The 72,089-nt window shown below is 42.0% G+C and overlaps 2 protein-coding genes and 1 long non-coding RNA gene across 3 annotated transcripts; all 3 read right to left on the reverse strand.

Annotated features, from left to right (window-relative positions):
- Positions 1 to 12,134: 12,134 nt before the first annotated feature.
- Positions 12,135 to 17,276, reverse strand: LOC142160796 (uncharacterized). Its single transcript, XR_012693310.1, has 4 exons — positions 17,206 to 17,276; positions 15,582 to 15,684; positions 13,367 to 13,405; positions 12,135 to 12,731 (listed from the first exon to the last, which is right to left on the reverse strand). It is a non-coding gene; the product is annotated as an uncharacterized LOC142160796 (long non-coding RNA).
- A 2,137-nt stretch (positions 17,277 to 19,413) lies between these two features.
- Positions 19,414 to 50,176, reverse strand: LOC142160672 (alpha-2-macroglobulin-like protein 1). Its single transcript, XM_075215529.1, has 11 exons — positions 50,120 to 50,176; positions 49,612 to 49,701; positions 46,787 to 46,963; positions 45,544 to 45,625; positions 44,892 to 45,048; positions 43,711 to 43,785; positions 36,561 to 36,723; positions 33,270 to 33,472; positions 32,964 to 33,179; positions 31,100 to 31,212; positions 19,414 to 19,596 (listed from the first exon to the last, which is right to left on the reverse strand). Exons 1-11 carry the CDS (start codon positions 50,136 to 50,138, stop codon positions 19,485 to 19,487), a joined length of 1,407 nt encoding a protein of 468 aa, XP_075071630.1. The 5' UTR covers positions 50,139 to 50,176; the 3' UTR covers positions 19,414 to 19,484.
- A 123-nt stretch (positions 50,177 to 50,299) lies between these two features.
- On the reverse strand, positions 50,300 to 54,257 carry LOC142160673 (alpha-2-macroglobulin-like protein 1). The gene is made up of 5 exons (XM_075215530.1): positions 54,161 to 54,257; positions 53,115 to 53,340; positions 52,551 to 52,677; positions 52,132 to 52,253; positions 50,300 to 50,410 (listed from the first exon to the last, which is right to left on the reverse strand). Exons 1-5 carry the CDS (start codon positions 54,247 to 54,249, stop codon positions 50,300 to 50,302), a joined length of 675 nt encoding a protein of 224 aa, XP_075071631.1. The 5' UTR covers positions 54,250 to 54,257.
- Between the last annotated feature and the right edge of the window lie 17,832 nt (positions 54,258 to 72,089).

A 72,089-nucleotide genomic window follows, 5' to 3' on the forward strand; every position in this document is an offset into this window, starting at 1 on the left:
TCCAATTAAAATGCAAGCTCACTCACGAGCAGGGCCGCCGAGAGGGGGGGGGAGCGGGTACATTTTACCCGGGCCCGGCCATGCCAGGGGGCCCGGGCCGGGCCCTTGCTGCTATTTTTTGTCATTTTTTTTTTTTATTTTATTTTTTTGTATTTTGCGTATTTTTATTTTTTTTAAAAAAAAATTCCCGCGGGGTAGGGGGAGGGGGGGGGGGGCGTTGGTGGGGGGAGCTATAAGAAATAAAAAAAAAAAAAAAAAATCAATACTCACGTGACCGCGGCGCCGCGTCCCTCCTCTCCTGTCTTCTCCATTCACACTGACTGTCGGGCGTGACGTCATCAAGTCACGCCCGGCAGTCAGTCAGTGAGGAGCGCCGCAGCCTGACAAGACCAAAGAAGAAGAAAGAAGAGAAGACAGAAGAGAAGAGAAGAAAAGAAAGAAGCTGACAAAAGGTAAGGAAAGAAACTGAGAGGCACAGAGGAGGAAAAGAGAGGGACAGAGGAGGAAAAGAGAGGCACAGAGGAGGAAAAGAGAGGCACAGAGGAGGAAAAGAGAGGCACAGAGGAGGAAAAGAGGGGCACAGAGGAGGAAAAGAGAGGCACAGAGGAGGAAAAGAGGGGCACAGAGGAGGAAAAGAGGGGCACAGAGGAGGAAAAGAGGGGCACAGAGGAGGAAAAGAGGGGCACAGAGGAGGAAAAGAGAGGCACAGAGGAGGAAAAGGGGGCACAGAGGAGGAAAAGAGAGGCACAGAGGAGGAAAAGAGAGGCACAGAGGAGGAAAAGAGAGGCACAGAGGAGGAAAAGAGGGGCACAGAGGAGGAAAAGAGGGGCACAGAGGAGGAAAAGAGGGGCACAGAGGAGGAAAAGAGGGGCACAGAGGAGGAAAAGAGGGGCACAGAGGAGGAAAAGAGAGGCACAGAGGAGGAAAAGAGGGGCAGAGAGGCACAGAGGAGGAAAAGAGGGGCAGAGAGGCACAGAGGAGGAAAAGAGGGGCAGAGAGGCACAGAGGAGGAAAAGAGGGGCAGAGAGGCACAGAGGAGGAAAACAGGGGCAGAGAGGCACAGAGGAGGAAAACAGCGGCAGAGAGGCACAGAGTTATAAAAAAAAAGGGGCAAAGAGGCACAGAGTGAATAAAAAGGGGGGAAAGCAGCATGGAGGGCGCAGTGTAGTTGTGATGGGGCTTGTTGCAATGTAGTGTGTGTGCGGTAGGTGGTGGCTAATTAATGGGCGCTATTTTGTTTGTAGGGTGATGGTGAGGCAATTTAATAGTGGGGATTATTAATTTAAGATGGGGTGATTTGGGGCCTATTGAATGTGGAGGTGAGTTTGGGGAGGATGAGGTCTATTTATTAAATGTGACTATGAATTATTTAATGGCAGTGATGGTTGCGGGAAATAGGTATTGCTAGGCTGTTTGCATGACGGGAAATAGGTTTATTTATTACATGTGAATTCTATTATTTTAATGTTGGGGCTGGAGGAAGGCCTAATTATTAATCGTGGGTGCTATTGATTTAACGCTGCGTCTGACTGAAATTTTCTAAATGTAGCCATTTTTTTCCCAAATAGGTCCTTCTACATTCCAAGATCCAGGCAAGCCACAACTAAAGAAACCAGCAGCCTCGGGTGGAGAAAGTGAGAAGAACAGGTAGGACAGAGCAGCATAGTGTGTGAAATGTTGTGATTCTAGTAGGGACAATGCCAATGTTTGGTGAGCCCAGTGGGCGCAGGCCAAGACTGAACTGTTTGTGTACACACTGCATTCTTTGTATACTACACTGTGGTGCTGGATGTCTTAAAAGTCAGGAGTGCTTGGACATATGTGACGCTGTGGTGAATTCAGGACCTAGTGATTTTGATGTGCTAGCTATGCGCCCAACGGTGCATTGCCACGGCCCCAAATGTATGACCACATTCCCGAAAATTTTTGCACCGTCGTTAGGCTAGCCACGCCCCAATGGCGCATTGACACGCCCCTGAATGTATGACCAAACCCGCGTCGTGTTTTTTGCGGCGCCGTTAGGCGGCGCAAAAATTTTTTAGGGCTTACTCAACTATGGGGGGGCCCCATGAGTTTGTTGTACCCGGGCCCTGAATTCCTCTTGGCAGCCCTGCTCACGAGTAGGGCCCTCCCAACCCTTTCTTTTCTTGTCTGCATTTATATTGTATACCTTGTATGTTCTCTGTTGTATGTATATCCTATTTAACCACCGTATGGCGCTGTGGAGCACTGTGGTAACTTCCAAATCTATAATAATAATATTTATATCACCACCAGAGATCTGCAGTCTGCATTTTAATCATTGTATCACCACCTGACATCTCTGGCTTAGTTAGCCATAGGCAGAATCAGGGAAAGTATATACCTTGCTTTTATTTTTTCACAGTTGTTCTTTACAGAAAGCCTTATTCCAATATGTAATCTTTACAAACACCCTGCAAAAAGTTTAACATTAAATTTGGTGCACTTATAATAAACAAAGTAAAACAAAAAAAGTTGGTTATGTAGGGTGAACCTCGAGTGGTAATTGGGGGGGAAATTATGCACACGTGATCGATGAGCTATGTAATTGTGCCACAGGAAGAGTTCCCTGTGTATAACCATGACCTGTTGCACTGGATTATAACCTGGTTGCCTCTCCGAATAAATCAGAGAATAAATCAAAGCTCAGCGGTTACTAATAACGCACAGATGGAGGGTGTTTGTTCACGTGTATTGGCGCATAGTATGACCTTGGGACATTGTGACTGATATTACAGGAACTATTGTTTTAAACGTCACCCTTTTATTTAGTTAGAGACTTGTCATGATTTATATCAGTTCTTAGCTGCAGAATGAAAGAACAATGCATGAGGCCGGGGTCATTTTCCAGCTGGATGAGGCTGACGCAGTTATAAACACAATTTAAGCTCCTTAGCATAGCCAAAGCAGCGCAACATTTCAGATACAATCCATAATACTGTACATTTGGGCAAAGACGTTTTTGGCTTTCCTATTTTTTTTAATAGGAAGCACATGAAAGCACTCTGACCTTTCACCCTTTGGCTAACCCAATTTTGGGGGACAGGAGACAGAGCCAGTAGTTTCCAGGGGCATAGTAGGGGCAAATGGGTGTTATTCCCTCCTATACCACAATGACGTGGAAGTGTTTATGGATGTGGCCTGATGGCCTGAGGGGCGTGGCCCGTGCAGTTGTCTATCATGCAGAGCTTGTAGTTATGCAAATTTATTTCATATTTTAATATTATATGTAGAGCAGCCAGTCATGCCTAAAGAGAGAGAAAGCTGGGAGACAGGTGTGGGAGTTATCCATACCTCCCAACTTCTGAAATTGGGGAATCATGGCAATGAGATCTGGGGTCTGCAGTGCATGACCTCACAAACATATGTTTTTTATTATTATTATTATTATTATTGCTTTAAATAGCACCAGCATACTCCATAGCACTTTACAAATTTGGAACAAGCACATTAATAAAATAAGACCGGGTATTACAGACAGAGAGGTAAGTAAGTTATGCTCGTAGGCTTGCATCCCCACTTTCCCACACCACGATTAAACTGGACTCTCCCGTCTGGGCCGTAACTAGGGCTGTGAGACAGGGGCAACCACCCAGGGTGCAACGCTGATGGTGGGACACAATTTATGAATATTTTAGGTCAAGGGGTGCGACATTTTTCTTGCTCACCCCAGACGCTAAACCATACTTACTTACTTTCTCCTTGCTTTTTCCAGGAGAGGGAGGTGTCTGGAGGGCGGAAGGGGGCAGGGCACGGCCAATCGCGTCATTTTGGCTCCGCCCCCAGCAGCGGAAGTGCCGTTTTGTTGCGGGGGGGGCAAAATTACGTGATTGACCGCGAATCGCATCATTTTGGGGTGCCAGGTGCAGGATGCGGGAGATTTGCCAGCTCTCCCGGGAGTCCGTGAGACTGACCCAAATTTCGGGAGTCTCCCAGACATTCTGGGCGAGTTGGCAAGTATGCGCTAAACTTTTAAGTTAAGACTCTGCCTCCTGCAGTCCCTGAGGCTGTTCCATTGTCAGGGGTTAAAGAGCAATCTTTCCAAGGTGCTCCTGCTCATTGGTGCAGCCCCCAGCTACTCCAGTCCAGCTACTGTGAGTTTTTGTACTCCCCCTCTCCTCTGCCTACCTCTCCTCTACTCTGTTTTCCCCTCAGCCCCTGAGCCTCTGTCCGCCCCCTTGCCTTGTCTCTCTCCATCCTCTCTGCTTTTATCCTCTTTGTGTATCCTCTATTATGTAAAGAGGATAGGAGCTATTAATGTACTGGTGAGGATATTGATTCAATTGGTATAGGGGCTATTAATTTACAGGTGGACTGAGGGGCTGGGGGTCATCTGCTTGAGTTGGGTCACTAGGCTACCTGCTTTTTTTCCCTTTAATATTTTCCTATTAGGAGTTTGATAGGAGTCTCACCTCTTCCCCCCGGGATAAAATTTGCCAGTCAGCCACTATTTCTGGTGCTATTTAATGGGGATAGGGGCTAGTCATTTAACGGGAATAGGGCCTATTCATTTATAAATGGGGGACATTATTTTAATGGGGGTAGGGGCTATTAATTTAAAGGTGCTTGCCTTTCATTTATTTCTGGGATGATTGCGATGGTGGGGGTTATTTAATGGTGGCGTTATGATGGTGCCTATTAATTTAAAGTGGGGTGATGGGACCGTTAAATTAATACTGGGGTGGATTGGGTGCTTTTAATTGAATTTGGGACCCAGCTGGGGTAGAAGAAGGTCTATTTATGAATATTTATGAAATGTGAATGCTGTCAGGAATAGTAGGAGGGAAATATGTGTATTAATTAAATGTGAATAATATTAATTTAATCTCAGGCCTGACTATTAAACATGAGTGTTTTGATTTAATTGAAGAGAAAGGGATATTTATTCTATCGCACAGATTATAGGAAAATTTCCCTCTTTAATAATCATTAACAGAAAATTCTCTATAATAACAGAGAGGGGTGCTACCATTACCTATTTCTGAATACGAAAGGTAAGAGGGCTAGAAATTAATTAGGAGATGCACTGTATTTCCCAGATCAAAATATAATCATAGTAGATGAAGTAAAACATAACTTTAATTCAGAAAAGGTAAAATAGTATAAAATTAGCGAAATAATTGTAGTGAAATTGTGAAGTTAAAACTGGGATTCTACTACCGTTATACTTCTATAATATCATACAAGGATAATATCAATGGGTGATTCCTGTATAGAGTTCAGGTAGAATACTATGGAATATACAATGAATCGGCATGTGTAACCTCTCATATATCCACCAGAATCTACTGAGGATCTAGTGGTATCTCCTTAATTATCTTACTAATGAGGTGCCTTCTAGAGCGCTGGTGTGTATTTGATGAGCGCTTTATAAAATTATTAGCGCCACGATGAATTGGTTTACAACATGTTTTTCTTGTTATCATATAACATGATAGCAGTATAAAGGCTATCTAAGGACTAAGTTTGATGATGGTAATATTGAATATGTTCAAGGTGAGGATAACTGCCCCTCCTCGTGGGATACGTCAGAGGCTCAGCTCAGACAAGCAGTGAGTGATTGTCGAGGAATAAATATTAACAAAAGCTGCTCAGGTAGTTCCCTGGCTTATCTTTTTAGATGTGATACTGTTTATATATAAATATATTTTATCTAATATACCTTTTTAGCATCATGTTTGGCATGGTTATATTTTGACCAGTTACAACGCTGTAATAATTTTTTTCTTTATTTATAGTTTGCCTTTATTTAGTGGGGCCTTACACACCCCATATTCCAGCTGCACTACTGATCAAATTTAAAAATTGATGTTTTATCACTATACTTTTATATATTCATTTTATCCTTCAATTAGACATATGGTGCGCCAATTGGATCTTTTTCTTTGCTGTGTAAATTATACATTTTTTACTGTTGCTATTCCTTGTCACTTTTAATCTGGGACCCAAAAATATGTGATTCCTAATAGAATGTATTTCATATCTGACAACCCACATGTTGGGCACCTCTGTTTTAGATAAATCCTTATCTGATATTTAAAGACATATTTTGAAATTAAGAACTTTATACAATTTGGTGTATTTGTTACATTGAAACAGTCGTTAGTCTTTATTTATGGTTCAAGGAAACAGAAGGAAGTTATTTTGAAAAGTTTTTACAGTGTTGTTCATTGTGGGTTTTTTTTTTATTACAAACTGTAAAAAATGGCTGTGTTTTGTTTTGCAACTTTGAGACCCCCAAAATGATAATAATTCAAAACTGTAACAATTAGTAAAAAATAAAGAAAGGTCCACTGTTCTGATATTTCTTATTTTTTTGTGTCTGATTTTTTTTAATGAAATTAAATTTATGAATGAACAAGTCTTGTGAGTTGTTGTAGATAGAACCTTCATTTCTCTTTTAGGAAATATAGTTTTATTACATAATTCTTAATTAATCACTTGAAATCTCATTGATAGGTTATTCTCTAGTGTTGAAAACTCCGGTGTGATGTGTAAGATAAATTTTGTTGTTAATAGTAATAATTATAAACTAAAAATTAGTTGTAAAAATAAAGGATAATAATTATTATATTATTATAATTCCATTATAATGTGTCAGAACAATATTGTTTTAGAACCTTGAGAGTAAGAAGCAGAAATGAACAAAGTTGCAACAGAACAAGGGAATTCTCTGATGTCCGTTCCGGTGATACAATCTTTCAGTTTCACTTTTGCTTCACTGGCAGTGTGGTGTAGGTGTGTCCCCTTGGTACTTTCTTTAATATGAGTCCACTTAATTTAAGCAGACAGCTAAATTGTATGCTAAACTATATTTTATTATACAATCATAATTTACTGTATAACATAACATAAAACACTAAAACCACAAAGTAAAATAATACATAACAATAAAAACACCAATCAGTCACAAATCACTTACAGTTCTACTGCCCAATGTGGCAGCGGTCTATCACAGGCATCCCCCCACTTTAGGCGGACAACATCGGTGCAAAGACCCACATGTATCTCCCAGAGATCAGCACTCCCTAGTTCTATTATGGCTCCAAAAGCTCTCAACCGAAAAACGTTTGTACTCTTTAATGTAGGTATGCACCACTTGTGCGGCAGGTGCCGTGCATCGGAAATAATGAGGCCTGCTGCATGGCAGAAGCAGGGTTGGTTCCCTCCTCCCCGACACTCTGCTCCAGGGCCGATAGCTCGCTAGGTCCGCCTCTGCATGCACCTTTTTGTGATCTGGGCAGACTAAGAACTGAGATCTGTATAGGAACGAAGGATAATAAAAGCTTTGCTGTATCTTTAACTGAGTTATTCTCTGGAGTGTTAATAGTTAACTATTTTGGTATGCCCATCTGGTGTCATAGGGGAGGGGTTCAGAGGCTATAAGTTGGATGGGCGAAGTTTTATTCAGCCTTGCAGATCTGGATGTTGCCCACCCACCCTCCCTGCTTCGTTTGGTTCCTGGGAACATGAGGAATCGGCTGGATACTTTTCAGGATGGCTATAAGTTTCTGGCGGCGGTCATGCCTGTCCGCGAAGATGGATGGAGTATTGGCCGGAAAACGCAGTTCAGTCAACGGCCAGTGGTTGTTTGGGCGCATATTTACGGTATTGGGCATGTTGAACCCGCCTCTCTTCGAGTGAATCGGCTATTAGTCTCGGTTCAGGTACCGCCCCTGTGGGTTGCCCCGTGGTTGCTTTCCGTATAGCCCAGAGGATGGGCGGGTTCTGTCGAATCAGGACATCGTGCCCCATCCAGGTAGATATATTTGCCCGGGGTTGTTTTGGTTTATCCCCCAATTGAACCCAGGGGTTTGGTTGCGACCCAGATGATAAGTCCGAAGGATAGGCTAGGACAGTTGGTATTTGCCTGGCACGCGTCGGACTGACTGCTTTATCCTTCACCATAGTTAAATAAATTATTTAATTTTCAAGTCTTGTGTCGTTACTTTAAGGTAATAGTTGAATAAGAGGATATCAGACATAAGCCTTTTATATCCAGATCCACCTTTGCAAAATCAAGGCACTTTAAAGTGCTAGTAAAGCTACTGATGTATTTGACATTAGTATCTATCAGAGGTGGATTATTACTGAGAAAAATGACACAGAGCTATAAAGTCAGGTGTAAGACTAACATGAATAAACTTTGAACAAATGTATCAAAAGACTTGTGAATTAGTACTTTACAAAAACTGTTAATTATAACAATAAAAATGATATACAAAAAATACACAGGTATATATATTTGCAGAGTGCCTTCAACTTACAGTGTTTGCTGCATATAACATCTGTGGCGGCTAATTTAACCCTTCGTTGTCACTGACTTACTCACAAGTATTACAGTGTGAGCAGAAAAAAAACAAGTTGACAGGTCTGTATCATAATATAAATATAAATTCCAACACCAAGGAACTGGAGCTGTGTCTTTGGATAACTGTCAGAGATAATCTGAGCTATGAACGTGAACTCTATTTTACGTGTGTTTTGGTGATTGTCTCTTTTAATTGATGAGAATATTTGGAAACTCACGTGCATTATAATTTGCATACCAGCCGTTCCACAACCCTAAAGCACCTTCTGACCTGCCTCGCACCTCGTTGTGTAGAAGTGCTCCTAGATTTCTGCAGGGGAGCATCGGTTCACAGAGCAGGATGACTGCATTGTGGAGAGTCAGCAATTTGCATAACCAGGGTGGAGGAGATGGACAGAGTGAAGGTGATTCTAGTGAGGCATGGAGTAGGCACCTGTGCAATAATAAGATTTCAGTTACTGAATTACTGAAATGTAATAATGTAATAAAGAGGTGAAGGGGGCTCACTTAGAGGGCTGCTCTGTGCTATACTGGAGGAGTGTCTGGCAATTTCAACTCTGCAAAAGGAATTTGAGTCTTGCACTGCTGGGACCTGGCCTCATACTATGCTTTTAGCAGGACACATTTTGTGCCTTCATGTTGCATTTTGGAGGAGAAGTCCATTTCCAGTTGTACTCCAAGCCATATAATAAAATGCTTCACACACACAATTGACACCTGTAGCAAAGTCAGTCCCCATGTCCCCACACTTTTATCATTAATGTCATGAACATAGAGAACTTACAGTTATTTACAAGGGTTAACCCATCACATAATTGTGGAGAATAAGGGATAAATCATAACTGCAGTGTAAATATGTTATATCAAATGAATCCATTGATAAGTTCAGCTATTAAATTGTATAATTTGAAGGCAGAAAGTATGTTGTATGCGGATTTGCATATTCCAGTGTGAGAAGATAGGAGTGTCACCTATGGCAGCTTCAAAGAACTCTTGCTGTGAGATATATCCTGACACAAGTTAGTTTTTGGACATCTGTATAGACTTGTTGTTTGGTCGGTCACAGCTTGACATGCTTGCAGCCCAAGGCAGCATTTTGAAGGCCTATACAGGTATATAGAAATATGAGCTTCAAAGGAAAATGTCTTCTCACTCCATACTGAGGAGCAGAAATCACACCAGGGTTGGGAATGACAAGTACGGGTGGTATCTGGGAACAGCTAAAATCACATTTCTTTGGAAAAGGTATGTCACATTGTCACAATTTCATCATGTTTGGTATCAAAAGATGGACAAAGTCATAAGGGATTTATTAATAATAAAATTGGGTCTGTGTGACACTCCACAGAAAAGTTAGGTCACATAGTAGAATTGAGTAGCAAATTCAGACAACATGCAAATGGTGATTGAAAAAGTGTCACAGGCCACAACCCCCCGGGGGTAGGGGGAGGTGTGGAAGTGTCTTTAAAAAGCTGAAACCAGTTACAGAAAATTGACAGACTTTTTGGGAAATCAATTCACATTGATAAGCTGTCCAATTTCCCTTGGCCAGAAAAAGCAATTCACGTAAGTGCAACTCTGAATATAACCCCTTTTATTTTAAACTGCTTTGCTTGTTATGTCAATGTATTAATCGTTTATTCATTATTTTTGTATGCCCTGTACTTTTGTATAGTAAAGCTATAGTTTAATATGTTGCGTCCTTGATACTCTAACGAATCCATTAGCCTGTTAAGAAGAATATAGGTCGGCCAAGTTAACCCTTTGAATGCAAGTGGGAGATATGTTGATACATTTGATTAACAAGCTGTGTGTGCTTGCATTTACATTTCTGTAACAGCCTGGAGGTGTGAAGAGTTAACGCTTTGTTCGCTGGTGTGGGTCTTGCTAGTTTGTGAGCAGCTAGAAGCCTTGTGTGCCAGTGCAGGACAGTAGATTGGGGTCCTATTGCCCGTATTCAATAGGTGGTGGCAAACCTGAAGTATGTGAGCGTTGTTTGGGGGCAATGCAGTACGTCTATAACCTGTGTGATAGGTAGAGAGAGACTGTGGGCTGGAATCGTGTGACCTCATACAGCAAACACCCCCAAAGTCATGGCACCTGGGAGCGTGTTCGTGACAATTAACATTAGTCAGATGTAGACTGAGCATTATTTTAGGTGAAAAGCTTATTTGGGATAGGAAATTGGACTTTGATGTGAAGATTAAACTTCTGCACCTCTAATGATTTTTCTGTCTTTACGCACATTGAGGCGCGCTTTATGTTTAGTTTCTGGAGGCCTGCACCTTACGGTGCTGGGAGGACAATTAAGGATGTTTTTTTGTGCATTTTGTAAATGACCTCGGCTGCGTTGAAATTTATTTAGATGCCTTAATAGTAGAAGCTGTAGGACATACATCTGAAATAATTGTGGGATTTTTTTGGTGGTGCAAGGCAGGCGCGGGCTGGGAGAGGGAAGCCCGGGAGGCACACAGGCGGCCGCATCTCATGAAAAGGGATGCGGCCGCGTCATCAATGACGCGGCCGCACCCCCTGTCATGTGATGCGGCCGCCTGTGCGCTGACGCGGCCGCATCTGATGTCATCAGTTGCGGCCGCTGGGGAAGTGCTGTATTTTGCATCCGGGGGGGGGGGGGGGGGCGGCCGGCCCAAGTAGCGGTCTGACCGAGCGGCCCGGGGGGGCGCTGCCCCCCTGCCCCCCAGGCCAGCCCGCCCCTGGTGCAAGGTGTAGGTTATAGGTGCTGTTTTATAGAGGTTTTATGTACTGTTAAACCCTATCCTATCTTTAACTCTTTCCTATATTCACTTTCTAGTAGAGAATATATAGAATTCACCAGTCCTGAAGCTCTTGTCATCTTCAAGCGGAGGCTGTAGTGAGTCCTCTATCTATAGCCAACCTCTGTTCAAATCTGAGGACATTGGTAAGATGACGCCATGGGGGAGGCCTGCCACAGACTCTGTTGTAGACGGATTCCTCAAAGTGGCAATAGCTCCTGGACGGGCAAGTGATTTATCTAAGGGTCTGATTCATTAAGTAACGCAAAGGGAGCACAATTTGTGTTTTTTTTTAAACAGATGGAAAATGCAAGCAGGTACACCCGTATTCATCAAGAAGAGGATCTGAAGAAACATTTATAGTTGAATATGGGTCTAAGTACACTCTACCTATACAGCGTAGACACAGACACAACACATTGCAGAATATGCACAATGCATATGTATATAGAAAGTCCCATTAGAAAATAAAGATACAAAATAAAATTATTCATTAACTCCTGTCAATAGCATAATCATGAATGAAAACCAACAATTTTTTTAACATGATATTATGAAAGCATTTATAGGATATTAATGCCTACTGTTCATGAAATGCATTTTTACAGTTGCTCTTGATAGCAAACACATGTTCTGACATTCAAACATGACTGTCATCACTATCAGTCAGCACTTACAGCTTCCCTGCAGCTGGTGCAAGTGATATGGGTGAAAATCATATATCTGAGAGCTGCCCAGAACTTGAATCGGACACAGCTGTGTGCGCTTGACCTTGGCTCGCCCTTACAGTACATTGGCTACATGCTTAGGCCCCTTCTCTCCCCCACTGCACCCATGAAATCCTAGGCTGTCGGAGGTGTCATTTAAGGATGAATAGGGTGCACTTGCGTTCACTGGCGTATAGTCAGTTTCTGAGCATGCGCAGAGCAATGAAATGGAAAATAAGTCACGTTTTGGCATTTACGTTTCTTAACGAATCAGGGCCTAAGTCTTTATTGTCTTAAGCATTTCCATTATAGACAGCCACAACCACAATAAATACTCCACCAGTTTTTAAAGAACTCTTTTTAGCAAGTTTTAAAACTTTTTACAAAAAAACCCAAATGTTTCCAATGGATGAAATGAAAGTTTTAATTGAACATATAAGACACTGGGAACGTGCTGGTGTTAACTTTGAGGATGGTTATCGACCTCCGCTCACCACAACGTACGGTACTTCTGCATAAAGCCCACAAAGCACTGCACAATTACCTAGAGACAGCTTTCACCACTAGAGTCACAGAATGAATGCACAGGTACTTGGTCATTGTCACAATGTCTCACAGAAGGTCCATAGTACTCCTGGGGGTATATTTACTAAACTGCGGGTTTGAAAAAGTAAAGATGTTGCCTGTAGCAAGCAATCAGATTCTAGCTGTCATTTATTTAGTACATACCCCAAAATGATAACTAGAATCTGATTGATGTTGCATTAGGCAACATCTCCTCTATGTCAAACAGTTTAGTAAATATATTGCTGATGTTTGTTGCAGAATATTAACATTCTTCTTGTGTTTTATAGCGCTCCATGCAAATAAGCGGAAACAGCAAAACGGCTCCAGGGTTCATCTTCTATTTACCATAACCTAGGAGAGGAACAACAGCCTGGTGTGAATGTAAGAAATATGAATAAGAAGAAATATATGTTAACCTATCTATATAGTAGTCTGGTCATGGTAACCTGCATGCTTAAAAATCTCCATATAACTATTTAAAACGTTGTGCATAGTTGCATATCATCATACAATCTTGATTTTACTTTATAATAATGTTTCTTACCACATCCAAAAATCCACTACCACTATGTTCCACCTCCCATGTACTATAAATAAGTTGCTCCCCCTTCCAATTACCATTACTTCTATGCCATAACTCCCAATCACCATAGCTATGTCCCACCTCCCAATTACCATTGCTACCATGCCCTTCCTCAGAAATACCATTACTATGCCCCACTTTCCAATACTTCTATGCCCCACTTCCCAATTTTCAATACGCCTATGCACCAGCTCCCAATTACTATAACTATGATGCCCCACCTCCCAATTACCATAACTACCCTATACCATCTCACAATTACCATCACTACTATGCCCCTTTTCCAAATTACCATCCCCACCACCTCCCTACCTTCTCTAGCCAAACAATGTTCTATCTCTACATTTTTTGTTTCATGTTCTCATGTACAATAATTAAATCTTCTTTAGGAATAATTTTTTACCTAGTGCACATGGGCTGTAGGTGACTGCAGCATTTTCCTCTGTGGCAAAATAAATGTAAGAACATTGTATGATGTATGACACAGCAAATATACATAACATAAAATTGTGTCAGCAGTATTGCTATTATCATAAATATATTCATTACCATTGTATCCCATCTCATCATAGCCCAACACTAACTGATGAAACTTCACTTAATAGTCTCTGCCCAATTATAGCAAAACTCGTAGTGAGATAATTGTAAGGATACATATGGTATACATAATATTTTCTATTATAGTTACTTTTGAATGTTCGGACAACCCCGGACAAATGGTTTGTTTCACGGACTCTTTAAGTTAAGCATGATAAACACAACCTCTCCAGGGTACACACTGAAACATGATGTATTTATTCACATTTTAATCCAAAGTTACTATTTAAATTTACTATTTACTTGCTGAATTTAACAAATTAAAAAACAAACAAACAGTGATTGTGGCATGCGGAAGGTTTGGTGACCCTTTTAGTCCGTACTTGTTAATTCCTCCTTTGGCAGAAATCACAGCTTCCAATTGTTTCTTGTAGCCAGCTAAGGGGCAGTAATACTATACCTGCTAAAAATGAAAAGTAGAGATAGCAACCAATCAGACCCATAGCAACCAATCAGTCTTTAGTTATCATTTTCTATGATGTACTAGATAAATGATAGCTAGAATCTGCTTTGTTGCTATGGGCAACACCTCCACTTTTCCTTTTTAGATGGCTTGATAAATCTACTCCCAAGCGGTTGGGGTCAAAAAATGAAATTTTTGTTTCATCAGTCGAAAGCACTTAGAGGTTTTCAAAAAAATACTTAGATAAACAAGAAATGTTTGGAACAGACCTTGACTTTAGTCATTAGGTCATAGGAAGGTTTTCCTTCTGACAAATTTTTCCATGCAGATCGGTTTTATTTAAACAACGCCATACTGTGAACCATTCTCCAGTGTCCTATCACAAAATTGTAATTGCTCTCCACATATACAGCACAACATTGCATACGTTGACAGACATCACCACAGCAACCTTCTCTCAGCAAATGATGAGATTATAGACCTGGTGTAGTCAGGATCTGCCTGCAAGCACTTTGCATGGCATGCTGCATATATATATATAGGGCAGCACAGTGGCCTAGTGGTGGTTAGCACCTCTGCCTCACAGCACTGGGGTCATGAGTTCAATTCCCGACCATGGTCTTATCTGTGTGGAGTTTGTATGTTCTCCCTGTGTTTGCGAGGGTTTCCTCCAGGTGCTCTGGTTTCCTCCCACACTCCAAAAACATACTGGTAGGTTAATTGCTATCAAAATTGACCCTAGTCTCTCCCTCTCCGTCTGTGTGTGTCTGTGTGTGAGCGTGTGTCTATATTAGGGAATCTAGACTGTAAGCTTCAATGGGGCAGGGACTGATGTGAATGAGTTCTCTGTACAGCGCTGCGGAATTAGTGGCGTTATATAAATAAATGATGATATATATATATATATATATATATATATATATATATATAGTGGCAGTACTTCTATTCACCAGAGGTGCTGCTATTGTGCAATCCTTGTTAGTTCTAGGGTTTAACCTCCTCATTAATTATCTCCAGCACCTGTTACTCCCAGCATACATTGCTGGTTATTGTTGTTTCTGCTGTTGTTGATGTTCCATGCTGCTGCGCTGAGCTGTTCCCTGTTGTTGCTACATGTTCCTTGTAGTGCTCCTGGTGCACCTGTTCTCAGGTATCTCTACTAACTACCTGTTCACCTGCAACTGCTGTGTTCCTGTTACCTGCCTTCAGTATCTCCTTGCAATCCATGTGCTATATCAACATCATCCGGTTTGTACCTTACTGCATTCTCTGAAAGCGTATCTGCAATAAATATCATGTTTTCCACCATATTGAAGGGCTCCTTGGCTGTGATTTTGCCTTGAAACGTGACAGGTGTGAGTCCTTTATCACTTTCTATTACCTTGTGGGTCAATGTCAGATAATCACCTATAACATCTGGCTTTCTTTGTTTGTACATTTTTGCCCCCATTTTTATGATAATACTCCAGCAATCTGTGGACCCCAATTTCACTTCCTTATACCCTACCAATATTCAAATCTGAATGTAGCCTAATCTTTAGCAGTATTGGACAGTTGTTGTGTGTTTGTCATATTAATCCCCTGATTACACTTCACCGAATGTTGACCCATTTCTTACCTGTCAGATAGTAGTCATATATTTTTACATTTGCTGGTTGCAGATCACTAATTTCAATTTCATGCTCTATATCAATGTAGAAATTGTGTGATGTTTTTCCAAGCTGCAGGGTAAGAGAGAAGATGAGGACAACAAAGGGATTATTATCATAGATGCCGACACTTTATAATAGTTACCAGGGACACTTGTCTGCTGTATCTAAACGCATCACAGACAAATACTGTGTTGGCGGACTTTGGGGCACGACAGTCCCTATTGTGCCATGTTTCTTTTTTCTACTATAACATACATCTTTGTGCTTTAAATACTTCTCCTTAGTAAGTGTTAGCTTATAATGCTCAGAGAAATACATGGTAAGAATTGCATCGATGATTCAAAAAAGAGTTTTAGTTGCGTAGTTTGTCAATACTGAAAAAATGGGAACGCATTTCTTAAAACTGGGACTATTTGGCATCTATGTGTTATGTCACAAATAATATGGATCATTACACAAGAACTGTCCATGAAAAGCCTTATTTAGAGTTGGATATACACCTGTCCGACTCTAAATGAGGTGGAACAGAGGCTGGAAAGAGTAAGTCCAATGCAGTAAGGGCGTGTTCACTTAACTACGGCACAATTAGATGTGGATGTAACCACAGATGTGCCTTTTAGCAGGTGTATCATTTGTGGTGCTAGAGTACTGGTGTCATGGAAGTCCTAATATAATTGTGAGGCTCTGAAGCAAAGGTCCTATGCTTGTATCCAAACAGGTCATCATAGGTGAGATAGATAGACTTGAGATAGACATGTGTTAAACAAACATGAGATAGACTGACAGACTAGAAATGAATTAATCTAATGAATTAGATACACATAAACCCAAAAAGACAGTAAAAGAAGTATTGTGGGCTAAAGATTTTGGATGAAAGAAAACATCCTGGTAAGATGATGATACATTATATGAACAAGCTATGTATTCCTGGTCCAGTACTCCACCTACCTTTCACTTATGTTTATTCTTTCAGCTGGTGGTTAGCTTCTGTCTACTAATGAGCCAAGGTGCCCCTCATTACACAGTTCGGCCCAGCACCGTCTAGACCTACTGTAAAGCTCTTCCATAAACACTATTTGGTTCATTGAGGACAGACCCTCGTCCCATCGCTAATTCTGTAATCTTACTTGTTTTGCCCTCAGTATTCTCTTCTGTGGATTTTGGAATGCATGGAGTCTGGTCTGTGTTCTTTGTATACCACCACCCCTCCTTTTTGTTTGCTTACCTTGTTGCCCTACATACTGTTCTTCAAACTACACTTCATCCTCCCTACTCACCCAATACTCCTTTCCTGTCTCTGCAATAAAATTCAACTCAACACTACTCCCGACCATGGTGAGAACAGTGAGCCTCTATAGAGACTCACCAGCGAGGACCATATACAGCTCAAGAACCACTGTTTTAGGGATTATACTGTCTTGAGTTATTCTTGTTCTATAAATAATACATGCCTTGACCATCAGAGGACCCCTGAGTGCTGCATGTTGAGTCATAAATGTAATTTTTTAGCAAACTTTGTTTCAACACCAGTTGTCAGATGAAATTATTATTTTTATTTAGAAGCATTAACATAATCTTGTGTCTACTGACCTCATCTAGGTAAATGGTGACAGAATCAATATGGACATCAACTTTCCTGACCAGAGGCTCTTTCAGAAGCTGCAGAGAAACAATGAAACAGATGAACTTACTCTAATCTTGGATATTATAGACTCTGATATAACATTAGAGAGAGATTTCAAGGGCTTTAGTTTTTACGACCTGTGCCATAAATTGATATTGGGCATTCATCTGTAACTACGTGTCTGGAACTATCATTCCATAAATACCTAATGGATAGAGGAATTCAGAAACAGTCAAAGAGATAAAACAATTTAGTCTCCCCTTTCAAGTTTTAACCCATGCATGGACACAGAGTTCCTCTGAGCCACACCAAGCTAATACTATGAATTAAATCACAAACACATATTTGCAGTTTTATAGGACTTGTAAGTAGCTTGCATAAGAGATCTCCCCATTCTAGAGAGTGGCAGGTAAACTGTCATCTGCATGATGGTTTTCCCTGCTCACCTGGCACAATGCTTTCATTTTGATAGTCTCTCTGTGTTTCCATGTTGCTCTCCTTTGTGTGCTGGACAGTAAAAGTGTGCTGCTGGACGGTCAGACTCCACCTGAGTATTTTTATTTTCCTGTGGTCTGGGAGTCATATACAATTTTTGTCACACCCACAGCGCTGCACTCTATCCAGGGCTCATGTTTCCTGCCTCCATGTAAATTAGATGAAAGCAGGATATTCTACCTATTGGGTCAGCAGTTTACAGCTGAGGTTAATAAGTTAATTCCTCTGGAATCCACTGAGGTACAGTGGGGATTATCAGATCTCTCTCTTTGGGCGCTTTTACCCATTAAACTGTACCACTCAGGGTCTTTCCCCCCCCTTGTCTGCCCTATGACTGCTGAGTATTTTAAGTGACCGTGTATTAACCATTACCAGCTCACTAATCTCGCTTGTGTGTGAGATATTTTCCTTATGGGACAGATTCTATACCCCTACGCCAATCACAGCACTGAACACATCAGACTTAATAACAGCCTCATCTGGCACAGATTGAACAAGCATTTTACCTAAATCAGTATCACACGCAACATTGATAGCAATATTGCCCACTGCCCTACCTTAGGACAGGGAGCCAATAAAAAGACAGCGTTTGATGGCAATACCGTACAATTAACCACATTGTCATCAGACTCATCTATAACTGCAGGAGCTGGAGAAAGGGGGGTTAGGGAAAATTATTTTGTGTCAGACTTGCCTTCTGGCAGTCCCCTTACCTTCACCTCAGGGAATGATTTTGTGTCAGTAGTACCATGGGCAGGCAGCCCCTACTCCTCCCCCTTAGGAGGACTCTATGTCAGTGTTACCTTCTGGTGGCAGCCCCCCTCCATCCCCCTTAGGGCCTAATTCTGATGGCTTGGCCTACACTGTTTGCCTGCTTGTCACTACTGGCACTGAAGAAGGAGTTACATCCCCTACCTCCTCGGATACAGACAGTTTACACGTTTCAGGTAAAATTGAGCATACATTTTTCCTGTCACATCCTGGTACCTGGGAAAAACTATGGTTATTCTCAGCAGAGTCAACAACACCATCATTAGAGACATCTTGAGATAGCATCCTGCCTAAATCAGTCCCAAGTGACACATTTACAGGAATATTGTCTGATACCATTACTTCTCTTAGACTTCTTCCAGCACCCCAGTCAAGATAAAGCCTTGGTGTATTCCTGCCACACCTTGCACAGACACAGCTTTTCCTGTAATGATATCTACTGACCCCACCAACTGCGAGTGCACCAAGCTAACATCAACGCCCATGTGTTTTAACCGACAGTGACTGCTTGCAGGTTGTCATTCCGGCTCACTTGGGGTCCAGCAACATAAAGGACAGCTGGAGAAGATTGGAGTGTAGCTGGCCCTCCAGTGAAGGATGTAGAATTCTTCCACTTTGGACAGGTGGAACTGAGGTGTTCTGCCTTGTTACAAATAAATACCAGAGAGATTTCAAGGGCTTTAACTGTTAGGACCTGTGCCATAAATTGATATTGGGCACTCATCTATAACTACACATCCATAAATACTTCATGATTCGAGCAGAAGAATTTACAAACAATTAAAGAGATAAAGTAATGTAGTCTCCCCGTTTCAGGTTTTAACCCATGGCTGGACAAAGAGTTCCTCCACGCTTTACTATGAATGAAATCACAAACACATATTTGCGGTTTTTTAGGACTTGTTTCAGAATGTCCTGGATTAGGTTAAAAAGGCATTAGGTGGGGGGAACATGGACCAAATCGACATGGGGGCTCATCTTATATCTTGAAATCTTTTACCTTTTTGGCTGTGTTCTCAGATGGTTGGAACCCTGACAGCATTTCAACCTCAATAAGGACCATATTGGAGGCAGTTCGACTCCCGATGTAACTGTAGAAAGATCCAATAAACAGTCAACTACTAGTAATATAAACAGTTTTACGACTGCCTAAATACGTTAGTGGGCTCCGAGCATAGATCACGTCGGTAGCCACATGCCCATTTGTAACACATGAGAAGTAAGGAAACCACTGTTTCTGGAACTGTTAAGTCTTAGAATAATTTTATAGCTGATTTGTTGTCCGAATTAGGGCTTGCACTTAAACTGGGTTTAAGTTTAATACTTGGAGTAGTTTTAGATATGGGAATTAGGGTCATTTTCAGACCATATGGGTAAGAATTAAGACTGGTGAGATGTTTCAGGTTACTATGTTATTTGACCCTAGAGAATTTAGGATTGCCTTGGTTGAATCATTTTTCTAAACATGAACTATTTCAGCTTTTAATGGAGGGGAAAGGGCAATTGTCCTTTGTCCTACTTATTAAAATAGCCCCATTCAGCATAAATTATTAAAGTTTTTGAAGAGACCTTAATTTCCAGACTTTCAGTTAGGAAGTACAAATACTGCAGAAATCTTAGCAATCCGCAGTTTCATAGTTTCATGTGGAATAGTCTGATCTGCTGTCATGTGATCACTTTTTATTAGCATTCTAAGTGGTTAAAACAAGCAAAAAGTTAGATGAAACCAGGTGAAAAATGATTCAAATGTGTTAGGTTGCACAAAGAGCACAAGATTCTATATAGGTCAATTTTGATAGTCAGGAAATTCAATCAAAATGGATTAAAGGTCATCTCCTTGCTCTAGAAGTAAACCCCAATAGCCACAATGACCCAGCAATAGGGTAGCAAGTTGCCCTTGCACATTGTTTATCATAAGTACTGTCATGAACTTGGTATAGCAGATGGCTACATGCTGGTATTGACACAGCCAAACTTGGACATGCAGAGTCTACAGCGCTTCTGGTCTTTGACAGGGACCCCCCCGAAAGGAGGAATAGGCTTTGTTTATGTGAATTAATTCTCTGTACAGCGCTGCGGAATTAGTGGCGCTATATAAATAAACAGATGGTGATGTTTTGCTGCAAGAGATGCGCAGTTTGCAGTTCTCCAAGCTAGCTACCAATGAAGGAACGAGTGAATACAAGCTGTCAGACAGTCTGAGGTCGAGGCATTCGGGAAGCGAGATACAAAGGGTTAATCCCGGAGAGTAGTCAAGAAGCCAGAGATAAAATACCACAAACAGACAACTGAGCCCAAGGGAGATTCCAAAGTCAGAGTCTAGAGAAGCCAGAGCCTAGTATTTATAGGGGAAGGGAGCCATTAATAATACCAACGGTGCTGACGTCTGAATGCACATGCCCAGATTTGAGGGATGGGTCTACTAGGGAACATAACCCATTTTAATTGCCAGTGTGGTACCTCTTACTGCTTCTTGTAGACCCATCTATATTGGTTCCCCCCCAAGGCGATTTAAAGTTATTTAGCACCCTGTCCATACAAAAAATGAAAAGAGCTGTCAAATCATTATATTTATTTAATACTATTGATATTTTCTAATTTTTCCATAGGTTAAAACTGAACATGAAACCTGGTGAGTACCAAATGTACCAACCCAAATATATGTGCATTCTTCAGCCCTAGAATGCTTTAATTAAAGTTTCAGATGGAGCACTAGTTATCCACAGCTGCTATCTGATATAGTTATCTGTGAAAATATATTGTAAGCTGTATTCCTTGATTTTAGTTTAATAACTTTAGTTAAAGATAACCTGACATCATTTAAGATAACAATGCTTGGTCCATATATAGAGTATAATCGATTCATTTTATGCTTCTAGAAGACTGTATAGTTTATAAAGCAGAGTTTTTATTATTAGGTAAGTATTCAAAATTGAAATCATTTTAAACCCAAAATCTCAGCCTGTGATTTATATATCCCAATGGGAGCCCTCAGGTATTGTCAATGGGGTTCTTCAGTTAAATATGGCTCAATAAAAGAATAATTAATGAATGTTTTAGATTCCCCTGCTCTACCTTGCAGCAATATACAACTTAGGTTTACATCCAATTTAACCAATATTACAAAATATCCAAAAAACAAATAAACTGTACTGTGCGCTATTGGTACATTATACAACAACAATAAAAGTTAATTAATTATACTTAAGCCTACAACATTTGGCATCTCCAGGTGGTCTCCCATCCAAGTATTAACCCAGCCCAAACCTGCTTAGCTTCCAAGATCAGGAAAGATTGGGTTTGATCAGGGTGGTGCAGCTGTAGACATATCTTAACACAATGTCCTTTTAAAGTAGAGATGGGCGGGTCTGGTTCTCCGAGAACCGAACCCACCCGAACTTTGGGTATCCGAGTACCGAGCTGAGCAGCTCGGTACTCTCCCGCCCGTTCCGAATCCAAATCGAGGCCGAACGTCATTGTGACGTCGTCGGATCTCGGGGCTCGGTTCTCGCGATACTTCAACTTTATAAATACACGCCTCCACAGCAATCCATCGCCATTTGACAGAGGGAGAGAGCAGGGTGTAGTCATAGGCTAATTAGAGCAGGGACAGAGAATACAATATTGTTCTTGCAATTGCTCTAACCAAAATCGCTAGTGCAGAGAGGAGGATAGAGGTTTATTATTTTTTCTTCATATTTGGCACTCCCCAGCGCTTTTGGGGTGTCCCCCATAATTGTGCATAAATATTTCTGGCTGTCAAAAGTCATATCTGTCAGCAGTATCTACTAAATAATTTTTAGCACTCCTCAGTGCTTTTGGGGTGTCCTCCCTAATTGTGCATTAATATTTCTGGCTGTCAAAAGTCATATCTGTCAGCAGTATCTACTAAATAATTTTTAGCACTCCTCAGTGCTTTTGGGGTGTCCTCCCTAATTGTGCATTAATATTTCTGGCTGTCAAAAGTCATATCTGTCAGCAGTATCTACTAAATAATTTTTAGCACTCCTCAGTGCTTTTGGGGTGTCCTCCCTAATTGTGCATTAATATTTCTGGCTGTCAAAAGTCATATCTGTCAGCAGTATCTACTAAATAATTTTTAGCACTCCTTAGTGCTTTTGGGGTGTCCTCCCTAATTGTGCATTAATATTTCTGGCTGTCAAAAGTCATAACTGTCAGCAGTATCTACTAAATAATTTTTAGCACTCCTCAGTGCTTTTGGGGTGTCCTCCCTAATTGTGCATTAATATTTCTGGCTGTCAAAAGTCATATCTGTCAGCAGTATCTACTAAATAATTTTTAGCACTCCTCAGTGCTTTTGGGGTGTCCTCCCTAATTGTGCATTAATATTTCTGGCTGTCAAAAGTCATATCTGTCAGCAGTATCTACTAAATAATTTTTAGCACTCCTCAGTGCTTTTGGGGTGTCCTCCCTAATTGTGCATTAATATTTCTGGCTGTCAAAAGTCATATCTGTCAGCAGTATCTACTAAATAATTTTTAGCACTCCTCAGTGCTTTTGGGGTGTCCTCCCTAATTGTGCATTAATATTTCTGGCTGTCAAAAGTCATATATGTCAGCAGTATCTACTAAATAATTTTTAGCACTCCTCAGTGCTTTTGGGGTGTCCTCCCTAATTGTGCATTAATATTTCTGGCTGTCAAAAGTCATATCTGTCAGCAGTATCTACTAAATAATTTTTAGCACTCCTCAGTGCTTTTGGGGTGTCCTCCCTAATTGTGCATTAATATTTCTGGCTGTCAAAAGTCATATCTGTCAGCAGTATCTACTAAATAATTTTTAGCACTCCTCAGTGCTTTTGGGGTGTCCTCCCTAATTGTGCATTAATATTTCTGGCTGTCAAAAGTCATATCTGTCAGCAGTATCTACTAAATAATTTTTAGCACTCCTCAGTGGTTTGCGCTCAGAATGGATTCAAAGCAGTCCACATATGATCTGAATGAGCAACCAGGTTCTGTCACCAGTCCTGATGTTAGTGTTCCCAGTACGTCATCTGGCCAAGGCGATGTCAAACAACAGAGTGTTTTCAAATTAGTGCAAAAAACAAAAACAAAAAATTTTTTTACTGTATTGAAGCGAAAAAGAAGTGTAACTGAGCAAAAGTTAAGTGACGATAAAAAAAAAATTGCAAGCATGCCATTCTACACACGCAGTGGCAAAGAGAGAATGAGGCCTTCACCTTTGGCTATTAGTGGCAGATCCCAAAAAGTTACCCAGCCTACAATTGGTGCACAACTACTGTTACACGTCAAAGCCGAGCTGCAAGATAACAGTGAGGCATTACAGGAGAATATTTGCTCTGATTCACAAATGACAACAATCCCTGTGGAGAGTCCATCCAACAGTGGGATGTCTAATCGTGAGCATTCTGCTGATGTATGCCTTAATAGCCCAAGTGTAGCCGGTGATACCCAAATTGAGGATGCCACTTTGGAATTAGAAGAGGATGAGGGGGAGATTTATGTAGGCGACGAGGGCGCTAATGATGATGTTGATGATTATGATGCAGACAGATACCAAATTGCCTTTCTCAATTTCTATTTATATTCTAGATTATATAACGGCTGAATAGTTTTCTATTTTACTCCTAGTGGAGAGAGGATCTGATGCAGACAGATACCAAACTGCCTTTGTCCATTTCAATTTATATTGTACAGTATATAACGGCTGAATTTATTAGTATTTTATACAAGTGGAGGGGGGCCTAGAGAGACAGAAACCAAACTGGCTTTCTCCATGTCAATTAATATTGTACAGTCTATAACGGCTGGATTTTTTGGTATTTTATGCAAGTGGAGGGGGGCCTAGAGAGACAGAAACCAAACTGGCTTTCTCCATGTCAATTAATATTGTACAGTCTATAATGGCTGAATTTTTTGTTTTTTTAAAAAAGTGGAGGGGGGCCTATAGAGACAGAAAGCAAACTGTCTTTTTCCATTTCTTTACATATTTAACTATGAGTGTAGGGTGTAATATACATCCAAAGACGATGGCTGCATTGCCAATATGCATAGATGGAGAGGAAGACAATCTGTTTTGTGTGTAGAATAAATGAAGGCCTACCAACGAAGAATTAAATTGTTTTTTTGGATGATTTATTACCTCAACAATTAGATTACTTATCTCTAAAACAGTTGGAGCACTAAATTGGGTTATTTTAGGCACAAAAACATGTATTTTCCAACAAAATAGCAAAACAAAACCAAACAAAACCAAAACCAAAACCAAAACACGCAATGGCGGTTTTGCAAAACCAAAACCAAAACCAAAACACGACGGTAATCCAGATCCAAAACCGAATCCAAAACCAAAACACGGGGGTCAGTGACCATCTCTAGTCAAAAGTCATAACTGTCAGCAGTATCTACTAAATAATTTTTAGCACTCCTCAGTGATTTTGGGGTGTCCTCCCTAATTGTGCATTAATATTTCTGGCTGTCAAAAGTCATATCTGTCAGCAGTATCTACTAAATAATTTTTAGCACTCCTCAGTGCTTTTGGGGTGTCCTCCCTAATTGTGCATTAATATTTCTGGCTGTCAAAAGTCATATCTGTCAGCAGTATCTACTAAATAATTTTTAGCACTCCTCAGTGCTTTTGGGGTGTCCTCCCTAATTGTGCATTAATATTTCTGGCTGTCAAAAGTCATATCTGTCAGCAGTATCTACTAAATAATTTTTAGCACTCCTCAGTGCTTTTGGGGTGTCCTCCCTAATTGTGCATTAATATTTCTGGCTGTCAAAAGTCATAACTGTCAGCAGTATCTACTAAATAATTTTTAGCACTCCTCAGTGCTTTTGGGGTGTCCTCCCTAATTGTGCATTAATATTTCTGGCTGTCAAAAGTCATAACTGTCAGCAGTATCTACTAAATAATTTTTAGCACTCCTCAGTGCTTTTGGGGTGTCCTCCCTAATTGTGCATTAATATTTCTGGCTGTCAAAAGTCATAACTGTCAGCAGTATCTACTAAATAATTTTTAGCACTCCTCAGTGCTTTTGGGGTGTCCTCCCTAATTGTGCATTAATATTTCTGGCTGTCAAAAGTCATAACTGTCAGCAGTATCTACTAAATAATTTTTAGCACTCCTCAGTGCTTTTGGGGTGTGCTCCCTAATTGTGAATTAATATTTCTGGCTGTCTAAAGTCATATCTGTCAGCAGTATCTACTAAATAATTTTTAGCACTCCTCAGTGCTTTTGGGGTGTCCTCCCTAATTGTGCATTAATATTTCTGGCTGTCAAAAGTCATATCTGTCAGCAGTATCTACTAAATAATTTTTAGCACTCCCCAGTGGTTTGCGCTCAGAATGGATTCAAAGCAGTCCACATATGATCTGAATGAGCAACCAGGTTCTGTCACCAGTCCTGATGTTAGTGTTCCCAGTACGTCATCTGGCCAAGGCGATGTCAAACAACAGAGTGTTTTCAAATTAGTGCAAAAAACAAAAACCAAAAAAAAAATTACTGTATTGAAGCGAAAAAGAAGTGTAACTGAGCAAAAGTTAAGTGACGATAAAAAAAAAATTGCAAGCATGCCATTCTACACACGCAGTGGCAAAGAGAGAATGAGGCCTTCACCTTTGGCTATTAGTGGCAGATCCCAAAAAGTTACCCAGCCTACAATTGGTGCACAACTACTGTTACGCGTCAAAGCCGAGCTGCAAGATAACAGTGAGGCATTACAGGAGAATATTTGCTCTGATTCACAAATGACAACAATCCCTGTGGAGAGTCCATCCAACAGTGGGATGTCTAATCGTGAGCATTCTGCTGATGTGTGCCTTAATAGCCCGAGTGTAGCCGGTGATACCCAAATTGAGGATGCCACTTTGGAATTAGAAGAGGATGAGGGGGAGATTTGTGTAGGCGACGAGGGCGCTAATGAGGATGTTGATGAGGATGAGGTTGTTTGTGTAAGTCCTGCACCAGTGGCAGCAGTTCTGGCACGTGACAAGAAAAAGGCCATTGTCATGCCTGGGCATAAAACAAAAAAATCCACTTCTTATGTGTGGAATTATTTCTACCGAAATCCAGACAACAATTGTATAGCCATTTGTAGTGTATGTCAAGCCACAGTCAGTCGAGGGAGGGACCTTAACCATCTTGGAACCTCGTCTATGTTACGCCATTTAACGAGAGTTCATGGCAAAGTGTTGGGAAAAGCTGAAAGTTCTTCCCAAAAGAATACAAGCACTCCCTCATCAGCTAAGACCCTCCGCTCACCGACATACCGACGGCTACAAAATACACCCACCACACCATCCTCATCAATATCCTCAGTAGCGCTCGGAGTTAGCCCGGCATCCCACTTAAGGCTGGATGACTCCGGCACTATTATTGATTCCTCTGAAGAAAGCGTTAGTCCTGCTGCTGCTGTTGCTGCTGCTGGGGGTGAATCGTCATCCCAGAGGCAGGTTAATAAAATGAGCAGTCCTACATTTCAGCAATTAACTGTGAAACAATCATTTGCGAGGGGAAGCAAATATGACAGCAGTCACCCAGTCGCCAAGCGAATCACAGACGCCATGGCTGCAATGTTAGTGTTAGATCTGCGTCCAATCTCCACAATAAACGCAGCTGGTTTTTCACAGTTAATTGAGGTTTTGTGTCCGCGTTACAGAATTCCATCGCGACACCATTTCTCCCGTAAAGCTATTCCACAACTATACCAAAAAGTGTGTAAAAATGTAGAGATTGCGCTGAAAAATGCCATTCTGCCCACTGTTCACTTAACCACAGATATATGGACAAGTGGAAGTGGCCAAACCAAAGACTATATGACTGTGACAGCCCACTGGGTTGGTCATTCACCTTCACCAGCAGGAACAGCAGCAGCATGTACACCACTACGTAACATTTGTCACAGGCAGGCCACTCTTTGTATCACCGGCTTCACTAACAGGCATACGGCTGACAATTTGTTACGCAAACTGAGAGATGTGATTGATGCATGGCTTATACCACTCGGACTCTCCCCAGGGTATGTCATTTCAGATAACGCCAACAATATAGTGCGAGCATTACAGCTGGGTGATTTCCAACATATTCCCTGTTTTGCTCACACCATCAACTTGGTGGTGCAGAGCTTCCTACGAAATAACCGTGAGGTGCAGGAGATGCTTTCGGTGGCCCATAAAATTTCAGGCCATTTCAGGCATTCAGCCACAGCATGTAGGAGATTACAGCAGCTCCAAGAGCAGTTTAACTTGCCCTGCCACCAACTTAAGCAAGAGGTGGTAACTCGGTGGAATTCCACCCTGTACATGCTTCAGAGGATGGAGGAACAGCGCAAAGCCATCCAAGCATATTGCACAAGTCATGACATTGGGAAAGGAGGGGGGATGTATTTCACTCTTGCACAGTGGGGAATCCTTTCAGTGCTGTGCAAGGTGCTGAAACCATTTGAAGTTGTGACATGTGAGGTCAGTGCAGACTCTGCTAGTTTGAGCCAAGTCATTCCTTTAATTAGACTATTGGAAAAGCAGCTTGAGAAAATGAAGGAGGAGCTGAAAGCAAGCAATTCAGCAAAGTATGTTGGCCTTGTCGATCAAGTACTTAATTCGCTTCACAATGATCCTCGAGTTATTAAGATCTTGAACTCGGATCAGTACATTTTGGCCACTGTGCTTGATCCAAGGTTTAAAACCTACATTGAGTCTTTACTTGTAAATGAGCGAGATGTGAACTTTTGCAAGGAGCTATTGCTCAGCAAGTTGGCCGCTGAACTGGGCCTCGGCTTGACGACGTGTCCTCCTTCACTTTCTCAAGCTGTTGCTCGTAAAAAATTAAATTTCCAAAAAAGAAGCAGGGAAGACACAGGGGGCAGACCAGAACAATTTAACATCTGGGCTGGTTTGAAGGATTTTTCAAAAAAATGTGTCACTTTGCCCATAACTCCATCCAATATGAGTATAAACATGCAAAGGATGGTGGAGGATTACTTTCAAGAGGTAGTTGATATGGAAATGTCAGACAGTCCCTTTTCTTTACTGGGAAGAAAAGCAGGCCATTTGGAAACCCATGTACAAACTTGCTTTGCAATACCTAAGCTGCCCACCCTCCAGTGTGTACTCTGAACGAGTGTTCAGCACAGCAGGGAACTTAGTCAGTGATCGCCGTAGAAGGTTACTTCCCAAAAATGTGGAGAAAATGATGTTTATAAAAATGAACTACATCTTCCACGAGGAAGGCCTTCACCATCCAAGACATCCAAGCACTGACTGTTCTCTAATGGCGGATTCAAGCGGCGATGAATTGATAGTCTGTGATGATGACGTACACACTGATGAGGGTGAGGATTAAGCTGAAGATGATGCCGATAACATCTTTTTAAAACTTTCTATGTAAGTGTAGGGTGCAATCTACCCCCAAGGAGGAAAGGGACTTGTGGCATTTCCATATCACATACCATCTTGAAAGGCTGCTGTTAGGGCAATTTATCCTTAAGGGTAGGGTGTCATAGACAGAGTGACCCTAAACTGGCTTTGTCCATTTTTCATAATATTGTACAGTCTATAATGGCTGAATTTTTGGGTATTTTATACAAGTGGAGGGGGGCCTAGAGGGACAGAAACCAAACTGGCTTTTTCCATGTCAATTAATATTGTACAGTCTATAATGGCTGAATTTTTTGGTATTTTATACAAGTGGAGGGGGGCCTAGAGAGACAGAAACCAAACTGTCTTTCTCCATGTCAATTAATATTGTACAGTCTATAATGGCTGAATTTTTTAGTATTTTATACAAGTGGAGGGGGGCCTAGAGAGACAGAAACCAAACTGGCTTTCTCCATGTCAATTAATATTGTACAGTCTATAATGGCTGAATTTTTTGGTATTTTATACAAGTGGAGGGGGGCCTTGAGAGACAGAAACCAAACTGGCTTTTTCCATTTCTTTACATATTTAACTATAAGTGTAGGGTGTAATATACATTCAAAGACGATGGCTGCATTGCCAATATGCATAGATGGAGAGGAAGACAATCTGTTTTGTGTGTAGAATAGGCCTACCAACGAAGAATTAAACTGTTTTTTTGGATGATTTATTACCTCAACAATTAGATTACTTGTCTCTAAAACAGTTGGAGCACTAAATTGGGTTAATTTAGGCCCAAAAACATGGATTTTCCAAAAAAAATAGCAAAACAAAACCAAAACCAAAACACGCAATGGCGGTTTTGCAAAACCAAAACCAAAACCAAAACACGACGGTAATCCAGATCCAAAACCGAATCCAAAACCAAAACATGGGGGTCAGTGACCATCTCTATTTTAAAGTGATGTGTGCCTTCTTCTTAATAGGAGTCTGTCACTTCCTTTTTTTATCCAGTGTTACAATATAAACAAGCAAACAAATATTGCCCTGATTTGTGCTTTCTTCTTATAAAGGTGTCACTTCCTCTTTTCCTCCAGTGTTACATATAAAGAAACATACAAAAAAAGATCATAGTGCAAACTGTGCTAACTCTTAAACCTAAACAACTGAAAAAGAGGAAGTGATACACCTTTATAAGAAGAAAGTACACCTCTTCTATTAAGAAGAAGGCACACATCACTTTAAAAAGGAGATTGTGTAAAGCTATGCCTATAGCTACACCACTCTGATCAAGCCTAATCTTCATCATCATCACCATTTATTTATATAGCGCCACTTATTCCGCAGCGCTGTACAGAGAACTCACTCACATCAGTCTCTGCCCCCATTGGAGCGTACAGTCTAAATTCCCTAACATACACAAACACAGACAGAGAGAGACTAAGGTCAATTTTGATAGCAGCCAATTAACCTAGCAGTATGTTTTTGGAGTGTGGGAGGAAACCAGAGCACCCGGAGGAAACCCACGCAAACACGGGGAGAACATACAAGTTCCACACAGATAAGGCACTGGTCTTGTCTAATTTTGGAAGCTAAGCAGGATTGACTTGGGTTAGTACTTGGATGGGAGACCACCTTTGAATACCAAGTGCTATAGGCTTAAGTATAATTAATGAAATGTTATTGTTGTTGTATAATGTACCGATAGCGCACAGTACACTTTATTTGTTTTTCAATATAAGAATGCATTAGTTAGTAATTAATAAAACACAACATTAATGGTATTTTAAAACCTTTAAATGCATAATGAGTGATTTGGTATCAACTTAGATCTGAGGAACTTTGAATACATGTATACAGATTAGGGGTTACTTGATATAAATGTATACACATTAATACTTAGTAAAAATGAAATGGAACACACTTTAAGGGCTATTTAATTAACTAACATTTAGCAAAACATTTAGAAACGCTGTTTGAGACCGTTTTTATTAGAGGATTAAACATTATCCATCATAAATTCTCACATTTTGAGGAAAAAACAGTGCGGCTCTCAACCAACTAAAATTAGACTAAATATGTTCACAATGAATATATTTCTAGGTAGTTTGAGCCAGAAAATACAAACTAAGCAAAATTGCTGTATTTATCATCTTGAACGAAAGGAGCCGTATTTATATATATATATATTAGAAAAAAACAATATACATTCTGTTGCTATTTGCAGAAATGTACAAAAATGTCCTTCTTAGCAGTACCTGGCGGATATGACAAGTGTCGTTGCTGTTGTATCGTCGCCGCAATTGATCTTGGCTGAAATACTAAAAGCCGCCGGTTTGGCAACTGGCAACTCGTTGTATTTTACGACGCTCTGTTAGGAAGAAGGGTCTGAAGTTAGAAGATTCAACAAGATCTGAAAGTGCTAATGAATTGCGGAAGGAAATATGGGAGAACTTTGTAAAAAGGGAAAATGTTACATATTATGGGTTGTTGGTTCTTTTGGGCTGTTTTCTTCTGTTACTAAAAATAATACAAATAAATCTAATATCAGAAGAACCCAATACCTCTGTCATTGTTTAGTAGCTCTATGGGCTGTACTACTAATAAAAACTTTATTTTTTTGTGAATATAGTTACAGTAAATATTACATGTAAATATCACTTTAATTTTTTTATATAACATTTTGCCTGTGTTTTAGTTTTGTCTAAGTGCTCCTACAGCCTTGCATAATTTTCTCACATTTAGGCAGGACAGCTTTGTCCCAATAAGGCCACATAGGTAGGCGGTATGTCCTGTTCACTGCTGCTCTGTATAACATAGCATAGCAGCAGGGAATAGGTGCCACGTGCACCTGCCAATCATGTGTCCAGCTTTCAAAGGCTCTTCTTTGGGAAGGGGACGGGAAGCAATGGCATTTCTTGGTGGAGTGTGGCCACGCCCTGTAACACATGACAATGGCCCCTTCTCAAATTTTTCCCAGCATGAAGAGTTGGTAGATATATATAATGTGTATTGTGCACATGTACCTGTGTGTGTATATACAATATATTGTGGTTGTTATTGATAATTTAGCTTTTTCCATCCAACAATTACAGTTATTACTTTCAGTAGCTATTAACCTGCTGTACCTACTATTCTACTGGATAGTATTAATTAAGTGGTCATCCATTTATATTAATTAAAAAACTTTATTTTGTGTATACACAGGGTTGCCCAAGCAGTCTAGTCTCCTGTTGGTGACATCATGTATATGAGTAAGCTTGGGTCCTTGTCTCAGGCTCAAGTGGAAGCTGTTGAGATTATGAAGATCTTTTAAACACAGGGGGCCTGAGTCGTTAAGGAAAGTAAAACAAAAAAACAGGAGTAAATTTGCACCTTGTTGTGGGGACAGATTTATAGTTAGGGTAGGTGATGTCCTAGATCAACTTTACATTTCAGTGTAAAGATAAAGCTCTCAAGTATTTGTGTGCTACTTAAAAAAACAGCCAGTATTTTCCTTACGTGCAAAATTGCACCCCTTGCATTGCAATATGGTTTGCCCAGGAACAAATTTACTCCTTTTTTTTTTTTTTGCTTTGCTCTACTTAATAGCTCAGGCCCAGGATGTGTATTCATACGGAAAGTCAGCGTTTCTTAAATGCAAAAATAACTTATAGAATACTCGCGTGCCACTTCCAATATGTATGTATGTATATTTAGAATATATACAATATACCAGTTAAGATCACCATTTTTATTAAATCGGTTTTCCACTTGGTCATGGCAAATAATTTGCTGGATTGCACATGTTCACCTCCAAATTTTCCGCAAGTTATCATTCCGGCTTCCTTCTTCTGCTATGTGTTTATATTATCAAGTAGAGTGATTTTAATTGCTCTTGGATCCACTGCTAGATTTGCAAACATTAGGGCAGAGCTCTGTTATGTACAACAAGAAAAATATCTGCCGGATGAGGTTAGAGCTGAATTAAATGCACAGGGTAAGACAAGAAGTTTAATACTGGGCAGGGTGGCGACCATCTTATCGGAGACCAATTGACTGACATGACGATTATTTTAGACCGTATTAAAAAACAAAAGGGGTGTGACTGACAGGCAGACAGGGAAGTGGAGATTGCCTCACCTGGATGTAGACACAGCCAGTTCCAGTAATGCGTAGAGTGTATTCCCCAGGGATGTTTGGCAGCTGTGCTGTCTGGAGAAGGAGCCGGTTGGTTTTACCCACCGTAAACTGTTTCAGAGACACTTGTCCTGCTGAGACCGTCACTGACAAGCTGGATTCAGGGATGAAGGTGACTTTGGTGTATTTAGCTAGTGCTTGAATAGCTACAACTGTATCCTAAGCAGGGAAGATAAAAATGTGCAGATTAAACTCTGGTAAGTGCAAGTTCACAAGTTTGTAATCTGTACACACTGCTGATGGTGGTACCTGGGTGGATGAGAAACCACCATTGGAATTCTGCTGTTTAATCAGCCAGCTGACAATCTGAGAGGCTTTAAGAATCTCTTCTGCTGTCAATGACGGGCTTGTGATCAGTGCCAGCAAAACGTAAGAGGACATCTCAATAGCGGCTGACACTGGCTGAAATTCCCCAGTAGTTTGGAGGTTGTACGTCCAGTACAGGGCGCCTTCTAGGAGAAAAAGTATCAACCGGATGTCAGAAGAATGGAACCTGAGGTATAATCTACAATCAACAGTGTAAATAATGTGTGTTCCTATTATCTAGAGATGCTCGGACTCGGTTCTCCGTGAGTGCAGGTGCTGGGATCTAGCTGAGAGAAGGAAGCTAGCTGATGCTGGAATGCTTATTAATTGTCACCACTCTGAATGAATTAATAGATCCCTATCTCTGCTGAGATGGAACTCGCCCAGGAGTGCGGAGTCTAACAGGTAGGAGGTCTTCGCCAGGGATCTCCGCAAGGGAATATGGACTTTTCTGCTCCTATCCCTCAGGTCGCGGTCTCCTAGACGAGAGCTGGCAGAGAGTGGTGGAGTTTAGATACAATGGATAAATAGAAGAATTCCAATACATTAATTAAAAGTTCATAGCTCACGGGTATCAGAGGCAACGGTAATACTGGCAAGTAATAGCTGTAAACTCAGAGAATGCTGCAAAGTAAGTTAAATAGATACTGCGATAATGAGTGATGAAATAACTTGAGATGATAATAGACTGAGCACAAGGCACCTTCATCTGAAGAGGAGATGAAGCACTACACGCTACTTCAGAGTTGGTAACCCTTGACAACTGCAGGCTGAAAGTTAGAACAACAGTTCAACGCTTAGATAAGTGCGGGAGAATGCTAGATCCAATAGGGTAACACACAGCATAACAGGCGAATCACTGATACAGCAACAGTTCAAGTGGAATGAGAATATAGAACTAGCTGATCCGTAAACATAGATGATTCAATGTAGCAGGTGAGTCACCGGCATAGCAGTATTACCAATATAGCGAAGACAAGGCATTGAGACCATTAAGCAACTAATATCAATCCCAAACGGCAGAGATGAATACAAGTCTATCAGGCAGTCTGTTACCTAGAAGTAGCGGAGAAGTGAAGTGTAGCTGAGCCGTGCATGGAACTACAGGTGACCGATAACTCAGCAGTAGATCCAACGGTGAGGAAATAGCAGTGTATGACCAAGCGAGCAGACGTTAGGAACTTGAGCTGCAGCAGTGGACACAGGTGTAACAGGCAGTTCACAGTAATGATTCACTTGCAGATTAACAGCGAGATGAAGTTCAGTTGAACCAGGCGTGGAACTACAGGTGACAGGTAACTCTGGAGTAGATCCAACAACGAGACAATAACGGTGTTGTGTCAGGCAAACGGAAGTGAGGAACTTGAGCTGCAGCAGTAGACACAGTTGTAACAGGCAGTTCACATTGATGGTACACTTGCGCGTTAGCAGCGAAGTAAAGTTCTGTGAAGCCAGACGTGGAACTACAGATGACAGGTAGCTCAGGAGTGGATCCAATAACGAGGCAGTAGCGGTATTGAGTCAGGCAAACGGAAGTGAGGAACTTGAGCTGCAGCAGTAGACACAGTTGTAACAGGCAGTTCACATTGATGGTACACTTGCGTGTTAGCAGCGGAGCAAAGTTCTGTGAAGCCAGACGTGGAACTACAGATGACAGGTAACTCAGGAGTGGACCCAATAACGAGGCAGTAGCGGTATTGAGTTTGAGCTGCAGCAGTAGACGCAGGTGTAACAGGCAGTACACATTGATGGCACACTAGCGGGTCAGCAGCGGAGCAAAGTTCAGCTACAATAATGAATCCAGGTGAGAGGGACCATAGCGGCAAAGAGTCCAGCGGGTTCCAGACGATAAACAGATAATAGGTAGGTCAGACCTATGGAAGCCAATTCCTAGTACTGAGTGGGTAACACGAAGAACAGGCAAGGAACAGAGAATCATGGGAGGTTTAAATAGTTGTTCCAACTACCAGAAACCAATCAGAATGGAAAGGAGGTCCAAAACAAAAATAAGGAGCACCTGAGTAATAGTGATGTCTTAGAACAAAATAGTAAGTTCAATCACCGCTTACCAGATGAAGGTAACAGCACCGGTACCTGTTTATGGCACCGGCGTGTGACATTAATATTTGGGTAAAATGACATGTTGGCAATTTTATGTTTTTCTACAGTAAAGTTTCACCTTTATAAAAGATGTGTGTTTTTTCTTTAAAAAGGTAAAAGCTTTTTTTTTACATTTTTTGTTTTTGACATTTATGTTACAGAGACTTCTGTAATGGTGGTTTCCTGCGGGGTTGAATTAATATTGTGTTAGGATGATGTACACACTGATGAGGGTGAGGATTAGGCTGAAGATGAGGACAGCTCTTGCCACTATAGAGTTAATAGACAGCACTGTTACCTTAGCTGCCTTAAGCTAATTGTTACCTTGTTTTGTGGGGGAGATAGGGGGGGGGGGGCAAACAAACCAAGCACTTCAGCAACAAAAGTGGCACTCCTTGTAGCTGAAGTGCTTGGTTTGTTAAAATGTGCATGTCCTTTTTAAGATCCATTATAATGGTGGGTGGGAGTTTCCCAAGGACAATTCCATCTTGCACCACTTTTCCTTTCAGCTACTGCTGTGTGCCACTGTTACCTACATGTGCTATAAGTTCTGAAGTTTGTTTTCAATCATCCTTTCAATTGCTTCTCTCTCATACCTGTGACCACATACTTTGTTTTTCACTGGGTTTACCACCTCCAACTGTGTTTTATATAAGTGCTCTGGGTGACGGGGAACTCCTCGTCTTCATCTTCCAAATCTTCATCTGCAGGGACCAGTGACACACCCATTTGTTTTCTCAGGTCTCTTAGCTGTTCATTAAACTGGACATATTTTTCATCCTGCCTCAGGAGGCTATCGGTGGATATATACCATAGTTTCCCAACGCCTTTGCTGATGTACAGCATATACTGTTATAAGCCTATTCTACCCTGAACAGCTCCCTAAATGGTTGGAATATTTTCCTATGTTAATTTAGACAATGTAAAATTACAAAAAGTCATTAACACAACAGTGGGTAAAATTCACCTTTGCTCCCCAAAACATATGCCTACTGTAAAACACAAGAATTATTGCTATTCACATTATTCAAGCTAGAGTGGATTATCTCGGACAACATGAACAATCTCTTTATTCAATTGTGAATAAATTGTTTAACCTTTCCTGTATTCTGCCCTCCCCCTGATTTACATTACCGGAGGAAACTGCCAGTGGGAACAGCTTATCCAGAAGCATCTGCCTGATTTGAGCGTCATTGGCCAGTGCGAAGGTGTATGCCAGGAGAGCCATGGTGTAGGGGTTCGACGACGAACTCACTTTACCTTTCAAACAGGATAAGGCACGATTCAGAATGATGTCCTGGTAGGTTCAGAAATATATTTTCAGTCACGTTCCCTACATAGTATAATTTCACAGTGAATCATATCTACAAACAAGTCCAATAATATTGTGTTTGTCCGACATTCCTTTTATAGGTGATATATTTCTTTTGTAGATTTGAAGAAAACAGACTTAAAATATGGATAAATAGATGAATACATAACATATATAAATACTAAACACAATAAATTATAAATATGAGCATAAAAGTACCATAAAACAAAATGAACTAAATGAAAACCTCAACAACATCCAAGTCAAAAATTGACAATACATAAAATACCAAAATAAAAGTGAAGGAGAGAAATACAAGTAGTATCCAAATGTATCCAAAATTGCCAAGTTATTAATGCAAATAATGACTGGCTTAGCTACATAAGGAGGATTTACTCTATAACAAGAACAAATCAATGTATTCATTAATATTACAAATACCTGTCCCCATTCCACTCTTTTCCCTCCACCCCTTTTGTCCTTGTTTAATTCACTAATCCTCTTGAATGTTAACTCTGACAGGTTTGGCCCTCTCTACCTCCTATCTCCTCTTTGTAATGTTTCCTTTCTCCTAGTTGTGTCTTCTTTTGTAATTTCTTTCTCTATAGTCTCTTTCATTGAATTTGACTGATTCTGTTGTTTCTCTTATCTCTTATCTGTACTTTGCTCTGATCAGTTTTTGTTGATTGTGCAGCGTTGGGGATTCTGTGGTGTCATAAAAATAAAATTATGATGATATTAGTCAGGTTACTGCCCGAAAAATAATAAGATGATAATTAAGAACCTTGCTCAACCTTGATTCATGCACTCATCATCTCCCGCATTGACTATTGCAATTCCCTCCTTACTGGTCTTCCCAAAAACAGACTTAAACCTCTACAATCTATTTTGCACGCTGCGGCAAGACTGATTTTCCTTGCAAATCGTTCTTCCTCTGTTGAATCACTCTGTATGTCTCTACACTGGCTGCCTGTTTTGTACCGAATCCAATATAAAATACTTATACTAACCTACAAGGTTAGTCGACCCGGCTTGTCAATTAACCCTTCTCCTGCTGAATCCCTGGCTTATCTGCATCAACTGATCTACTGTGTACCGACCCGGCTTGTCAATTAACCCTTCTCCTGCTGAATCCCTGGCTTGTCTGCATCAGCTGGTCTACTGTGTGCCGACCCGGCTTGTCGTTTGGCCCTTCTCCTGCTGAATCCCTGGCTTATCTGCACCGACTGATCTACTGTGTACCGACCCGGCTTGGCAATTAGCCCTTCTCCTGCTGAATCCCTGGCTTATCTGCACCGACTGATCTACTGTGTACCGACCCGGCTTGGCAATTAGCCCTTCTCCTGCTGAATCCCTGGCTTATCTGCAGCAACTGATCTACTGTGTACCGACCCGGCTTGTCAGTTAGCCCTTCTCCTGCTGAATCCCTGGCTTAACTGCATCAACTGCATATAAAACATTATTTTATATGCCATTATTTTGTTTTTCCTGATTGTACATTTACAAGTTTCTACTTTTTACCTGTTATTATTCTACTATTTATATGCCTTTATCTTGTTTTTCCTGATTTTATATTTACCAGCAACTAGTTTTACCTGTTATTATTCTTGCCTATTTCCATTGTCCTTATTACCTCTCCTTCTATTATTCTTTGCCTTCCACGCCCTATTTGGTTATTGTCCTCCATCTTGCTATTGTCTCCCTGCTTATTCTTACCTGTTATCCGCTGTCCTTATTATCTTACTGTTCTGCTATCATTCTTACCTGTCTTCATTGTCCTTATTATCTCACTGTACTGTTGTTCCATGCCCTCCACGCCCTAATTCGTTATTATCTTCCACCTTTTCATTGTCTTCCTGCCTTTGTTCTTACCTGTTTTTCACTGTCCCCACTATCTCACTGTTCTGTTACTCTCTCTCCCTACTATGCCTCCCCGCTCTCACTCCATACCCATACTCTCCCCCCGCCCTACCTCTCCCGTTCCTCCCCGCCATCCCCCGCGCGCTGCTCATCTTGCTAACCTCATCCCCATTTCCCCCCTCTCCTCTCCCCCTTTCTTCTGTGCCCTCTGGAATGCCAGATCCGTCCGCAACAAGCTGACTGCTATCCACGACCTCTTTCTATCCAACTCCTTTAACCTTCTTGCCGTTACTGAAACCTGGCTCTCCGATTCTGATACTACTTCCCCCGCTGCCCTCTCCTATGGTGGCCTCTCCTTCACCCACTCCGCCAGGCCTGGTGCCCGCCCTGGCGGTGGAGTTGGCCTCCTCCTCTCCTCCACCTGTACTTTTCGTGTCATTCCCCCTGAACCCTCCCTCTCCTTCTCCTCTTTTGAAGCTCACTCCATCCGCCTCTTCTACCCCATCCATCTCCGCGTCACTGTCATCTACCGCCCCCCTGGCCCCACCTCCCTCTTCCTTGACAACTTTGCTAGCTGGCTTCCTCACTACCTCTCCTCCGATCTCCCCTCGATCATTCTCGGTGACTTTAATATCCCCATCGACAACCCCACCTACCCTGCTTCCAGCAAACTGCTCACCCTCTCTTCCTCCCTTGGTCTCACCCAATGGACCTCCTCCTCTACCCACTGCCTTGGTCACTCCCTTGATCTTGTCTTCTCCTACCTATGTAATCTCTCCGACTTCTCCATCTCTCCCTTTCCTCTATCCGACCACCATCTCCTCTCCTTCTCTCTCTCCTCTTCTCCTGCTCCCCCCCCCCTGCCCAAACCTACTCTGTCCATACGCAACCTCGATGCTCTTGACCATGCCTCTCTGTCCTCCTCTCTCGATACCCTCCTTTCTCCCCTTTCCTCCCAGGCCTGCCCCAACCAGGCGGTCTCCCTCTACAATCACACCCTCACCTCCGCTCTGGACGCGGTCGCCCCTGCCCACTCCGTCCACCCCCGCTGCTCCAAACCCCAACCCTGGCACTCCAAATTTACCCGCTTCCTCCAAAAATGCTCCCGTTCCGCCGAACGTCACTGGAGAAAATCCCGCTCCCTGGCTGACTTCCTCCACTTTAAATTCATCCTTTCATCCTACAGCTCTGCCCTCTCACTCGCTAAACAATCTTTCTTTAAATCCCTCATCTCTTCCCAGTCCTCTAACCCCCGCCGCCTCTTTGCCACCTTCAGCACTCTCCTGGCCCCCTCCCCTCCCCCCCACCCCCTCCTCCCTGACTGCCTCTGATTTCGCCTCCTTCTTCTCCTCTAAAATCGAGGCCATCCGACTTGAAATCTCCTCCTCCACTCTCTCTTCCACCCCTCCCACTCTTCTGTCCTCCCCCCCCAACCACCTTCCCCTCCACTCCTTCCGCCCCACCACCGGCGAGGAAGTCCACTCTCTCATTTTATCCTCCCCCCCCACTACCTGCCCCCTGGATCCCATCCCCTCCCACCTTCTTCGCTCCCTTTCCCCCACCACCTGCTCCCACCTCGCTCACCTCTTTAATCTCTCCCTCTCCACTGGCATCTTCCCCTCCTCCTTCAAACATGCTCTCGTATCCCCCATTCTTAAGAAACCTAATCTCGACCCCACTTCTCTCTCGAACTATCGCCCCATATCTCTTCTCCCTTTTGCCTCCAAAATTCTTGAGAGGCTCGTCTGCAGCCGTCTCACCTCCTACCTTTCTGAATACTCCCTCCTTGATCCTCTCCAGTCTGGTTTCCGCCCCCTCCACTCCACTGAAACTGCCCTGGCTAAAGTCACCAATGACCTCCTCTCTGCAAAAGCCAGGGGCCACTTCTCCCTTCTCATCCTCCTTGACCTCTCTGCAGCCTTTGACACCGTTGACCACCCCCTCCTCCTTCACACCCTCCAGTCTTTCGGCCTCTCCGGCCCAGTCCTGTCCTGGTTCACCTCTTACCTTACTCACCGTTCCTTCTCTGTCACCACCTCTGGGTCTCTCTCCCCCCCATCCACCCTTCCAGTTGGGGTCCCTCAGGGCTCTGTTCTGGGACCCTTACTCTTCTCTCTATACACCTCCTCCCTGGGTGAACTCATCAGCTCCTTCGGCTTCAGCTACCACCTTTACGCTGATGACACTCAACTATACCTCTCCTCTCCTGATCTCTCTCCCTCCCTCCTCTCTAGGGTGTCCGCCTGCCTCTCTGCCATCTCCTCCTGGATGTCCTCTCGATTCCTCAAACTTAACCTTGCCAAAACTGAGCTCATAGTTTTTCCTCCCTCTCATACCCCATCCCCTTCTGACCTCTCCATCACTGTCAACAATACCTCTATCTCACCTGTCCCCCAACTTCGCTGCCTTGGTGTCATCCTCGACTCCTCTCTCTCCTTTGGCCCCCACATCCTCTCTCTTGCTAAATCCTGCCGCTTCCAGCTGCGCAACATCGCTCGCATCCGGCCCTTCCTCTCCCAAGATGCCACCAAATGCCTTATCCACTCTCTGATCATCTCCCGCCTGGACTACTGCAACCTCCTCCTCACTGGCCTCCCCCACTCTCATCTCGATCCCCTTCGATCCGTCCTTAACGCTGCAGCTAGGCTTATTTTCCTCTCTCGCCGCTCCTCTTTTGTCTCCCCCCTCTACCTAGCCCTTCACTGGCTCCCATTCCCCTTCAGAATCCTCTTTAAGCTCCTCACACTCACCTACAAGGCCCTCGCCAACTCCACTGCGCCCTACATTTCCACCCTCCTCTCTATTCATGCTCCATCCCGCCCTCTCCGTTCTGCCTCTGACCGTCGCCTCTCTTCCCCCCTTATAACCTCCTCCCACGCGCGTATCCAAGACTTCGCCCGCGCTGCCCCCCTCCACTGGAACAAGCTCCCTCCCTCCATCAGAACTTCCCCTAATCTGTCCGGCTTCAAACGGGCCCTAAAAACCCACCTTTTTCTTAAAGCCTTTCTGTCTCCCACTTAACTTCCTACCTTATCTTCTGCCTCTGTCCCCCTACTCTCCCTCTCACCCCTGCGTCTCTCTGTCTGTCCACCCCTCCCCTTAGATTGTACGCTCCTCTGAGCAGGGCCATCTCTCCTCCTGTTTCCACCACTTCTAACTCTGCTCTCCAGCTACTTAGCCCTCCTCCTCAAAGGTCCTCCACCCCACGTCCACTTTCGCTCCCTCCTCCCCCCTGGGGGTCTCCCTGTCTTCCGCGCCCCCCTTCTTGGGCCCCGTCGTTTTCGGATCCTCCCTCCCCTTTCCCCGCCCTCTCTAGCTGTGCATTGAGCGTACTGAGTTGCTGTGTTTACTGTACTGTGCTGTCTCCCATTGTATTGTGATTTTGTTTGTCTCTGTACGGCGCTGCGGATGCCTTGTAGCGCCTTATAAATAAATATTAATAATAATTAATAATAATAATACAAGGTCATCAACAAAGCTGCACCAACATACATCTCCTCTCTTGTCTCAAAATATCTCCCAACTCGGCAACTCCGTTCTGCACAAGATCTCCGTCTCTCATCCACCCTCATTACATCCTCCCATTCCCGGTTACAGGACTTTTTTCGGGCTGTACCCACTCTATGGAATTCTCTCCCTCGCACAGTAAGACTCTCCTCTGGTCTACAAACTTTCAAGCGTTCTCTGAAAACCTACCTCTTCAGACAAGCTTATAATATTCCTCTGCCACCCTCTTAACCTCGCTACCTTTAGCCTGTTACACAGTTTCACGCGGGACGGCTGCCCCCTGACCAACATTGTTGTGTGACGGGTTCATATAGACCTTTGAGTCACTTTTACCTTTGCAGTCTGGCTGGGCCAAAATGCAAAATGTAGACTTAACCTCATGTGTCAATCTCCCATTGTCCCATAGATTGTAAGCTTGTGAGCAGGGCCTTCTCACCTCTTTGTCTGTTTTACCCAGTTTGTTTATTAGTTTATTATATTTGTCCCCAATGGTAAAGCGCTACGGAATATGTTGGCACTATATAAATAAATGATGATGATGATGATGATGATGATGATGAAGAGAGCTCGAAGCTTCAGTCAAGTAGGTTCAATCATTGCACACCAGGGGGTATATATACTAAACTGTGGGTTTGAAAAAGTGGAGATGTTGCCTATAGCAACCAACTGACGTTGATTAGGATATATGATCAGAAAGAAAGTGATCACTATCTTATTAATTGGCGGCATTGTAGTCTGGTCCCTTGTTGGAGAGGTGGCACGGGGCTCACGCATAGCGATATTTTCATAGTTAAAGGTAGTTTTCACTAGAGATGCTCACTGACCCCTGTGAACTGGTTTTGGTTTTGGTTTTCAATCTGGATTAGCTTCGTGTTTTGGTTTTGGTTTTGTATTTTTTAGAAAAAAATCCTAAAATATGCTACATTATTATTAACCTCAATAACACTAATTTCAAGTCATTTGCAGTCAATTTTGACCACCTCACAGATCACAATATTATTTTCATACACTTTCGGACAAATACTGCAGCGACCTGGCTGGATGGTAAGCGACAGAGCAATGACACAAACACACGGCAGTTCCTAGCACATCTAGGACACATTGGCACACAGCAGTGGCAGAAAAGAAAAATGGGGGTCCGGCCTCCCTCCCTCCCACCATTATGTTGGATCTTAAAAAGGAATCCAAAACTCGCGAGATCCGACGACATAATGATGATGTTTTGCATTGTTTTCAATTCTGAGGGCGCACGACAGTACCGAGCCGAGCTCGGATCTCGTAAGTTCGGGTGTGTTCGGTTCACGAGGAATCGAGCCTGAGTATCTCTAGTTTTTATTAACTTTTAAACTAAGGGATAGACTTATCAAATATTCTAAAATGGTTGGTATAGCAATTAATCATATTCTCACTATCATTTATCTAGTACACTGTAGAGGATTATTATTGGAATCTGATTGGTTGTTATGGCCAACACCTCCTCTTTTCTATTTTAGAAGCTTTGATAAATCTACTCTTCAGTCTTTAATAAAGTCCAGCCGTGATTGTATGTATTATATAATAAACGATAGATCAAGAGCCATAAATAGGGGTTTGTAATGTACTCACAATCCCAGGGGCCCCACCTTCAAGTAGGGCGGAAGTGATGTAGGCAGAAAGCGACAGGTCATCCTCCACACCACCCTGAGGAAAAACCACATGTACACGTTAAACCTATTTTTATGTGTCATAGGTCTGTGTTATTAAAGGAACAATAAGCAAAAATATAGATCCCATTTGTATATGTTTATTGTTAATATTAAGAGATCAATGTAAAATTATATTTTTGTTGGGCCACATTATATAACCTCCAGGTATTACTAACGCTTGGTAAGTAAATTCTGCAACAAGAGAACCATTCTCTCTGTATCTGTCCCATAAACCTCTATTCCCAGATTTCTAGAAATATATCAGCAGGTAAGAGGAAGGCAGTCACAAAATATGCAAATAATTTCAAACAGACTTCCATTAAAACTTGTGGCTCTCCATATGTTGTGAAACTACACGTCCCAACATTCCATACCAGCTATGGGCTGGCTACCAACTGGCAAAGCACGATGGGGCTTGTAGTTTCACAAAACCAGGGGAGCCCCCAGTTATCCAGGCCTGATATAGAGGATGTCTTGTCAGTGTTTTCTTCTAGTGATCAACTGACTCATTAGCCCAGTGAATAAAAGGCTACTGGAAAATGGCAGACATCATTGATTTAAATAAATCTGCAAAGCACACGCACCGTTATTAAGTAATAAGTTTGCTGCTGATTTTTTTCCCCCTCCGCATGCTACATATAAAATTTTTCTGAATTTGGCAGTTAAAATGCTCAGTATTTGCAATAGCGATTGTCAGTAGAAGAAAATCGCAATGGAAACTTTTTCGATCTTTCTGGTGTTGACGACTACAGCACTTCCCAGTGTGACATTAAATGTATTTCTCCATTTCGACTCCTGAAACTTGCACTTGCTTACTTGTAACTAGTGTAGGTCTCGCCAACCTGTGGCTATCCAGGTTTTGTGAAACTACAATCCCCCAATAGCTGTAAGGGAATGCTGTTTTCCCATTCACTGTTGTGTTTCAGTATGCAGCATTTTTCAATGCTTTAAAAATATATTTTTTAGAGAACAGTTGGGCATGATAGCACCATGGTCAAGTTCCAGCTTTGTGACATTTGAGGAACATATACTGTGACTAATTTGTATTTGTGTCACTCAACAGGCTCTAGACCACATACAGTGAGACCCTCCTTTCTGTACCTTCATGAGTGTGTGAAAGAGGTTCCCGGTGCTAGTAAAACAGCCGTCAGACTGCTGGTGGTTACCAAGCCAAGTCACTGTCTGTTTCAGGACGTCTTCATCAATATATGTGTAACTCCTAGCCTGGTAGAAACACTTCATCACGAATGCAGTGAGCCTGGGGACAAGAAGCCATGAGTGATGTAGAAAATGAAATTCATATAGGAGACACTAAAATGGGAACTTAAAATCCATTGATTTTAGCCAAGTATAGCTACAAATAGAGCATGAAAAATGTAGTATTATTTTTCGATATTTGGCAAAGTCCTCACATCCTTGCAATTTGGCTTTCAAACATAGTGATGGTATTGTAGTACATAAAATGTATATAGGCAATACACAAAACGAACAATGGTTTGCTTGGATAAAAGCCTTCCTCGGTGTACATGGTAAAATGCTTCCTCTTTATTACGTGCTGGAGAAATCACTGGATTTTTCCGTCAGGAAGGTGGAACTTAATGAGCAATTGTGAGGATGTCTACAGTAGGGAACTGAACCACAATAAGTAGACATTGTGAAAGTAGGAATTCATGTTTGATAAAGAAAGGGAGAAATTGAAAAAACAGGTAACAATAAGAGTGAACCAGGTATTGGTTCCAGATGTGAATCTTACCAAGTACTCCCTGTACCATCCGCCTCTCCGAAGGCACTGAACGAACCATCATAGTGTTTGTAGAACAGCTCCCTCTGATAGCCTAGGGACACAGACTATGTTTAATGTTAAAAGACAACTATCACTTACAATCACAACTATCACTACCCCTTCTGGTTGTGAAAATTCTAACATCCTTAATACAGCCTGAATATTTCCTATTTGTAATGTACAATAATTGGCGATTGATCAAACATGTTTCAAAACTGATCTTCTATGTCTTTGTCTCGTTCTCTTTGCAATAATGGTGCTATTTACATTATCTGTCAGAGTGAAGTGAAGACCTAGGGGTAAATGTATGAAGCTCCGGGTTCTTCAACACCCGCGAGTTCGGCGTCTTCAGCGCTTAAATTTAAAGCGGTGCTGCCTTGTAAAGGGAAGTTTCCCTTTACAAGGCAGCGCCGCTTTAAATTTAAGCGCTGAAGACTCCGAACTCGCGGGTGTTGAAGAACCTGGAGCTTCATACATTTACCCCCTAGTATGGAGTGATAAGAGTCTGGCTCTGAAAATTCACAAATCAGAAGCTTGTCTGGAGAACTGGGACCAGCAGTGCAACTATATATTTGTGGGACCCATAGCAAAAGATTGTTAGGGTCCCCATGAACCAACCAATGGTGAACAAAACACATATAAACATGGGGATATAAACATGGGGCTCTGACAATGGAAGAGGGACCCATCCAGCTTCAATTAGAAATAAAATATGAAATTATAGCCACAGTTTAAAGCTATTTACTAACACGGCCACTGAGCAAATCAGGACAGTATGCACTTAGCAGTAGTGCGCTGGCTGAAAGGGGCATGGTCCCACCACACTGGGGCCCTGATCACATCATGTTGAAATGTGCCTATCTGAGGCTTCCGGAGCACTAGGCTCCCACCGACTCCCCTAAATATACCCTTGCATTGTCAAGTGCACCAGTGGCATATGAGGGATTCAGGTCCAGTTGGCCAACTTGTAAGCAATCGGCCAGACCTATTTTCAATTTTTTTTTATTCTTCTCTATAATATCCTCCACTCCACCTCCCACAGCATTCCAGAAGCTTGAAGATAGGTCTTTTTTATTGGAGATGTAGAGATGTGGTGAAGCCATCATTTAGCCAGTCTAGCTGACCAGAAAAGGCTTCTCCAGAGAGTTTCAAAGTCTCCAAAAGAAAGTCCCAACACCAATAGAACCCACACGTGTCTACAGATACATCTCACCGCTCTGCAGGTAGCTTATGGCCTTTTCTTTTTGTGTCAGGCTCAGTTGCTCCGTGGACTTTAGATAATCCAGCACATATACGATGGGCGCCATGGTCAGCATGTTCTGCTCTCCACACCCATAAGGCATAATGATTAGTTGGTCAAGGTTTTGCAGTGTTGTTCCCAGAATGTCACCTGAGATAAAGTTACCCACACAATGGGCACATAGTTATCTTCAAAGGACAAAACGTTCAAAGCATTTACATTATTTTTACTCTATGTACTGTTTCGTTATCATGCTTTGTTCTTTTATTAGTACTTTTATGTAGCCTTGTTTCTTGATCATTGCTGCCACAGCTGTTAATGAAAATGTTTTAGTTTATAGTGTAGGGCTCGCATCAAAAGATTTATATATAAATATGTAGGTACTTGTTCAGACCTCCTACCATCAAAATAGCAGCATTTCAAAATAACATAATAAACTACATCTAACCGAAAGTAGAAATAATATAACAAAGTTATAAAAACTGTATAATTGCACAAAAAATAATAGAAACAAAACACAAATCAACAAATATTTGAATAAAAGCAACTTCTCTTTTCTTGAATCTGTAACCAGCAAAGTACTAATCCAGGGCTAGACAATCTGTGGCTCTCCAGGTGCTGTAAAACTACAAGTCCCAGCATACCCTGCCATCTATCAACTGGCTATTGACTGACAAAGGATGCTGGGGGTTGTATTTTCACAACACTTGCAGAGTCACAGATTGTCCAGGATTGGACTAGTCTGTAAACACAGATAAAAGCAGAAAAGGGAAGTGCAGATAATATAGAGATTTGTGGTAATGAGGATAAATGGATACATTTAAAGCTGTGTACCTGGAGGGGTGTCGGCTGCATAACATTTCTTAAAATGGTAAGTGTCAAGTATTTCTGCAGGAGAACAGACTTCTGGGAAATGCCATTTCTATAGCAGGCATTTGATTCGCTGGGTGGTCTGACCATGACATCAGCCAGTCCTTGGGTAGATCAGGGTCGCACGCAAGATTGTCAGGGGGGCTTCCCCCCCTGACCAAAAAAAAAAAAACAACCACGAGAGAGAGCTGCTGCGCATGCGCCCTGCATGCGCAGCAGCTCCGTTTCGGCAGCGCTGTCCTATACAGCAGCCGCGGCGCTGCCAAGGAAGCTTCCGCGGCGGTGCTGTATACAATACAGCAACGCCGCGGATGCTTCTTTGACAGCGCCGCGTCTGCTGTATAGGACAGTGCCGCTATGGTGGGCACTGAGTTAGCGCAGGGGGGGTTTCTGGAGACTCAGAAACACCCCCTGCGTGCGCCACTGTAGATTCCACAGCCAGAGACATAAGGTTTCACCATAGTTACCTACTCTCCCGGAATGTCCTTGAGACTTCCGAATTTTTGGGAGTTCTCCCGTACTCCAGAGAAAGCAGGCAAACCTCCTGGATCCAGCTATCTCTGTTGGTGAAGTGGGTGGGGGCGGAGCTATTTGTGTCATCGTGGCCCCGTCCCCTGCTGTGATTGGCCAAAATTGTCAACAATTGACATGGGCATGGCCTAACAACGCAATTTGGTAGCCATGCCCCCTCAACGAACCCCCTCCTGGACAGCTTCCTTGAAAAGTCGGCAAGTATGGGTTTCACACATAATGGGGCTTATTTGTGCGGAGAAGATTTTTTCTTTTTTCCTCGGAATGTGAAACACTATAGAGACTGATTATTTGCAAGTCCCTATGGAGTATGTCAACCTAACCACTTCCATCGTTCCAGGTGGTTTGACACAATAATGCGAGCGTGTAGATGTCTCCTGATTAATAAAGTGTGTTACCATGTTCTATTTCAAATGTCTGCCCTTTGAGAAATAATGTTTAGTAACATTGCAAATATGTGTTTATTTGAATCAGAACAGCTCTACATAATACTCATAGGGGTAGATCTACTAAATGTTCTAAAAAAAGGAAAAGTAGAGGTGTTGACCATTGCAGCCAATCAGATTCTAGCTATCATTTACCTAGTACATTCTAGTTTGCGTAAAAACGCATTTGTCATTGCGCTCTCCACCTGTAATTAAACAGTCCTTATGTACACTACACTGCTTAAAATTAAAAATCCTCCCCTCAACTCCAGTGCTAGACAGCCCAGGCTGGATTCCAGTATAACAGGAAGAACACAAGTATATAGTCCCCCTACCATAGAGAACAACAGCCCTAAGAAGGTCAATGCCGGGTGGTTCCTCCTGTGGAAAAAAAATAATATTTCACACCATAAGCCTCCCAGAGTCTTCCCGGTGGTCTGTGGAGGATAATTAACTCCTGCAATTTGCTCTGTGGAGCATCCATTTTGTACTTAGTAATTGAACTCCAGGGTACACTTTAATGATCACTGGAGGACTGAAAACTGAAAGCAATTATTCAATCATGCTTTGCAGTTCGAGCTTTTTGACCATCTCTATAGTCTTTTTAGTCATTGGCTAAAAGTGGGAAGTTTGTTTTGCTGTTCATGCTGAAGGTTTAAAGAAAATTTGATCAAACTTTTTAAAGAACCCTATTAAGTATTAGGGTAAGGCTGAAAATACCATTGTACCTTCATATTCCATATACAAAAATGTAACTTTTGGGGGTTTGACTGTTCAATAAATTAGTAATACTCTCATTAAAAAAGTTCTGTCGAAAAATTACATATAGCAAGAATCAGAAATAGTGGTTCTTGGTCAGCAGTCGCATTGATAAAATGAAATAGCATCCACGAAAATGGACCACTGAAATGAGTAATATATTGACTTATCAGTGTGTCACTGAAATCTGCATCTGTGTATTTAGAATCTCACCCATAACGGAAATATAGGCGCTCTCAGATTGTTCCACCCATGTGGTTGGAATTTCCAGGGAGAACGTCTTCTCTATGGTTCCAGTGGAAACTAAAAATGTAGACAGAGGAACTTCTGTTAAGCAATATCAGCAATTATATTACCGCTCCCAAACCATAAGATAAGTATTATTATATATTTTCTAATTTGACCTAATTTAATATCTCCTGTTTTTGCAGACACTGTGCTGATTTATGGACCCTGAAAGGGCAGAATGAGACACAGTTTCTGCAAAAAAGCTTGTGGATTGGGCATAAGGCAAATTTGGTTCAGATTTTTACTTTTTAAATGGTGGGAGGTATGGCATTGTTACCCAGGGGTGAATTATAGTTATTACCACTACGGGGTCATGTCATAAATAATTACCTAGACAATTTGACTGTCAATGGGTTTATTTTTGCAGAAACACATCAAGTTGTAAAACCTATTTCCCCCCCCCCCCCCCCATGAAAATGACCTGTGTTATTACCTTTCAGACAGAAGAACATATTTTTTGTAATTTCCTTCCTGATACCTCTCAGCTGGGGAAAAATAATAAAAGAGGCACGTTAATGACAGCCAAATGTTGTTTTCACTTAAATATACAAATCAGCAGCTTATTTTAATGCTTTAGAAATCAAATTCACTGTAACTACCGAATTCTTAAATCTTAAAAAGACTGTACTGCAAAACAAACTCTGACACTGTGCTTCCTCCAAAAACCTGCCATCAGCTCACTGAGGGCCTCATATAGATTTGGACGCAAGTCCATTTGTGTACCCTGAAATACAAATTTGAATACTGCGCATGCCCACAAAAAAGACTGACACTTGAGTCTGTAGACAGTCAGTCGCATCTGTCATATACGACTTCTTACACTTTTAGTGGCGGATTAGTGGAGGCAAGGAGCATGTAAGTGTAAACAAAGAACAATAAGGGCATGTTCAAGTAAATGCGACTGATGTTGCGATCAACCCTACATAAAGCTCTGTATGTGCTCATTATAAGAATGTCATGATTTGGTGGATGACGTGTATTTTAATAGAAGTGTCTGTCTTTTGTTTGATTTTTTTTTTATTTTACTATTATTAAGCACAAACTCTATTGCTTCCAGGATTTGTAACCTACGCAGATACCTCTGAAGTCATGGGAAACCATTTATCAGCTTGAATCAAGATGATGACGTCACCAACTCACTACTGGTAGTTGGCTGTAGTGTACGTGACATTATTGCTATTGCTTCAGCCCTATAACAGCAAACTAATATCTGCCCGCACTCCCTGCTGTCCCATGTGCTCTGCCACCACACACCTCCAGTACTTCACCCCAGGCTGTTTAAGTTAATCAGATTAACCTCTCCTCTCCAAGGCTTCAAGCATGAAGCCTTGGAGAGGCATTTATGTATTCAAAGCCTTAAAAGTAATTTATCTATTCCAGCCTTTCAGCCCCCCTCCTAACTCCTTTACCTTGGCTATCACATCAAGGGCCCTCTTAAGAACCTCTTGGGCCCCCGGGCACAGCAGTGCACCGGGGCCCCTATATATAAAAAAAAAAAAAAAAAAAAAAGATTATATATATGGGCCCTGCAGCCCAGGGGGGCCCTCCGGAGGCAGGAAAAAAAAAACCCTGGAAAAGAAGAAGAAAATACTTACCGTGCTGTCAGCTGGCGATCCGGCTCCCTCCCTGGTCTCCTCCTCCGTCGCGCTGGCAGTGCATGTCGGGCGTGACATCATCACGCCCGCCCGACATCCATTGCGTAGCGCGACGGAGGAGGAGACCAGGGAGGGAGCCGGATCGCCAGCTGACAGCACGGTAAGTATTTTCTTCTTTTTTTGCAGGGTTTTTTTTTTTTTCTGCCTCCGGAGGGCCCCCCTGGGCTGCAGGGCCCCCGGGCACCTGCCCAGCGTGCCCAATGGGAAAGACGGCCCTGATCACATCCACTCCCCACTCAGTATCACCGCTTAGAATGTAAGCTCTCTGGAGCAGGGCTCTCTTTCCTCGCTTCTTCTACTATTCAATCACCTTCTGTACCTCTAGGCTGCTTCCCTAGCCCTGTTTTCTTGAGTTCAGGCCTATTGGACATTACCATCACTCTTACTGTCCCGTAAATAACTTGATCTACATTACCAAGTTATCTGTGTGTAATCTGTCACCTAGTAGATGTCTGGTCTTTGTATAATTATGTTTAGTTTAATAATGTATTATGTAATGTACTATGAACTATTCCTGCCTGTGCAACGGATACTACTGTAAATTTCATGTACGGCGCTGCAGACCTTTTATGGCCCCTTATGAATAAAAGATTATAATAATAATTTAATCAATGTTTTGAAAAGCAGATCGTAATTTACTGGGACCCAATTAAAAGAACTGCATTGACACTTGAAATCATTTCACCCTCCATATATTGTCACTACTAAATAATTGTTAATGCTGTAAATATTAGAATGGATGTTGCATAAAGAGCTGTGTAACAGCGAACAATCGACAATTAAAACTTACTTTGACTAAAAGTTTTCTTTGCAATACGTCCAACTTTCCACTAGGGGGCACATATGGTTTCATTCCTTCGCAGAGATCTTGGCTGGTCACTGCTTCGGCTCTCACAGTGATGTCCACCAAGCCTGGGACAAACACATAACACAGAGGTCACACAACAGAAGCGTTTGCCTGTTCTTTAAGAAAAAAATTCACACAGAGTTGCTGGTCAAATGTCCGGAGCCACAATGAGCCACAACAGAATTATAACTATGGAAGATAAGATAATACAGTAGCTCTGCAAAGTAAATATAACATTGATCAACTGAAATAGGATAATGCCCTCAGAGATCTGCTCAGTGGAGATATCCCTTTTCTTAAACATTAATGGTGTAAAACAACTTAAAGAGTGCCCCCTGGTGTACAAATACAAAAATGTTTACCTATTTTTTTGGCTGTGAAAATCCAGTTGAAGGTCACTACTTGATTGGCACAGACACATAGGGAGTATGTACAGTCCTGGCACAATTCCACTGTGAAATCCGGAGACTTGAGCAGTGTTACCTGGACCTGTGTGTCATGTGAACCGGTTAACTCGCGGAAAGTGGTTTATCAAAAATTGCATGGTAGATTCACAAATGAACAGATACAGGAGACGTGAGTCAAATATACTGTATATAATATGCAAGATATATGAATCAATGTCAAATATCCTATAAAACATATCTTGGTGACTAATGATGACATCACTTACATTTGGTGTCCCTAATGTCCGATGAGTCATTGCGATGGAATGGATAATTATCAGTGAAAATAAATTAAAAAAAACTCGGGTATAAGGATCACTTCATACAAGCAGCTCACTTTGTTTCAAATAGAAGTGTGTGTATTATAAGGAAACAATTAAAAATTAATCTCTTTACTGAAAACAGCCAATCAGAACAAACCTTTGCACACATGGAATGCTCTCAAATATATTGGTTCAAAACTCTTTTTTTGATAATCACCTTCAAACACTGCTTCAGATAATTGAAGACGGAGGCTTTCAGGTTGAATGTCTCTCCTTGGACGATGGAGTAAGGCAGGGAGAGCTCCACAAAGAACAATTTGAAGACGGTCAGGGACACTTGTGGGGAGAGCCCAAAACCAATGTCCCCCATGCAGAAGACTCTGGCATTAAACTGTGTGATGGTGTCTGGGACGGTCAGCGGGATGGCTAAATGACCAGATTTACTTTAGGAGATGGCCATGCAGACAAAGAAGACACAAGAAGATGAGATACTAATACTACATAATAATCATAATCACTGAAAAATAATGTTTTCTAAGATTTAAATTATCCAAACACAAAGAGATTATTATTATTAATTTTTATTTATAGGGCACCACTAGGTGTCCGTAGCGCCGTACAGGGACAAACGAAATTACAATACGAGGTGAGACAGCACAGTACAGTTAACAATAAGCACAGTAACTCAGTAAGATCAAGGCACAGCTAGAGAGGCGGGGGAGGGGAGAGGGGAAGGTCCGCCAACAACGGAGCCCAAGAAGGAGGGCACGGATGACAGAGAGACCCCCAGGGGGGAGAGGAGGGAGCGAGAGGGGACAGGGGGAAGAGGGTCCTCGAGGAGGAAGGCTAGGTAGCAAGAGAGCAGAGTTAAAAGTGGTGAAGACAGGAGGAGAGATGATCCTGCCCAAAGGAGCGTACAATCTAAGGGGTAGGGTAGACAGACAGACAGAGAGACACGAGGGAGAGAGGGAGAGAAGGAGGAACGGAGGATAAAGATAAGGGAAGGGGAATGAAGGGGAAGAGGCAGAAGAAAAGGTTGGAAGTTAAGTGGGAGACTGGAAAGCTTTAAGAATAAGGTGGATTTGTAAAGCCCATTTGAAACTGGACAGATTAGGGGAAGTTCTTATGGAGGGAGGAAGCTTGTTCCAGTGGAGGGGGGCAGCGCGGGCAAAGTCTTGGATACGCTCTTGCCCATTGCTTACACTGTTCAACGTGTGGTATAATTATAGCAGTGAAGGCGACAGCCGTCCTGATTCTACTTACCCAATGGATATGAGAGTCCACAGCCAAGTTTCAGGGAACAACTTTCTAACCACGTCATTGCTGTCTGACTCGGGAGGTGGAAGCGCCATTATCTCTATGCCAGCTGCCACAGAGCAAATGAAAAATAACTATAGGATATAAAATCTAAATGGCCAACACTTTAAGAAGTGTAATCAATCTAATTCTAAAATATCTTTCTATAGAATAATCTATACCCAAACTAAATGTTCTAAATGCGTGTTGGAGGACTTGAGAATGCACAGTGAAGATTATTTAATTATGTTCATTTAATCAGCTCATATACATTGTGACACAATTGATTTCAAGTAATAGGTGATGAAAATGATCAAACTTAGACGATTGCATTTCTAAATAATCTTATTTTCATAAAACAAAACAATAATAATGTGGCGCTCAACCTAACACTTCTGATCAATCTGTAAGATAGTCCCAAAGTCCTAAGCACTTCCTTGTTTACAAGATGGCTGCCAACACTCCCAAAGACCAGGGGCCTGATTCATTAAGGATCTTAACTTAAGAAACTTCTTATTTCAGTCTCCTGAACAAAACCATGTTACAATGCAAGGGGTGCAAATTAGTTTTCTGTTTTGCAGATAAGTTAAATACTGAATGTTTTTTCATGTGGGGTGGTGGGGCTTTTCTGGCTTTAAAAAAAAAACCCTGTAGCTAACATGTCGCTCTCCAACTGTTGTGGAACTGCAAGTCCCAGCATATATGCAGATAGTTCCGTAACTACTGAAGAGCCACAGGTTGCCTAAGCATACCGTTCCCTAACGGCGGTTCATAAGTCTGCCCCACACACAGCACCAGAGGGGATGTTATAAACCTGGGAGAAGGTTTTCTGCCCGGAACAGAAATGTTCAATTATTTTTTCCAGTCCCTAAATACCTCCATTGCTCTGCCCCATTTTTCAACGGCTGAAGGTGAGATAATTGGGGGCCCCAAGGGCTTGTTGGGGGGGTGGATGTTTACTAATATTTTGGCATTTCACAGCACCAGTTGCAGTTGGGACGGCAGCTAAGGGCATGGTGAAGTGTTTAATATAACACAGGACCCTCTCCACACCATTTGGGCCCTTGAAGACCTTCTACAAGGGTATGGGGGTTAGTTTGGGCAGACACATTTTTTTCTTGGCAGACCAATTAGTTCTGTAAACTGAACTGCCGGAGACTGTCGTCACTATTGAAAATTAGCTACCCCCCCTCCAAAGTTATACGGAACACTACCCTGAGATTGTAGCATTCCACTAACACTGAAAAACTGTCACTCCTCATCCTCATCATGAAGAATCAACCAACCTCATATTGCCTATTACACTCTAGTGTGTCCACAACTCCCACTTTTCCCAGTAAAGATCAGATAAGGTCGCTTACAGTTATAAATAATTAGCGGGAAACTTTCACAAATTATCGGCTCAGTCTGTGGCTTCGTTATTTGAGTATTTGTTAGGATCTTCACACCTATCTCCTGTTTTGTGGATATCAAAAGAAAGTGCATAAAAACATGAACATTGGGGGAAAAATATGCAGAAAGTAGATAAAACTAGAAGAAATGTAGAGAAATGGAGAAAACAGACAAACAAGGGAGTACTGTTGGTGTAGATGGTGTTTGGGACATACCTTGAATAAACTGAACACATCCACAAATTCATTCTGTGATGGACTGTAACGTGGTCCAAATATATCAAGAGGCCTAGGCCACCAACAAGAGTTTGATAGCTCCTCCTGCACACTGTACGGATAGCCCCCTCTTCTAGAGTATTCAAATAGTTTAAACACCTGGAAAATATATAGTGTGTCAAGTTTACTAAATAATATCCACCATTGCGTACTTTGACATATTTTCTCCCTGCGTTGGCCAATATCATTACTTTAGATGTTCTCAGAATTTGTGGACCTATTTCAGTATTGTGCATTATAGGGAGATTAGTAAGGTGTTTGGGTTGGGTACGGTTTACCGATTACGAGAACTCCGACAAAGTTGACACCTATAAAAAAAAATCTGATTGGCTAAAAAAACGAATAGAATAAAAACAGACTTACCTGAAAACCGAAGCTCCAGATGTCCGATGGCAGCGGCATGCTGCCAGGCAGTGATTCCGAAGCTCCAGATGTCTGATGGCAGCGGCATGCTGCCAGGCAGTGATTCCGAAGCTCCAGATGTCCGATGGCAGCGGCATGCTGCCAGGCAGTGATTCCGAAGACCCAGCTGTCCGATGGCAGCGGCATGCTGCCAGGCAGTGATTCCGAAGACCCAGCTGTCCGGCATTTCAGTAGGACGTAGGCGCAACTTAGATGTAGGTTAATTTAAAGCGGCAATGTGTGGACCCCGCAGGTTAAGTGTTTAAACATTTAACCTGCGGGGTCCTGACATTGCCGCTTTAAATTAACATTGATTGAAGTCGCGGTGGCGTCACACTGAAGTGCCGGACAGCTGGGTCTTCGGAATCACTGCCTGGCAGCATGTCGCTGCCATCGGACATCTGGAGCTTCGGTTTTCAGATAAGTCTGTTTTTATTATATTCGTTTTTTTAGCCAATCAGATTTTTTTTATAGGTGTCAACCTTGTCGGAGTTCTCGTAATCGGTAAAACGATTACCATCGAAGTGTATATACTTCAAACTCCTTCCACATTTTTAGCTCATAACATCAATCTCCTGATCCTCACCCACATACATACTATGGGCAGCATGGTGACTTAGTGGTTAGCACTTCTGCCCCACAACACTGGGTTTGTGAGTTCGATTCCCGTACATGACCCTATCTGTGTTGCGCTTGTATGTTCTCTCTGTGTTTGCGTGGATTTTCTCTGGGTGCTCTGGTTTCCTTTCACACTCCAAAAACATACTAGTAGGTTAATTGGCTACTATTAAATTAACCTTAGTCTCTCTCACTCTGTATCTGTGTATATTAGGAAATTTAGATTGTAAGCTCCAACGGGGCAGGGACTGATGTGAGTACAGCGCTGTGGAATTAGTGGCGCTATATAAATAGCTGATGATGATGATGCTGCTTCCATTTCAAAGTTCCACTCACAGATTCTATAGTCAACTCTTTATCCTCATAGGAGATTTGGACACTCTTATCCACAGCACGGAGGGCACACATAGAACCAACCGAGGATTCCAAGTAGAGATCAATGCGGTCTTTTGGGCTGGCTTCCGAACGTGAAAATTTCAGCGTTACCTACAGGAAAAGGGTTGAATGTGCTTTCAATGAAGGGAATGATCAAGGCTTAAATTTTGTTCACATAATACAGTGGTGCTAGGAGGTGTTTTGTGAATGATTGAAATTTTTCAGTTTATTTTATTAGAAAAACTGATCATTTTTATACTATATACATATATTATTATTTTTTGATTGTTCGGCCCTTGTTCTTGTCCTGTTTAGTTTATTGCTATCTTCGAAGATCAGCTACTTACACTTCCCCCGATCACCCACATATAAAATTGCATTTTCAGCTGTATCTTTGGTTATGTCACAACTTAAATCCATACACAATTTTCAAACACGCACTTACTGTATTTTGACGACTTTAGAACACCTCTTCTTCCTTCTACCATCATGTCTCTTCAAGCGCAAGGTGTCGTAATAGACAAAAAGTTGCATGTCTGGATAGCAGTCAAGTCCACCAAGAGGAATTTGGGGCCCCGGTATAGCAACTTTCTGGACCCCTCCCAACTCCATACATAGGAGAACTGATGTGTGCCGCCACCCAGTTGCTGCACCCTCAAAGAGGACGTGGCAACATAGTGATGAGGGCGTGACCAGCAAAGGGTTGTGGCTGTGCCTCTTTCGACATGACATATGTATTAAAATGGTGTTGCTCTCATCTACCTGTTATAGCAGCTTTCACAACCCGGTAGTGGATTCTTGTCTGGATCCTGGAATGTTGGGACCCGTTTGGTAAATGTATAGGTACATGAAATATGGAAGGCAGAGCAATAAGTGACCACAGAAAATATAAAGAATAAGGAGAGCACCCTTGTCACCACCATACAATACACAGCACCCTTGTGACCGCCACTCAATACATAGGGCAACCATGTGACTGCCACACAATGCAGAGGGCAACCTTGTGTCCGCCACACAATACAGAGGGCAACCTTGTGACTACCAACTCAAGTACTTAAAACCAGATCCAAATAGATCAGGAGAACGGGTAAAAAAATAATTTGACATCTTGCAGGTTTTTGTGAAGAAAGTCTCTGAATTTCAACAGGCATCTCAGCAGAATGAGGCATTAGAAGATTTTTTTCTTGTCTTTTTTTTATCTGGATTTCTAATCCGCAGTCAAATGGACAGATAGAGAAAACCGTTAAACTAACAAGCAAAGAAGATCACTTTATCACCATACAGAATACAGACTACAGAAATACAGCTGATTGCAATGTATGCTGATAATTACAAATAACATCAATTCTATCATTCCCATCCCAAAATACCATATATATATATATATATATATATATATATATATATATATATATATATATACACACACAATGCCATATATATGTAGACACACACACAATGCCATATATATGTACACACACACACAATGCCATATATACACACATTGCCATATATACACACACTCACATAATACCATATACACAAATATGCATAATGCCATATATACACACACACATACATAATGTCATAAATACACACATACATAATGCCACATATACACACAGACACGCACACACAATGCCATATATATAAACACACAAACAATGCCGTATATAACTACACACACTGCCATATATATACACACACACATAATAACATACACACAATGTCACATATACACAAACACACACAATGCTATATATACACACACACACAATGCCATATATACACACATAGACAATGCCATATATACACACAGACACGGACACACAATGCCATATATATATATATATATATATACATACACACACACACACAATGCCATACACACACACACAATGCCATATACACACACACACACACACACATAATGCTATGTATACAAACACGTATAATGCCATATTTACACACACATGCATAATGTCATATATGCACACAAATGCATAATGTCAAATATACACACATGCATAATGCCATATACACACAAATAACATACACACACAATGCCATATATACACCAACACACACACAATGCCATATACACACACACACATAATGCCAAATACACACACACACGCATAATGCCATATACACACACGTATAATGCCATATACACACACACAATATTATACACACACAATGCCATATATACACACACACACAATGCCATATACACACACACACACACACATAATGCCAAATACACACACAAATGCATAATGTCACATACACACACGCATAATGCCCTACACACACACACAATGCCACATATATACACACTGTTAGGAACCCCTCCAGTCAGCACGACAAAACCCGGAGTCTGCTCAGAAGTCTGGTGTTCGCTGGAGCCCCTAGTGGTGGGGACAGACTTGGCTGCAGACGAACGGAGGGTCGTGAGATGTGCACTGACTGGGAGAACCCAGGGGTAGCGTGAAGCAGTACACAGCAGCGTGAGATCCAAGCAAAGGTCAAGGGCCGGCAGCAGACAGCGATACCAGATAACGAGCCGAGGTCAGGGGTCACAGGCAATACAACAAGGTCCAGAAACAAGCCAGGGGTCATACAAACTAGAATACAGCACAGGAGCAGGGAAACAAGGAACAGGAGCCTAGCTACACTGGGAGCTATAACTGGCAGTGAGGCTCAGTCCTCACTGCCTTAAGTAGCGAGAGGAACCAATAGGAGCCGTGAGCGGGACTCCTTCCTGTAACCTAATCACAGTATGCAATGCCGACCAGCAATAATGCCCAGAATACACAGCAATTACAAGCATATAACTTCAGCGCCACAAGAGAGACCCTCATAGGGTCAAAACAATAATAATGTTACCTTTTCAGCCTTTTCCTTTTGCGCGCATGCGCCGGGCTGTAGGACAGCTGGCTGGGCGCTGCGTCAGGCGAAGCAGAGCGTCCCGGTTGTTGCCCAGGCAACCGGGACGTGGGGGGCGGAAGTGACGTCCCGGTCATCATGGAGACGGCCGGGACGTCCGAGGACACAGGAAGTGAGTTGCCGCGGCCCGTCGGGGAGCCGCGACTCGTAACACACACACAATACTATATATATATATATATATATATATAGTATTGTGTGAAAATTGTTATGACTGTTTCTAATACAGATCATACTTAAGCCTGGTATACACTACAGGGTTTTCAGACGATTATCGGGCCAATCACACGCTAAATGACAGTTCGGCCCATTATCGCATTAGTGTGTCCGCGTCAATGATGCATGATTATTGTTCCAAAGCTCTTCGTATTGTTTGATTTTTAAATTGAACTAAAAATCTCGTTCGCCAATGGAAAAATGTTGTTCTAATCCTGCAGTGTGTAAGCACTCAGGACCGGCAGTGTCCGTAGATCTCTATGGAGTGTGCAGAGTCACCATCTTTTCAGCCGATGATTTTGACAGATGAAGAGCACAGATCTGATGGTAATTCTTGTAAATCCTGTATAGTTTGTACACATGAATCGGCGTGCTGATTTTTTTTCAGCTGTTGGTAAAATCATTAACTATATCACATGGGAAGTAGTTTTCTGTAGTGTGTACCCAGCTTTACTGCTTACTCTGGTGAGATAGCATTGACCCTCAAATGACTGAAGTAGCACACATCAAGGTTCAAACCAAGATGTCCACTCGGCATTCAAAACCAAAGTCTACTTCAAACCATCTCTTTAGCCTGCATCAGGTTGTTTTGTTTGGCTTTTGAGAATCAGCATGATTTATCTGTCCAGCAGCAGGAACATAATATTTATCACCCAAAAAGTTGTTCAAAACAACTAGCTAAGAGCCAGCCTACAGGTTGAAAGAATCATTTCTGCAAAACAAAAATGCAAAGTTGAAGCTCTAATTCTCTTTTGCAACCACACATGTATAAATTTGCACAGTAACATCTGCTTTTACAGGGATGCACATGGATTTGTGAGACAAGATGATGTTGATCGCAGGGTTGCAAAAGATTGTCCCGGTCAATGGCAGAGCATCCAGTTTATTGGTTCACTACTAACAAGTGACATCACATCATACGATAGTGTTATGAACTTACCCGTTCCTGGTTCCAGCATTGTCTCACTCTCGTGGCATCCCAGCACTTCCGGGTGTCAGCTCATGTGACGGCTGGCTGGGGCAGGCTTTTCAAACTTGGTTCAGTACTTAAACGACACTCTGACACTTGCTTAGTGTCAGAGCAACTTGTTACAGTGCGTCTGACTCCTGTCTGGTCCCCTCTGCCTGCTCCTGTCTCTCCACCCTGGAAGCTCCTTGTCTGACTATCCTGTGTACTGAACCATTGCCTGTGCTGACCATTCTCCTGTCTGATAAACCGTGTACTCAACCTTTGCCTGTGATGACCATTCTCCTGTCCGATATACCATGTACTGTATCTGTATCTTCCTTGACTCTGAGTGTCGCTCACATCTGCATTGGCTCTGCCACAAGTGTCCATCACCACTCTCTACTAATCGGTCTGCTTCACAGTACTCTCCTGCTGCATTATCCATTCTCACCACAGTACTACACTCTGAGGCAGCTCAGTGGACTGTGACCTGCGAGCTCTCGGCAGCAAAGTCCATCTATCCTAGCGGCGGTTCTTGGTGAATACCAGGGAACTCGTTAGACTCCGCACCTCTGGGTCTGCCAGCATCAAACAGAGTTAGTACTAGTCCTGCATTGATCCATTCAACAGCTAGTCATGTCACTAGGCTGTGCCTGCATTAAAATGTGCTTCATTAGTGCACCTATGTATTTAGAAGCGCAAGACATTTAGACATCAGAGGAAACTATGCTGCTTCATAATAGCCAAGAACAACCACCGATAACTTCCGATTACAAGAATCCCGGCACTAGGTATAGCAACATTAATATACCGATATACTAGAATCCGTTATGGAGGAAATACTGACTTACCATAAAAGACAAAGACAACATTTTCGACATGCTTCATATAAATGGCGACACAGGAGAAAATCCTGGAAGTGTGATTTTCACTACTTAGAATGGCAACAGTCAGATTGCTGGTTTTTAGGGGGCAATGCCAGGACCCGCCGTCTGTATAATGTAGAACCCTTAATTCTAACCCTAACCCTAACCTTAGATTGGACTTTATTATTGTGTTTCATTGTATGTATTATGACAGTACCTCTAATTCACCAGAAATGCTGCTATTGTGCTTTTATTCATCTCACTAATAGGGGTTACCCTGACGCACTAATTATCTTCTGCACCTGGTGGTTCCCTACTTATACCTGCCTCTCTCTATTACCTGTGCTGGTCATTGTTGTTTTGTTGCTATTCCTTCTGGTTGTGTTCTCCTGCTTCTCCTGTGCTCTGGGACTTTCACATGCTGCTGCTGACATAACTACAATGGATTACTCTCCACTCAGCCATTCTACCTGCATCTGCTGTACTCCTTGCTACCAATATTGAGCCTTGCTCAGAAATCCCTCTGCAGTATCAGCAATATTTGGTTCATACTATTTTCTGTATTTTTTGATTAAAAACCTGCTCCATAAAACACCTTGTGCTTTCTTCACATTCCGAGTTCCAATAGCTTTGATTTCCACTGAAGCGTGACAGTATAATAAACAAATATAACATCATTTTTTTAGAAAAATCCAAAATAAATATGTAAGGAATAAATCCGGGTGATTAAAAATATAGTATTGCAACCATGTGACTCCCATTCTCTTTGTGCCACGTCTCACCTCGTTCGGAAAGCACATTTCCATGTTGAAGAGCAGTCTGTCCGCAGCCACAGTTCCATTCTTCAGTATGAGAAACCCAATCATCTTGGGAGCTGTCCCAAACTCAGACGTGAAAATTATAGGGATTGATAGGGCTCCATTTAGTGCTGGGTAGAGGGAGAAGGTGTGAGAGGTTTAGAGGCTTCATATAATAACCACATGTAATATAACCATTAGTGTAACTGACTGTCTTTACTGAGAGACCTTAAAGAAGTGATGGAAAACCACATGCGGCCCCCTGAGCCTTCATATGCGGCCCCCTGAGCCTTCACCTTTGCTTAAAGTCACAATAACAATTTACATTTATATAATACACATCATATAGTTAATTTACACATACATAAACATTAAAAAGTAGGGTCTTATCGGGTCTGATTCATTAAGGAAATTAAGGCAAAAAAGGAGTAAATTTTCAGTTGGACAAACCATGTTATAATTCAAGGGGTGCAAATTAGTAAGTTGAATACTGGCTGCTTTTTCATGTAGCACACAAGTACTTGATAGCTTTATTTTTACACTGAAATGTAAAGTTGACCTATGACATGCCTACACCAAGTATAAATCTGTCCTTACACTTTAAATTTACCTCCCCCTCCAATGCAACATGATTTTGCCAAGGTGCAAAGTTACTCCTGGTTTTGCTTTACTTTCCTTAACGAATCAGGCCCATCCTGTCTAATTATAAATATATCTGTTAAGTTAAGAAAGCATAGCAACCCTGCCCATCCTCCCCACTCTTTTAATTATAATAAAAATTGAAAAAGGGACATTTTTACAAGCCAAATAGAGAGTTTTAACAGCAAATAAGTGTTCCATTTGGGCATGTTTATAGGTACAGAAAAAGGATGTCATTCCACCTCTCTTTCTCTAAAGCAATCCAGAAAACTTGCCTTTTCTTGATGTTTCTGTATTAGATTTATGTCTCTTAAGCTAACCCCACAGAAGTCAAGCAAAAATTGTCATTATTCTAAGTGTGGAGGGAAATTATATTCATTGTAGTACTGGCAGGTTTAAAAACCTTTGGAGTCATTTATTTTGCAACACTGACATCTAACGGTTATTTGGCATATTACAGTTAAGCTTATTGCCAATCTTTTCAATGGACTGCTAAGTTTACATACAAGCACAGCTAGATTTGCTAGGAGACAGTGTCCCCTATCATTTTTTTCTACCCCATTATAATCATTATTAAATCTCAGCCAAAAGACTGCAGCTGCGGTGTGCCGTACGGCACACGTGTTGAAGTGACAGTGAGATCTGTGTCTCACGGTCAGGGTATTGGTACACTCCAGTTACCGCAGGAAGAGCACCACCTACATCACAGTGCGGAGCGCAGTGAAACTGGTTGGCATAGACCACACAAGACAGCCACAGGACACCATGATATTCTTTGTTTTGTTTATTATTTCCATGCCCTGTGGGGCAGAGTGGGAGGTGACAAGCGGCCTCAGATGGCACCACGTCTGTGGACAACACTAGACAAAGAGGAAGTTTGGCGTGCAAAGAAAATAGTGGTCAGAGCCTTGTCTAAAGTATCTTCAGTTGTACCAGTTTCCTGAAACGTATAATATACACTATATGGACAAAAGTATTCGGACGCTTGACCATTACAACAACAGGGACTGTAATGACATTGTATTCAAATACATATACTTTAATATGGAGTTGGACACCCTTTTGCAGTGATAACAGCTTCCACTCTTCTTGGAAGGCTTTCCACAAGATGTTGGAGTGTATCTGTGGGTATTTGTGCCCATTCATTCTGTAGAGTATTTATGAGGTCAAGCACTGATGTTGGATGAGAAGGTCTGGCTCGCAATCTCCGTTCCAGTTCATCCCAAAGGTGTATGATGGGGTTGAGGTCAGGGCTCTGTGTGGGCCAGTCAAGTTCTTCCACACCGAACTCATCAAACCATGTCTTTGTAGTCCTTGCTTTGTGCACTGAGGCACAGTCATGTTGGAATAGAAAAGTGCCTTCCCCAAACTATTGCCACAAAGTTGGAAGCATAGCATTGTCCAAAACGACTTGGTATGCTGAAGATTTAAAGTTGCCCTTCACTGGAGATAAGGGGCCTAGGCCAAACCCTGAAAAACAGCCCCATACCATTATCCCTCCTCCACCAAACTTCACAGTTGGCATAATGCAGTCAGGCAGGGAACGTTCTCCCGGCATCCGCCAAACCCAGACTCACTCATCTAACTGCCAGACAGAGAAGTGTGATTCGTCACTCCACAGAACACGTTTCCACTGCTCCACAGTCCATTGTCGATGTGCTTTACAACACTCTATTCAACGCTTGGCATTGGTAGTAGTGATGTGAGGCTAAATAAATATCGGAACCTCAAGAAATTAAATTTTGTACCTGTTCATATAAGTACAAACAAGAGTAGGATAATTTATATTAATATTATCCATATAATTTATATTTGGGGGCTCATTTTGAGTTGGACGTACATTTGTTTTTCTTTGCATCAGAAACACATATACACCAAAAATGTCTATGCCTACATCCCTATATACATGTTTGTGTATCGTAGATTTGCATCTCCTTTACTTGACAGGCACAGGGGCAGGTAAACATAGGCTCAGTACAGTGATCACATAATTGCGACACAATTAGACCTAAAAGCATCCGCAGATATGCCTTTTAGGAGTGGAACGATTAAGCACATGTATACAGACTTGTTACACCTGGCGCAAAAGCTACTGTGCTTGAGTTTGACATACGTAGACATGCAGCTAATTGAACATATGAACGTAAATGCACTTTTTCATGTGTGCGTCTTTTCCCAAGTATGTTCAGGGCCCAAATGCATCTAAGTCTACAAGAGTCCCCTGATAACTACTCTTAATGTTATGTAGGAAAGGAAGACAAAATATGTGAACTTAAAATGAATAATGTGAATCATTTATAAACATGTTGCAGTGACAATAGGTCGGAAATATGTTAAGAATAATCTGGTAATTAGAATTATGCAAAATCTGGTATTTTTACAAGGCACAAATAGAGGTCAGAATTTTTATTTTTTTGGGAAAGGGAGGTGGATGAGGTGTTGCTAATGTAGAAATATATTTAGAATCAAATGTTCAAGCATTAATGGCAAAAAAAAGTGGTGAATTGCAGCTACAGGAAACACCTCCCAGAATATTATCTTTCTATAATATAAACGTAAAAGATGTGAGTTTTAGACTCGGTTGTCTCTAGTTCAAAGTAACACGTCTGAAGGGCAATTTCAAAAATTTGTTGAAAATTTTTCCAGTCCCAGGCAATTTTTACAATCATTCTCAATTATCCTAAAATTAATTGTCTGTACATCACCCTAGAAATCAGTAGTTCTAAAAGTTCTAATCACGATCAGGGACCGACTGTTACTTGTGAATACATAGTAAGAGGATTCAAAATATTTGGTGTTCCTGCCTTGCGGAAAAGTAGCGGCGCTAAACTCAGAGAGTGAGGAGGAGGAAAGCTGCGATCCACTCTGTACCTCCAAGTCTACCAACAGAATTAAAATGCTGCATATACAGCCTACTGCAAATAACACGTTTGATCCCAGCTTCTCTGGGCAATGTAGGTAATTTTACCTCTTAGGCCCTCTATAAACATCTCAAGCTCTGTCACAGTATGGGAATCTTCTTGTAAATATCTCAAACAAGAACTCAAGAACTCCATCAAAAAGCCTATATTATTCTGGGTGGAGATCAGTAAGTTATGCTAGGACACCTAGTTCTACTTACCTGTTGTGTTGCTTACCAACCGCCCCCCACCCCCCCCCCCCCCACCTGTCCAGTGGGTCTCCCAGGGGCTTGAACGGCCAAGTAATGCACTCCTCTCTCCTACTACCACTTCTCTGGTACAGATGAGTTATTGGTGTCCTTCCTTTGTGAGTTTCCCATTCTTGAAAATAATAGAATCACAGGGAAGGGACGTCAACTACACCACTGAGTATCTGGAACAGGTCCACCTTGTTAGCAAAAAGTTGAGGACCACTGGACCGTTGGGACACGTTGGGGGACATTCCAGACCCCAAGTAGGTTGAACTATATACTTTAGCATAAAATATATAGTTTAAGCTTTTGGGATGTGTTATCCTTTCATTCTTTTGAAGCTGTGGTCTTTGATGCCATGGAAAATTGCAGTATGTCTATAAGTGACAGACGGGGCAGCTGACCAGATATGAGTACAGAATAACATTAGGTTTGTGGGATACATAGTCTATTTATTTGCTCTAGCAAAGAATTAACACTAGAGATTTACCAGTATAAATAATCACTCATTTGAAAAGTACACTTAATGCTATGATATTTCTTTTGAGAAACTGCAACATACTCAGACTTATGTTGGTTAAGTGATTACAATGGAGGGACTGTAGGTGAAGCTGTTCCTAAATGTGTTACTGTGTTGTCACTCTTTGCTATAGTAATGTACTCTGATGGAATGTTCTGGTTTGTTCTCATGTTGGTCTTAAATACAAGATGTGTTATGTCTGTATGCTGAGATAACTACACAGTTTAATATAAAAGTTATTTCAAAAAAGAACTTCCCAGTGTGCCTATCGACTGTTATGGCTAGTGGTTATTGACATAAGCTTCCAGAACAGGTGACAGCGGTCTTCACCTATAGCAGCCGCCTTTCCCATAGAGCTTGTTGTGCTCACAGGTACTTGGATGTCACCAGGTCTTAACTCTTAGAGTAGTGGAAGATTATATGCAATTGCACAGCAGGTAGATAGAAGGTGGTAGTAGCCAAGATAGGAGCGGATAGTCCAGGGTCAGGGCTGGCAAATTTTAGCCTGGGGGAGGGGGGGGGCAGACTCGGCTCAGCAGACTTTTAGGAATATTTTAAAGGAAAAAAATTCAGGTGGCCCAGTGACCCAGCCCAAAGTAGCTCACTATGGGAACAGCCCGGGAAGCAGATGCCTCCCTGCCCCCCCAGCCCAGCCTGCTCATGGGATGGCTAGAAGCAAGCCAAGGTCAGTGGTCCATAGCAGGAAGAGTGGTCAGGAACAGACCAAAGTGTCAGTGCTGGCAGCGAGCAGGGATATCCAAAGAACAAAGTCAAAGGTCAGGGCAATCAGACTACAAGCAGGGTCCAAAGACAAGCCAGAGGTCACAACAGAGGGTCAATCAGAAGTTCTGCAGAGTTTCCACAGAAACACAGCAACCGAGCAGGTCAGCAACAGACAGTATCCATGCTTTAACCGGCAGGGAGGCTAAGCCCTCCCTGCCTTAAATACAGGAAGTGGCTAATTAGAGGTTAGGGCTTAGATGGTACTATTTGCCCTCCAGATGATGTCTTATTAATCATACCTATTTGAGCACGCGCCTGGCTGCCACAGATGCCCGGATGTGGTGCTGATAGCAAAGGCATCTTTTGCCTTGGTGACGGCCGGGACAGTGCTACCAGAAGTGACGTCCCAGTTATTGGGATGACAACAGCTGGGACACAGGTGAGAATGGGTGGGTGTGAGCTGCCGCTCGCAACATCGGCAGAATAAAGATGCGTAATCTGCAATAGTTTCTACACATATTTGCTCCATTTCCATGGTCTATAAAAAGTCCTTATGCTAATTTTATATACTGGAAAATGCTCCAAACATAGGATCTGATTGATTATGTTACATGACTGTATATATTGTGGAAAAGGGGGTAATTTACCATGGTCTGATAACCAGAACAGGACCCATCCACCAAGGAAATGTACAGACAGGGTTAGGGGTCCTGCTGTTACCTTAACAGCAAGTGGACGACATGGGTTTGATTGCTGAGGTGTGTTTGGTAAGAATAAAAGGATTGTGGAACCTGGTGGTCGGGGCTTCTGATGCTGGATAGCAGCCGGACGATAGCTAAGGATGGTGGGTTTAGTTAGTGTCAGGAAGCTATGGAACATTTGATGAATGTGTTAAGGTGTTGTTGTGATGAAATAAAACAGCCACTGCTTTAGAAGACTGGAGTAAGGAGTCACTCATGCGGTAATTCTTACAATATACAGTATATCTAAGCATTAGAGTCTACCCTATTGTAACAATGGCAAAATGCAAACTGTGTACATCAAATTATCATTTGCACTTACAAGCTTTTCCTATCAATTGAATTGTTTTGCTTCCATGAAGAAGAATCCCCTCTTTACCAATAACCTGGAAAATAAATACATATAAGATTGCGCACTTTTGAGACAAACAATCTCATCTGATTTACTACAATGTTTTCTTTTGTTAGAAACTAATGAATATTTTTTATTTACTGTTTTGATAAGATATCTCCTATATATCGCTGCTATCTTTCTATGCTCTTGGGCTTTTTAATTTCAGACCAGTTCACATGCTGAAAGTGCATACAGAAAGTCCTTTCCTGCACTGACTATCCCAAATAAGGGTGGAGCAGGCTACTGGTAGAAAAAGTTTGTGTCACGGTCTAAAAAGTCAATGGGGGTAAGCCATGGAACTGCCAAATAAATATAATTACCCAGAAATCTATTCTCATCTAGAAGGCTGGTGTATTTAGGTATTGACCAAAACCAAGCAATTTTTACCTAGCATTTGAATGATTATACTTTGGCAATAAGAGTATTCACATTTTATCCAGCAGATGGAACTACAACTTATATGGATTTCATTAATTTAACTGTTACTCTGAGCCTGATCGGAATTGGTCACAAGTTGAGCTAAAAAAGCAGCACATATGCTGATCTGTACACACCTTGAGATCCACACAGATCTGCACCTGTAGCCTATGCTTCAGGTTTATGCCAGGCTCACGACCCAGATGCTTATGTCCCACTTGTGTCCATGTTTCTATCTATTTTTGTTATGTGCAACAAACGCATTTGCTATTAGGCATCAATAAAACTGCTAAAACCTCTCTAATGCAGCAGAAACAACTCCCTGTTTTGTGCCCTAGAAGAATTTTTTTTTTGCTTAAACACACACACAAAAGCATAATAGATGGCCGAGGGATGAAGAAAGCACCAATCAGCATCAACGGTCACAAACCGCCAATCACAAGCGGCACGCAAATGATACAGCTTTTTCAGGCATGTATTTGTATTTTTCCTGTACACATAGACACAACACAATCTGAAGTATATAAGAATGTAACTGTGTCTCTTACTATGTAATAGAACTTCACAGATTTGTCGTCTGCATTCAGGTCTCGTTGGTCTATTTCATACATCACACGTATGTTCACTGTGCTCTTGCAGGGAATGATTTCAAGTATGGGGACCAGTTGTAAAAAGCTTTTAGCCTCACTGTAATAAGGGGTCACCGTATGTAATACATTTGGATGCACTGGAGCCGTTGGTCCACCACTGACAATACTGTCCGCATAGCCCTGAAAATGGGGAGAGCAGTAGAGTTACAAGAGCCTAGAGAGGAAATGTTAGACATAAGTGGCATGCAAAAAGATGTGAGCTGGATAAGGAGTCAGTGGGCAAAGGGAAAAGAGGAGTAAGATAGACAGTAAAGATAAGAGCAATAGTGTGGGTGAGTTACAAACAGAAATAAAATAGTAAGGGGGCAGAGAGGAGGAACTAAGAGAGAGAGAGAGGGTAAGGGAGCAAGAGAAGGAGAAAGAGAGAGGTTATGGGGACAAAGAGAGAGAGAGAGCTAGAGAGAGAGAGTAAGGTGAAAAGAGAAAGGAGAAAGAGAGAGGTTATGGGGACAAAGAGAGAGAGCTAGAGAGAGAGATTAAGGTAGCAAGAGAGAGGAGAAAGAGAGAGGTTATGGGGACAAAGAGAGAGAGCTAGAGAGAGAGATTAAGGTGGCAAGAGAGAGGAGAAAGAGAGAGGTTATGGGGACAAAGAGAGAGAGAGCTAGAGAGAGAGAGTAGGGTGACAAGAGAGAGGAGAAAGAGAGAGGTTATGGGGACAAAGAGAGAGAGCTAGAGAGAGAAAGAGTAAGGTGACAAGAGAAAAGAGAAAGGGAGAGGTTAAGGGGACAAAGAGAGAGAGCTAGAGAGAGAGAGTAAGGTGGCAAGAGAGAGGAGAAAGAGAGAGGTTAAGGGGACAAAGAGAGAAAGAGAGAGAGGATAAGGGGGCAAAGAGAGAAAGAGAGAGAGAGGGTAAGGGGACAAAGAGAGAGAGATAGAGGGAGAGAGAAGATAAGGGGACAGAATAGTCTCCTAGCAGTTGAGGTAGGACTCGGACGCACATGGTGAAAGAATTCCAGAATACATGAGACAAACATATTATTATTGTTAGATAGAAATGGGGAGAGGGATAGAGGCTAAGGGGACAAAGAACTTTCACTGTCCATCACCCCCGACAGCATGTATTGTGGCCCACTGCACCACAAGCCCACCCCTGCTTAAATTTCTGCCTTAACTTTCTGCAATCCAGAGCAAAATCTCACTTTTGGCTGAGCTCCACCTCACCAAAGGCCTGATGCTTGGTCTGTTTGGACAATTATCTCTCCTACAGTTTTGCTGCCTCAACTTTCTCCAGTCGCTGGGAAATACCAGTGAGGCCTCTAACTTAAAAAGTGGTACCCAGTGTGGCATTCTCACCCTGGCAGTTGCACTTCTGTTCCAGCACTGCACATATACTTTCTCCATCTACTTTATTCTAAGCCCAGCTACCTCCTACTTGCACCAACACTCTGCTCAGCATCCCTTGTCTTAGCATTTTCTCTCCAAAAACCTGACAGAAATTAGCTACATGGCAGTCACTACAAAACATCACAACTCTTGCCCACCGTCACACTGTGACTACCTATGGCTCCAATTCAGCCTCCTACTGTGGCAGCTCTCCTTAAAACTTCAACTGCTCCACTCATTCACCTCATAAACATCTATTAATCTGTCCCATCTACTCCTACTGCCTTACCCCCTCCCTCTAAAATGTAAGCTCTCACTGGCAGGATTCTCCACCCTATACAGTATACCATGTTTGTCCATGCTCCATCTTCTTTTCCTGTCTCACCCTATGTTGTATTCTGCATACCCCTGTTATGTATTATGCTGATTGGTTTTCTGTATGCTCTGCTATTTGCTATGTTTCTTGCATACATGCATTTGCTATCCTGCTCAACTGTACC

Source organism: Mixophyes fleayi, chromosome 6, assembly GCF_038048845.1.
Source record: "Mixophyes fleayi isolate aMixFle1 chromosome 6, aMixFle1.hap1, whole genome shotgun sequence".
Lineage (NCBI taxonomy): Eukaryota > Metazoa > Chordata > Amphibia > Anura > Limnodynastidae > Mixophyes > Mixophyes fleayi.

What these genes read in the sequence shown, in the direction of transcription:
- LOC142160672 (XM_075215529.1), bottom strand. An exon ending in CGCCTATATTTCCGTTATGG is followed by an intron (nt 46,964 to 49,611) that starts GTGAGATTCTAA and finishes ACTTTATCTCAG; the next exon opens with GTGACATTCTGGGAACAACA. An exon ending in TCTTTCACACACTCATGAAG is followed by an intron (nt 43,786 to 44,891) that starts GTACAGAAAGGA and finishes GTTTTTCCTCAG; the next exon opens with GGTGGTGTGGAGGATGACCT.
- LOC142160673 (XM_075215530.1), bottom strand. Translation starts at nt 54,249, where the DNA reads ATGGCGCTTCCACCTCCCGAGTCAGACAGCAATGACGTGGTTAGAAAG. An exon ending in ATCTGAAGCAGTGTTTGAAG is followed by an intron (nt 52,678 to 53,114) that starts GTGATTATCAAA and finishes CATGACACACAG; the next exon opens with GTCCAGGTAACACTGCTCAA. An exon ending in TTTCACAGCCAAAAAAATAG is followed by an intron (nt 52,254 to 52,550) that starts GTAAACATTTTT and finishes TGTTTGTCCCAG; the next exon opens with GCTTGGTGGACATCACTGTG.